Genomic DNA, 72089 nt, shown 5'->3' on the forward strand with positions numbered 1-72089 from the left:
TAGATGCAACAGAAATATTTTCTGGGATTCTGGTGGTGTCCCAAATCACAAACAATTCAAAATCCTTTTTTTTTTTGGTGCAAATTGAGATAAATAAGGCAAATATGCAAAATAAAATCATTCCTTCCGTTATCTTCTATTATTTCTACCTTTTCATTTTTTGAGAACAAGAATTTAGCCATTTAGTGAAATAATTAGCATGGTGAAGATTTACAAAATTACTGGGGAGTGTTGAAAATTAACTTGAAAATTACATTATGGTGTGCCTGTAATAAGGGTGTTGATAAACTATAAGAAGTGAGATGTGGAATGTTTAATACTCCATGTTGAGGTTTAGAACTTTATCCTACTACAAAAATGTCTTGCTTTTTCCACAGGTGCTTATCATGAGTTTTTGCCTTATACTCTATTAGGAAGTTTTGTAGCATTATCAGGAATTCTAATGTTGTTACTGCCTGAAACATTCAATCACCCTCTCCCAGACACCATTGAACAGATGCAAACTATCAAGAGGTAAGTTAGAATTATGTTACTTTTTTCTATCATTCATCTGTGTTCAGGAAAGTTCCCTTTATCAATTTCACAGCAACAGTTTCTGCCTTGGATCCTGGAGAAACCCAGCATTGCAGTATCTCCATCAGGCAACAACACCATTTCTTTCCGCTTCTTCCAATCTACCTCATCTACAGCCTCCAGGTTGTTAATTCTGGCTTGATAAACCCTGACTCTGTTCTCCCACACAATCAAGCAGAGGTTTCTTCCATCTCCAGTTTTTTTTTAATGATTAATACTTACACTTTTCACCTAATAAGTTAACATTGATTTTTCTGATGAACTTTTGCAGTTTCAAAGTTTACTTTCTGTCTTTGATGTGCACCATATTTGGTGAATGGAACCCTTTCTTATTGTAATGTCTTTATTTGTTGACATGACCCACGATACTTATGAAATAATGCCAATCAAGAGTGATATATATGCCTCTATCCATCCAAGGAATGTGTGAAAAATGTTTCAGTTAACGTTTATTCTTTTTCACAACAATTTTTTTATTTGATTGCAGATTCAGATGTCGAGGTATGCACAAAAATCACGTCCACGTTTATAAGAAAAGAAAGTTGAACATTGCCGTGATTGATGGGAAGAAAATTAAACCAGTAACTGACCTGCAGCAGAACAAAATTGGATAATCAATCATTTTTCTCAGCTTATATTACATTGTAATCTATTACAGTAATGTAAAAATACAACTAAAAACTCTAATACCACTGATCTATACTGAATAATCACAGTCCTGATGACCTGATCTCAGCCCCATTGTAGATGTTGCCTGACCCACTGAGTTCTTCCAGCAGAGCTTTTACTGCATGATTTATATTTATTTCACTTTCACAATTTTACAACAGAAACCTACTCATAATTTTGGGCAGAAATACATCATCAGGTTATTTTGATATTAACACAATTAATCTAAGGAGCATGCCAATTATTCAGAGGCCTATCACTTACATTAAATCTTTTTTAAAAATGCTAAGGGTAACTACTTCATACAGAAGATGTTTGGATATAAGGGAATGAGCTTCCAGAAGAGGCTGCAAGTATAATATATATTCCAGAGACCTGACAGCCATGGCTTGTCCCTGACAGTTAGTCTTCCAACATCACAAACATTTCTACGACTGATTCCACCTGCATTGAATTCGCCCATCGTTATTGAATGAAGATCTACCGGGACCAATGCCTGAAGAGGGCGCACAAAATCAGTGAACCGGTGCAGACTTGAAAGGCCAACATGGCCTGTTTCCGCACTGTACATGGTTATAGATATATATAGATATATATATATCTATATATATCTATATATATAGAAGACAATCGGATAGGTGAATGGATAGGAAGGTTCAGTGAGATATGGGCCAAAAGCAGGCACACGTGACCAGCTTGGGTAGACATATTAGTTGGCATGGATGAGTTAGGCTCAAGGGTCAGTTTTCATGCTTTGTAGCTCAATGACCATTGCTATTAATAAACAAATTGTGATGGACCTGGGGTGTCCTGATGCAAATTGACGGGATGAGGTCTCCTTATATCAGCTTGTCCCAATCCCTCCCAAGATAGGTGCATAAATTGACACCATCACAGAGGTAAGGAATCTTAGAGCAGTCGCACCACCCATTAATTATGTATGATCTGGAAGAGTATTTTTGTTACTCTGGATCTCAAAAAAAACAGTGAGCAAGTTAATATCAACCCTTTTCTCTTATGACCTTATTCAGTGAATGCCTTGCATATACTTCAACCCAAAAAGGCACTCATGTTCCTAAGATGTTATAAAGGGAGATTTGAGCACTTAACATTCAAACATGTTGGCTGATATGAAAGAGATAATAAGGATCCCAATCCTCACTGGAGAACATTGCCATCTTAATGCTACCAACAGAGGTGAAAATTGACCCATACAAATTATATTTTCACTCTAGTTTATCCTCAGAGAGAGGATTTTTACAATGCACCAAACAATTTCAGTTGATAGTGTTTGGTATTGGTGAAAAAGTTGCTCCTCCTCCACTCCATCAGTTGAAATCCCAATTCTCTCTGCTGAAATAAAATGGGGAATATATCATTATGTCAAATACCAGGAGAAAAGATCTAAAAAAAAAAGCATTGTAAATTAGGACACATACTTCATAGTACCAGGGAAAAAAATGAGTAAAGGTTGAGAAACAAATATCTGGAAGTGAATGTAAATGGTAAGATATGTTTGGAACTTCCATCTAGTACAAGTTATAATTGATTATTCCTGCATTGATGTGTGATTGATTGATTGAAAATGTATATGTTGATGATGTTCAGTTAAGTGGCTATTTTTACTGAAATTAATCAGGTTGATTTTATTTGTTTTATTTATTAGCATGGTTATTAAATTTATCTTCAGAGACCATTGTGTTTTTATTTGTAAGTATTTATTATTTATTATTTTTGTGCATCATTTGATGTGGCCTCGTTCAGGGGCCATTTTACAAAGAAAGGGATAAAAAGAAAGGAAAGGAAATCCCCTCAGAGTCAGCAAGTAGCCATGGATCACACTGCCTCTCTTTGAACAGTGAGAAACAGCCCTCAACCCTTGGTCATCTGCATATAGATTCATGGCTACATGTTGGCGGTTCTATATCTGCTGCTTTGATGCTCTCCCATCATCTCAGACTTGTACATAAATTGGATGATAGTGAACGAGAAGTTGTGCAGATTCAGCCTTGTTCTCGACTGAGCACATCTGATTCCAAAGGCAATACATAGCCAAGATTGCTGGAGATCAGTCTGGATATGGGAGGTACCAGAAAGATTGAAGGATGCTCTCAGTCCTCCTATTTGGCCCTACACCTGATTTTGTTTTGCCTGGCTTTACTTCTGAAGACCCATGTTTCACTGAGATAACTCACAGAACAGTGGTAGCTTTCTAATAGGTTTCAGTCCCTTAGCCTTGCCTTTTCCTGAGGTACCCACAAAGCAGTGGGACTATTGGCCCATAGGTGGGAATATTGACCCACAGGTGGGACTAGATTACTGCATATCTTAGTCAATCATCTTGGCACAGACCAAGTTCATTTGAGTTAAGTTTCATGTGGGTGTCACTGGTCCAGATGTCAACATGCCAGTGTACTTTGTAGGAGCTGAACACAGAACAGGACAGTACAGTGCAGGCCCTTTGGCCCATGACATCGTGCTGACCATTATGTTGCCAACTCGATATTCAGATTGCTCTCCTTTTCTGTATGCCTCAGGACTATTACCAGCCATTTTATCTATTTTGTACTCTTGGTTATAATTTGCCATCACCTGCTGCATGTTACACATTCTTGCAATATATGGATTCCAGCAACTTGCCAACAATTGGTGACAGACTAACATTTCATACATCATATATAAAATACACATTTTCATTTTTGAGGGACCCATGGTTGCCTGTGGGGAAAAAAAGTTATTTTCCTGCCTGGCTCTCCTGATTTTGATACTCCTGATCTTGATAGTACTATGTCAAAGATACGGTGTGATAGATGGTAGGAATCCTCAATTGTTCTTTGAGCCTTATTTAAGCAACAAGCCCAATGAATCAGCTGAGGACAGAGAGACCCCAGTGATCTTAGGATGATGAAAAGGAAAATCATTATTGAAGATGGTTACTCTGGTGTGATATCCAAGTTTTTTTTCAGGTGCTTTGCTGTTCAGCTTAGGCGATCATGTCTCTCCATCCATCACTGTTTCTGACGCTCCGAATTGTAGTCGTTGCCTCCCGTTTCTCACCATGATGTTAATCCATCTGTCATTTTCATTCTCTGTTTGCCTCTGCTTCTTTTTCCTTACAGCTTTCCAGTTGTAACTAAATGTTCTAATGTCTCGCTTCACATGATGTGTCCAAAGAATTTTGATTGGTGTTTTCTGATTTTTTTAAGTAATGTATGCTTTGTTTTCGTTCTTTGTAGAACTTCTTCATTTGTTATTCTGTCCATATATGATATATCTAAGACCATGACTCTGCTCAATTGATTATTTTTTCTGTTGCATTTGTGATGGTCCATGACTCACAGCCTTACCTCAATAAAGGAAGAATGTCGAAGCTGAGAGTTCTAAGACAGTACTGAGTATTCACAATTTTTTTTAAAAGATGCTGGAAAAACTCACCAGATCAGGCACCATCTATTACTGATTGAATACTTTGTGAGAGTACATACTCAAAGAGGTGGCCCTGCTGCAGCTGCAGTTAACAGCAAGGACTGCCGCAGGGGCAGACGTGGGAAGAGCAGGGAGTGGAGATGAGTCATCCAGCATTTCTCCATAGGATCTGACTGCATAGTTGTTACACCAACAGCCCTGAATATATTTAAACCACCTGGGCTAGTCTTGTTTTTTTTTTACAGTGGTGAACCCTCGAGATCCATATCCACCATTCATGTTTGGCACTCCAGACCATGAGGATAGCAAACTGTAGCAGAGCAGCTGACCAATGGAATCCACCAGAGTGCGAGAACATTTCCCACCTGCCCCACTCACCTCGCCCCCCCCCCCCCACCAATGAGAAACTTGAGAGAAGATCCTACATAGTACGAGACCACAGCAGTGGAGCAAGATGCTCAGCTTATGAAGGGCACGCACCAGTGTGTGGACTGCTGGAGAATGGCAAAACTGACAAGTTAATCAGTGGCACAGATCATTTACTGGAATAGGAATCCCATGGATTCCAATACTCGCTGCTATACATATAGACATATTAGAATCCCTCTGCCACAATTGTACTCAAATCCAGTATAATACAGAGCACTCTATCAAAGTGCATTGTACTTAAGGCTACATGTATTGATTGCATTTAATATACTAGGCCTTTAATCAAATGGACTCTTGTTTATACAAAGGATTTTCACTCTTTCAAAAGTGCTGGAGAAACTCAGCGGGTCCAAGTTTTGGGTCTGAGCCCCATCAGGGGAGTGAAAATCAGACAAAATCCTGAATAAATGGTGGGAGGGGAGAGGAGAAAGGGATGGAACACAGGATAAGAGAAAATAGGTTAATATAGGTGAGAGAATAGAAATGAAAGAAGGTGAGGTGATTGGCAGAGAAGGCAAAGGGCTAAGAAAGATAGCTTTATTTTCTACAATTTTCCCACTGAGAACAGAATCCTACCACCAGACAGATCTTTCCTTCCCCTTCCCTCTCTGTCTTCTGTAGACATTGAGCGCTCCATATTTCCCTCATCCACTCATCCCTTCCCACCAATTCCTCCATTGGTACCTTAGCCTTGTGGCTGCAAGAATTGCTGCACTTTCACTTACACCTCTTCCCTCACCAAAGTTCGACTCCCCAAGCGTTCCTTCCAGGTGAAGCAACACTTCACCTGTGAAACTGTTAGAGTTATTTACTGCATCTTATGCGGCCTCCTCCACATCTCACATCAGGGACACTGGACGAAGACCAGGAGATTGTTTAGATGACCACCTTTGCTCTATTGCTGAACAGCCATGTCTGACCATGGTTTCATGTTCTTCCAGTCCAAGGTCACCGCAAATTGGAGGACCTAACCCTTATATTCCGTTTTGGTAGTCTCCAACTAGACAAGACTATGAACCTCAAATTTCTGTAAGCCTCCCCCTCCCCCCGCGTTCTCTCTTTCCCTTCCTACATTTTCCCACCTCTTGCCTACCTTCTCCTACCAAAGAGCTGTCTTTCTTCACCCTCTGCCAGCTCCTCCTATCACCTCCGCAGTTTTCTCTTTTACCCTCCCACCTACTCCTCCCCTTCCCCGCCTCCGAACTCTGCTTGAAGAGTCCAGGTACAAAACGTTACATGACCTGAGTGCTGACCCTGCACTTTTGTTCAATGCACTTCTTTTTTACCTACTTTTTCTCTTATATTAAAAAATCTGCTGAGAGTGTTAACTACAAACGGCCGTTTCCAGACGCAGGGGCAACTCGGATGCGGTGCAAAGTGATAAAGCACGATCTGCTCTTTTCGGGAACGTCCTTCTGAAGCGCCCGGGATGGAAGTCGCTGCCGTCGATGCAGATGTACCTGAGGTGCGGGATTACGATGAAGTTACCACTTTCCTGGGAGACTGGGGGCCGTTCCAGAAACTTATCTTCCTCCTCTTGAGCTTCAGCGTCTTTCCCAACGGTTTCACTGGACTGTCCATAATATTCGTCGGGGATGTGCCAGATCATCGCTGCTCAATCCCCGCGAATCTCAACCTCAGCGAAGCCTGGATGAACAGGACGATCCCGCTGGTGCCAGGAGACGATCCCCACTACAGCAAGTGCAGCCGCTACCGCCTGGACGTGATCGTGAACCTTTCGGAGACTTTCCCCGACCCAGATTTGGTCAACATGTCTGGGGTCGAACAGGAGCCGTGTCTGGATGGGTGGGAGTACAGTCGGGAGCAATACATCTCCACCATCGTCAGCGAGGTTGGTGAATGCAGCGACCCTGCGTTGGTATCGGCCGCAGGTGGTTGGTTCTCTTAGTTCTCAGAAACGATCGAGCCTCCACAGGGTAGAGAATTCTAAAGGTTCAGAGCTCTTTGGAAGGATTTTCTCCTGATTTTAGTCTGAAAGAGCCTCCCCTGAACCAAGAGAGAAAACTCCTTGACCATGTCCTCTTTGCATCTTTCCTGTCAAGCATTTTTTAAATCTTCCCATAAAAATCACCTCTTCTATGTTCCAAACTCAACACATCCTGTTTGTACAATCTCTCATACTTCAAAGATCTTAAACTGGCTAAACTATTGACCTCTGCATTGCCTCTGAAGTAATTCCATCGTTTGTCAGGTGTAGAAACAAAAACTGCCCACTATTCTCTGGATTTTTTTTGTCTCCTCAAGGCCCCATACAATTAGAAAATAAATCCACTCATGCACCTGTTTTCCTGTTGGTCTGTAGTGCCTTGCGAGGCTACACAACCGAGGTCCTATTAAATATCATTTCAATTCAATCACTCACCATTTAACAAGCATTGGACTTTTTAATCATGTGCATCAAATTTTTCCAATTTTCATCAGCCATGTCCTTGTTTGCTCATTCTGATCTGTCTCCACAAAAACTTTCCACACTCTCTATGATTTTATAATCATATCTTTTGAATTTAGATACATTACCCTTTCCCTTCCAAATAATTGTTAAAGATTATGATAAATTGGAACCCAATTCTTTTAGTATCCCATAGCCTGGATAACTCTGAACAGTTTGCTCATTCACACACTATGCAATTTCTTTGTTATCCAGTTCTTAATTCATCAAGTTATTGTTGCCAGTCCATGTGCCAACTTGATTGGCCAACCATATGTATGACCATTTATCTGTGAAAAAAAATGAGTCATATCCACTGACTCCCTCCTTTCTATTCCACTGACTACATCCTCAAAGAACTTCTGTAGATTGGTCAAACATGATAAAGTTGAAGATGCTGGAATCTTGAACAACCAAAGATTTGCTGGAGGAAGTCAGCACATCAAACAGAGTCCATTGGTTGAAATAGTCTCCATTTTGAGTTGAAACACTTCATTAAGACTGAGATAAAATGGTGAAATTTTGCCTATAAAAGGGAAAAGAAGCAGGTGAAGGGGGTAAGAGATGATATATAATTCAGAAGGTGTGAGACGTGGATGTTGTGTATGCACTCACAGAATTAAGACTCGAAGCTGTGATGCTTTCTCATCCTTTACTTCTATTAGACTAACATAGCTACTGACACACAGTGTTTGACATATATATGGAAGGGTGACGTTATGAAGAGGGCGTCATGATGTCCAGCAGAGGGCGGGATTATACCCAACACTCTACCTCCCCCCCCCCCACTATGCAGTTAATGCTGTCTGAGCTGCTTCGAACTAATAAGATTACATTGGGCCTAGGACTACAAGTGAGAATTAGAATACATCTCATGAGTAATTAAAATTATAAAAGGGAAAGTATTTAATAATAATTAAGGCACATAGTCCTTAAAGTGTTCAGGTACTCTTCTTTCTCTTTTGGACTGCCTCAATGTGGTTTGCTGTGCCGGTCTTTGCTCGGGACCTGTTGATAGTCGAATCGGCAGCGACTCCCAACGTTCTCTGACCTTCGGTGGCAACTGCCCATCTTGGTTGCCCTCCTGGCTGCGCGTCTCAGTTACTGGACTCTTCACTGGAATGCTCGGCTCTGCAAATGTCTCTGCCCCGCCCCCTCACTCGGCCTGGGGGGTGGGATGGTTGGGGCAGGCCAGGGCAAATCTGGTTCCACTTCCTTTAGCTCATGAAGCAGTTCATGGACCGTAGTGTCAGTCAATGCTCGTAATTGATCAATGTGTTGTTTCAATGTCTCTGTCTATGGAGGGCCACCAGACATGCATCTGGGCCAATGCCTTCACGCCTTCATTCATACCATTCCCAGACTGTTGTGGTGTAGTTCTAATAAACATGGTAGTTTGCCATTTGGCTGGAATAATTGTACGGGTACTCCAAAGTAAACATCCTTCTTCGACAGATAGTTCATGGCGGCGTGTGTGGTAAGGTTTTAGATCTTCTGGCAAGATTTCAGATTCGGGCCACCCATTAGGATCTTGCTTAATGTTGCCTCTTTCTGGGGTTCCTTTCCAATGATTTGGGCTAGAAAGCACAATTGTTGAAGTTGTTTTTGGTTGACGGCTGCTGCCTCTGCTCTCCATTTAATAATTTCTTCTCGTTGTTCTGCCTCAGGTAGCAGCATGCATGATAAGGCATCTGTTGACTGTTTCTGATTTATGTTTTATATCCCCTAGTAGCATGGCCCATCTTTGAATTCTGGCCGCAGCTAATACTGGTGTACTTGTGGTCCCAAGATTAAACTAAGAGGCTTGTTGTCTGTGATCGGGGTGATTTTTTTTCTGTAATGATATTGGTGGTATTTTTGTACACCAAAAATTATTGCCAATCCTTTTTTTTAGTTGAGCATAATTGAGTTCACTTGTGGTTAATGCTCGTGAAGCATACTCTACTGGTTGCTCACCTTTTTCTGTGATTTGGGATAGTACCACTCCTAGTCCCATGGGTGAAGCATCCACGGCTAGTGTAACTTCATTACTAGGGTCGTAGTGGATCAGCACCTTATTTGTTGAAGTTAGTATTTCCTTTAGTTGATCGACCGTTTTTAGTTTCTGCATTCCAATACTACGTTTGATCTTACTTGAGTAATTGATTCAGTAGGCTGCATTGTGTAATCATATTAGAGATATGTTTTCAGTAGTGAGTAACAAATCCTAGGCAGGACTGTATTTCTGATTTGTTGGTTGGATATGGGGCCTTGAGAACAGCTGCTGTTCATGATGGATTCATTCGCACCCCCTCGTTGTTGATTGTAAACCTAAGGTATGTTGCTGAGGAATGCAATTTGTCCTTTAATAATCATATATTAGCCTGGTTTAAACCTTTCCAAGGTTTTGTAAGTGTTCAGTGTCGTTTCAGCCCACTTGGGTGAAATGCTGCAATGCATCCAGCATTCCATGGTGTGCCAGTAGAAAGGACATGCAATCATATTAAACTTCCTTTCCTTTCTATGGAAGTAGAGGTTTTGGTGTGCATTCTTGACTATTGTGATGACATGGTTGGTCCACTCAAATAACTGAACATTAAGATTGCCAACTATCTTCTGTCTCCACTTCAGCACCATGGATGTGGACAAAGGAGGGAACTCTACCCCTCACCCTGAAGTCCGCAATCACTCAGCTCCTCTTTTTTACTGACAAATAAATAGTCCTCATTGAGAACATTGCTCTTAGTCAAATTAGGGTCATTCTTAGTTTAGATAAAATGGATGAATTGAGGATATTTCATGACAGAAATTTACAGATAGAATTATGTATCTGCTGTTTGCCAACCGTAATTCAGGGATACAATGTACTGAACTAATTGGAGTTGATTTCATTTGGCACCACTCTGATGAAAGACAATATGACAGTGTCCTCAGGTTAAAATGGTTCTCCTCAAAATCTATGCAGTGGTCAGTCCTATCAATGCTGTTGTTGTCAGATGCACCAGATGTAGACCAACTGTCTAAAGCATGTTGACCATTGTACTGTTTGCCCCTCTTATTGGTTCACTCAGCACCTTCCATACAGCTGTATTCTTCAGGATCTGGCAAACTCAATCAATGGTGTTGCTGCACAATTATTCTTGATGATTAAAAACCGAAACGTGGCAAGAGAAACATTCTATCTCTTTGTTTCACTCAGTACTTCTCTGAAGTGTTATTTTACTTCTATTGTACTATTGTTGTTTTGTTTGCTATTGTATATTTTTTTAAATAAATGCTTTTTTGGCTGTAGCAACAGAGAATTTTGGTGCATATGATGTGTATGATAATAAACATTATTTTGACATTGGAAGAAGTACATATTCATCAGTTGAGGAAGGACTTCAGGGAATAATGAAGAGGTTTCCTGAGCCATGTTCGTCCTGGTTTTGAAATATCATAGATGCATGCGTTGCATTAAGGTATTCCATGTAAATGCCATCTTGCTTCTACACATGTACGATCCTTCAGATCATACTTGTGGAATCGGATATTCCCTCCTAAGGAGTTAAGTTTGTGAACAAGATGATGTCAAGAATTATTTCATATTCTATGTGACAGATCTCTAAATTTAAAAACCATTCTCTAGCATTTCTAAATGATTTCACAAGATAGCATTTACTGGGCAATCCAGAGAATTTGTTCTTTTAATTAAATGTAACAGTTTCTGGTAGATGTTATAAGGTTGCTTAGACATTTTAAAATGTATCCAACCACATAATATATCTGGAGCATATACAGACCAGTTTGGATAAAAGGGAACAAAATTAATTCTTTAAAGGAAAGTCAAGATTTGGTGGATTTTTAATACTAACCCTGAGGAACCTTGGAAAATGTTACTGAGTCAAGCTGTTTAAAATAAAATCTAGAGTATTCATTCAATTTAATTCCCATAGTAATATTTGAACTCCTGTTTCAAAATTCTTCAACCAGCTTCTAAATGATCAATTATGAAATTGAACCATATTGTAAGATTTTCTTCTTTGGTCTTTGTAGGTCTTTCTGCTTTATTTGGTTCATTTTATCAAAATGCTTTATATAAATATTATAAAATTTCAGCAATGAAAATTAAAGACAATATTTAGCAAACAATGAGAAGCTAGAGATACTCAGCAAGTCATCGAAGCTGTTTTGTTTATTGATCTCAGATAAAGGGACTATTCATCATATAAATTGTAAACTATCTTCTATTACCTTTGTACCCCTGAACAAGGTACAAGATAATGACAGTAACGATTCCACAAGATTAAAGGATTAAATAAGATACCAAATTACTTTTCAAGGTGATGATCAAAAGCAATTATTATTATTCAAGTAATGAAAGTGTTTGAAAAACCATGGATTTTTTGCTCACTAGATACCAGGATTTGTTTGGGTCTGATGAAATGGAGGCCAGACATCAAGGTTAGGCACATTTATGGTGAATACCAAATGACTGTTTTCTGGAGAAAGGCAAAACGGAGAAAAATCAAATATAAAATATCATAGAATTAAATTGAAGCTTAAAAAAAGAGATTCAGCAGTTAAGTGGAAAGGATGGTGGGTGCGTAGCATGGAAGAAATGTACCTGTTGATTTCCCTGATTTAAACATTTACCACATTGAGCTGGATGCTCTTGGTGGATTGTTTGCAGTCTTGTCACCCACCTCCAGAAAAATTGCTGGAGCAACATAGGGAACAGAGAAGGGATTCACCAGCACTTTATCTGGTATGGAGTGCATAATTATAAGGAGAGATTGAACACACTGGGTCTATTCTCCGTCAAACATATGAAGCTTAAATATAGCCTTCTCTAAGTTTATAAAATTATGAGGGGCAGAGACAGGATAGATTGTCAGTATTTTTCCCATGCCAGGGAGTATGGGACTATACAAGGTGAGAGAAGAAATCCAAAGGAGATCTGGGGGTATGGTTCTCTCAAAGAGAAGAGGTTGTACAGCCAGTTAAAACTACTGTCATTAAAAGACATTTGGACAGGTACTTTGATAGGATTAGCACAGAGGGACATAGGTTCAATGCAAGCAAATGGAATTGGTGTTGATTGGCATCATGGTCGGAATGGATGAGGTGGCCAAAAGGGTTTATTTTGTGCTGGATGATTCTGATTCTTGCCATGGTTAAGTTGGTGTCTGTTCCACCAGGGAGATTGGAGCAACAACTTGCCAATCTGAAATGAACCCTGGAGGTCATAGTGGAGCTGCAATCGATTTTTAGAAGGATCAGGGCAATACATAAAGATTATCTTCAGAATTCTTTTTTTAAACCAGCAAAGATATTTATATTCCTTTACAACTTTAAATGCAGACAGCACATAACCTATTCCTGCTCTTCCTGGGGAACATTTTCAAATGCCCACTCATTTTTTTTTCTGTGGGAACAACATAAAGGAAAATCTGAAAGGGAAGGGAAGTGGAAGCAGTGGACACTGCAGTTATTCACCACTTTTTATAATCAACACGACTCATTGGGTTCAAAGTCACACTACTCTGAAATGACTGAACTGAGCAGTGCATTTTGATGCAGTTACAACCCACAAGGATCAATTAACACAAGGATCAACTTTATTGACTGAACTTTGAAATTACAGCCAATCTCCTGCTGAGTAAAATTATATTTGCTGCTGGTTTGGCTACAGGCAGAGTTAATTTTCTAATAACAGAAATTGTATGAGATTATCAAAGGCTGTGTCACACCTGCTGCACATGGTGGGCTTTTTCAATGCAGGGCCCGCCCATTTGACCGATGAAGACTAATCGCACATCAGCCTCACCTGTGAGATGATCAAACCAATAATAGGCAACTGGGTGACCAATCACACATCAGCCTCACCAATGATTGGCAGGTGAAGTTACTTCTGAACTGTTGCCTGCTGGGGAAGTCACATGATCTTCCCATTAAAGAAACTCATTGACAGACTTTGCACATTTTTTATGACTGATTTTTGTTTTCTGTATTACACAGTTTGTTTACATTTCTTTCTTTGCTTTTCTCTCTTGTGTATACTTATCTTTTCTTGAGTACTTTTTTTTTCACTTCTGGTAAGTAGAACTTTAAATTTGAAGTTTAACTCCCAAGTCTTTCTATAGTTCTGATACTGAACTCATTGTTTGTTTTAAAAAAAAGTCCACATCTTTATTCCTTCTACCAAAGTGTATGATCATACACTTATCTACACTGTACTCCATCTGCACATTCTCCTAACCTTTCTATGTCCTTCTGCAGACTCACTGTTCCCTCAACACTACCTCCCTAACCTCTAATCTTTGTATTGTCTTCATACTTGGCCATAAATCTATCTAATCCATATCATTGACACATAACAGTAAAAGAAGCAGTCCCACCACTGAGCCCTGCAGATCCCCACTGGTCACTGGCAGCCAATCAGAAAAGGACCCTTCTCTGGCTCCAGCCATTCAGCAAATCTTCTATCCATGCTCATATCTTTTCTGTAAAGCGATAGGCTCTCATCTTTCTAATTAGCCTCATATGTGGTATGTTGTCAAAGGTCTTTTGAAAACCTCCTCCAACCTGGTCTGTTGCATTTGATGCACATAATATTGGATCCTCTACATCAGTGAGACAAAGTAAAAACCAGGTAAATATTATGCAGAGCATCTGCACTCTACCTGCAAGAACTATCTTGAGCTTCCAGTTGCTCGTCATTTCAGCTCCCCATTCTCACACCAACCTGTCTGTCATCAGCCTTTTTCACTGCAGCGGTAAAGCCAAATGCACAATTATGCAAACAATACCTTCTCTTACTCTTGGGTAAACTGGCAAGCCAATGATATGAACAGTGAACTTTCTGATTTCATGTCATGCACATGCCTTGTGTTCCTTTCATATTCTCTCTCCTGGTCTTGCAGATTCTTTCTTCCTGTGCTCACCTCTTCCATTAATTTCCCCATTCACCCCTCTCATCCCCCAACTTTGGTCCACTTGCCTGTCATTTCCAGATCTGATCTATGTATTACCTACAAGCTCCTGTCTCACCTCTCCCCCACACTTTTGTGTACTTGGTACCCTTCCTCTTCTTCCCTCTCCCCCCTCTCACCACTTTGAAACATTGTGGGGCAGTGTTTCAGCCTGAAATGTTGACATATCCCTTATTCATCTGTGCTTCATGTCCTGCTGGGTTCTTCTAGCAGTTTATTGTGCAATATATTTGGTTGGTCTGCCATTTCTTCCCATTATAAATGTCCTGTTTCTGACTGCAGAGAACCAACAATTCTTGCCTCATTATTTTCTATTCTCATTACTATATCTGAGAGTTGAAGATTAAACAATCCTCTGGACCCTTTATTCATTTTAAATACCCTGTTATCTTCTTAAATTCATGTAAATTTTGTGAATTTTTTAGCAAGCTGTATGGTTTGTTTTGCAAGAGTTATACCATGCCACAAGAATTATACTTGATGATATGGCATCAACATCAACAAAACTAAGGAATTGATTGTGGTCTCGAGAAGGAAATCAGGAGAACACAAACCAGTTCTCATCGAGGGATCAGCCGTGAAAAGGGTAAAAAATTTTAAATTCCTGTGTGTCAACATCTCTGAAGATCTATCCAAGGGGTTCCATGTTGATGCAATCATGAAGAAGACTCACCAGCAGCTGTACTTTGAGGAGTTTGAAGAAATTTGGTATGTGTAATGGATGTGTTAATATTAATCCTTAGTTTAATTATATATTTTATCTAGATATGGTTTAATAAGTTTGTATTGGTGGTCAGGGAAACAAAGACAACACATTAGCATCTCAACAGATACACATGGTTCTTTGCAGCTGGTAGTTGGTTTTAGCATATCAAATGAATTTACATTTTAAACACCATTGACCACAGAAGCCAGTTTGAAAGCCGAAGAGTCTGATGTTGCATTTCAAGGAGAAGAGATGGAAGATTTTTATGGTGGTTCTTGAGATAAGTGGGAAAATGGATTGCTTGTTTGAGTATAAGAAGCCATTTTGTTATTAAATTCCAGTCAGCCAGGAATCAGGAGAGAACCATCAAACAATGTTAATTACTTTGATTCTGTAAATAAGTGGACTTGGATGCTTTTGGAACATCAGTTTGAAAAGACATTATGAACTTCAAGGATAGAAATGATGTCATATACCATGTGACATGAGAGATTTGCCAGAAATATATTATTGAAATGAGAGACAAAGAGTTCATTTGAAGAAAACCCTCTGTTCTTTTAAAATGCAGAACTGACCAGCAGCAATATTTCCTTCAAAAGGGGAAAAAGCTGTCTATGTTACTCCTGGAAAAGGAGAACACAGAATAAGTGGCTTTGAAATAAGTAAACCTACTTCTGACCATTTCTTTAAGATAAAGAGGGCAGTTTCAACGTTTGGAACCCAGATTCCAAAACTCTTCATTCAAGAGAAAATAACACTCGTATGAAGAAATTCTCTCTGAAAGACAAATCATCAAAAGAATTGTGAGTTTAAAGAGGCCTGAAGATATGATGATTAAAAGTGCTTTATAATTAATTCTGAACTGAAAATTTAAGACTTTCAAGCAAGACCAAGATGATGGTGAAGTTTTAAAACTGACTTTTCAGAGTTTGGGACTTTAACACTAACACACCCACACCCACACACATTTGTGAATAGTGGGGGTTTACATTAGAGTTTAAGTTAAAAATAAGTAAAAAATGTAATGTTATTATGGTTTAATAAAAACTATTATTTAGAATTTACCATTTTCTGATGAATTTTTGCCATTGATGTTCCTTTGCTAGTACTAACAAAGTATCTTTAGTACCTAATAAAATTGAGAGGGTTTGGTAGTTTGTAATATATGTCACCAAAATCTTTTGAAATTTTCTATATGTGTACCAGGGAGAACATTCTGACTTATTTATTTATTTACTTATTTTTAAGTCAATTAATTTATAGCAATTTTGCTCCTGTGACGCTGCTGCAAAACATCGAAACCCAGGACACAGGTTCATGACAATAAATTCTGATTCTGATTAAATTTATGCCTTCTGGTTTGAGATTTCCTTACCATCGAATAAAGACTCCCACTATTATCTTGTCCATGCCCTTCATGATTTTCTAAGATAACTGTCATCCTCCTCTGCTTCAGGAAAATTCCCAGACTCTCTATTATTCAAGTACTTCAGTCCTGGAAGCATAATCATGAATCATTTCAATGCATATATAAAATGTTACCTCTTTGAAATTTTACAACAATATGAAAAGCATTTTCTCCAAGACTGAGAAGATACCTAATTTTGTCTTTTTTTATTTTGATTGGATTGAATTAGATCCTTATCTCAAATATCATGATCATGTAGAATTCAATAACCCAGTGACTGCTCAGTGGGGGGTCTTTTGAAGGTTGTCACAACTAATGTAGGATGAAAACCATTTGATGAATATGATACATTTTGGTTCTTCATGCATTACCCTGGACAATGAAGATTTTGCTTCCCAAAGACTTTTTGGTGTAGTTTATGGACTTCAGGTTACTGAGCACAAATTTCATCTTAAAAAAAAATTATCACATACTTTCTTTTTAGATTTATTGAATTTAGCATGTTTAGATTTAACCTATTTTTTGTGATTTTTCTGTTATATTCTAAGTCTACTGGTATATTGCACACAAAGGAAGCTGTTAAGGCAGACTAAGTATGCCTAGGCATGCACTCAATGCATGTTCAAAGATCTGCTAATGACGCTAGAGAAAATAGCATGGAAGGCTATTTAAGGATGTGGTTGAGAATTTTATTTGCAACTACAGAACACCAAACTACATCAAGCAGATTGACAACATGCTTCAAGCATACAAAACCATGGACTTCTTCCCTGCTCATCTTGGTGCAGTCAGTGATGAACATGGTGAAAGGTTTCACCAGGACATTGTGACCATGTAAAAGTGGTAACAGGGCAACTAGAATCCATCAATGTTGGTTGATTAATGTTGGATTCTAACATGAGAGGCATCAGATGCTGAGTACAAATGAAAATCAGCAGTAATATATTTTTAGTTCAGTTGAACTAGTCAAGTCAAGAAAAGTGAAGTCAAATTTATTGTCATCTGATTGTACAAGTACAGCCGTTGAAACAGCATTCTCTCGTTCACAGTGCAAAATATGCAGAAACATAACCAGATATATACATACAAACAGTGCATATGCAGGACAAATATTTCATTTAAACAAATAAATAAATAAACATTACTTTATACATATGAGAGTTCCAGGTGGTTAGTGTGAGCAGCTCCTTTGGTCATTCAGCATTCTCACAGCTTTTGGGGAGCTGATGGTACTGGCTCTGATACTCTTATATATCTTCCCCAATGGGAGTAGCTGAAAGATGCTGTGTGCTGGATGGAAGGGGTCCTCAATGATTTTTCATGCCCTCTTCAGACAACAATCCCAGTAGATCACGTTGATGGGGGTGGGATGGGGGAAGACTCCAGTGTTCTTCTCTGCCTCTCTTATGGTCCTGCGGTTTGACCTCTGATCCATTTCTTTGCAGCAACGATACCACACTGTGATGCAGCCAGCCAGGAAACTCGCAATAGATCACCTATAGAAGTTTGACATAAGGGTGGCCGGTAGCCTTGCCCACTTCAATCTTCTCAGGAAATGCAGTCGCTGTTGTGTTTTCCTGACAAATGAGGAGATGTTGAGTGGCTATGATAGGCCACTAGTTCAGTGAACTCCACCGAACTTAGTGCTCTCCATTTTCAGGCTGTTACCCTCACACCATTTCACGAGATTTTCCGCCTCTAGTGTGACTCATGGATGTTGCGGATGAGGCCAGCTATTGTTGGGTCATCTGCAAATGGGATGGCACTGTTGGAGCTGGATCTGGTGATGCAGTCGTGGTCAGTAGTGTGAATTAACTCAATGTGTCAGCATCATTATGCGATTAAACATGCTAAATTCAATAAATATTAATTTAATGTTTCTCCAAATTGCTATATGATAGAGCAAATCTGAAATTATCTTTGGGTTCAGCTTTGCATTGTCTTTCATAATCCCCAATTTATTTTCAGGAAGAAAACCTTTTGAAAAAATTTGTTTTGAGTTTTATTAATGATGCTCATGAACGATTCCTAATGTTTTGGACAGCAATATTGAGGAAATTTAATTAACCAGAAATTCCTTTGGGCAGTGATAGAATTTGTAAAGGAGAGTGACTTCTAACATGTGTCTCAGTATGTTATCAGCCCAACTGGGAAGGAGATGGTGCTGGTTTTATTGCTACTGAAAGATAGATGCAAATTAGATCAAATGTCAACTGAAATGATGCAGAATAATCATCACATTTTAAGGTTTAGATCAATGATTGAAAAAGGCAGATAGGTTGAAGTATGGATTATTATAGAACTTGTCTGAGTGCTACTGTACCATGTCATCCATCACTACCTGTCACAAGGTTGGATGGTCAGCGATTAAATCAGCTCCCCCACCAGGCTAGATACTCTGCAGGATGAAAAACAAGACCTGTCAGAGGGCAGACAAACCCTCTCATAGAATTCTAGCAAACTGTGAAATGTGGAAAGGGCATCCCTTCTAACGAAGCTTGGTCTGGTCGTTCACTGCAACTGAACTTCCCCCGGCCATCTTGGACCTCACCATGCCACTGGATCTGGGAGAGAATGTAGAGAAGGTTGGTCCGGACCTGTGCAATCCCCTATTCCCCTAAAATCCATTCATGCACATGGTGTTCTTTTCTGAGGAGTCGGGTATAAACCCACAAACGGAAAGGAACCATCATCATCCGATGGGATGGATAGCCAGAAGAAAAAGATTATAGAACATATCACAGAATAAGACAAAAATACCTTTTTTTATATAAGGGTATTTTAATTGTATCTTATCTGTTTTCTATTCAATACTAATTTTGGATATATGGTAAGGAATGGATTAACTGTTAACTCAATATAATTATAGAATTTGATCTTTTGAAGGAGGTAATTAAACAATTATGGGTATGCTTCTGATTTACAATTTGTGTGAAATATGTAATATGGTATGACCTATTTTGTTATTAATTAGAAGACTATGTACATAGGTTTTTTATCTATTAAGCTCAGTAAAAATATTTTAAAAAGAAAGAAAACGGCAAATAACAATGTAAAGAGCTTCTCTGTTGGAAGATTTCTAAATTCAACGGAATGAGAAGGAATCTATGATACGAGGCTGACAGCACAGAGGATCCTTTTTAAAAGGTGGGTTTAAAGAAAGATGTACTTTTAAAAAAAAAAGTACTATTTGGCTGTAAAGCACAAGTTTTTGCAGAAAAGCAGAAATAGTGGCTCTTTACTTCCATTATTTATTCAATTTGTTTGTTTAACAAAAGGAATTGCTTCTTACAACAAGTTCCACAAGACTGGTAAGCTTCTTTTCTTCCACAAAATATTTATCCAGGTTATTCACTTTGAAACTAATTTGCATTGACAGCATGAAGTAAGATAACTCTAGTCAGCAAATTTGTACAAATAGATTCATGTGTACTTTAGTGTTTTATTAAAGTGATTGCTAAATACAAAAGTGTTTTTCTTGGTCATATTGTATTTGTGCTCTTGGATGCAGCATTTTCATTTTTTGCTAAATAATACTTGTGCTATGCAAAGATTATGCAAATGAAGCAGAGATCTCTCATTTTGGTCAACCAATCCAATTCAATTGACACATCAGATCAGAAGATAAATACAAGTCCAACAGTTAATGTGTAGTTGAAAAGTAAGACGTTGTGGTGAAGGCACTATATTCAACCACACTCTTGTACGTGTGGACACATGAATCAACCTTCTCTGTTGAAATCAAAGTACTGTTCACGTCTGCTGAACAAAAGTCCAAAAATGCACACAGACCTGCTCTTTTTAGTCAATGTATTCTGTAATGACAAATTTTGATTCTCCAAAAAAAAATCATTGGATTATTTTATGTTTTCATGTTTTAAAAATGTTCCCACCCTCTGATGAAGGTTACAAGAAAAGTACAAAGATGGATCAAGTCGTGACCAATAGAAGATAGACGGAACAGCCCTGAGCACACAAATCCTCTAAAAATTAGTTGGCAATTAAAATAATGTTCAATAAATGGGCCCCATACCTTGTTAAACTGATTTTTTTTTAACCTTTAATACTTTACCTAATTTTCTCAAAGCTTAAATAAGAAATTACATTGTGTAGCTACTGTGCATGAGTCAGTGGAAGTTCATCTTTCCATTTCATTAAAACTGCTCGTCTGGCTATTATCATGCTAAAAGCTAATGCTTTCTCGTGAGATGCCAATAAAAAATGTATCTGGTTGACATGCAAAACCAAACAGTGCAGTTAAAGGGCAAGAATAAATTTAATCTTTAAAAATCATTGGATTATTTTAAGTCAATCTACAACTGCAGTATTTTTTTTGTGAATTAAGCACAACAAATTCTTCTAAAATTGCTGTACAATATCTGAGCAAACCAGAAACAGATCAAAGATAAATTTAAAAAAAGATTTTTTGCAATAAAAAAATTAGCATGAAAATGATGCAGAAACTGACCTCTCCCTACCTCAACTCATCAAATTTTGCATTTTGATAGATAATTACTGACATTGGTAATGGGTTCTCTTATCACAACAGGTAATATTTATAGGTAATACTGCAATATTAGGAGCCCAGTGTACAGGTTGAAATGTTGAACTGATAGTGATACTGAACTTTTGGATGAGAATCAGGGAGCAGCTCAATTTTGTTGGAGATACTGGATCAGATTTTGCATTCAACAACAATTCAGAAGTACTGGTTATTTACCAGGAGAAAATCTGCGGCAAAGACCATATCTGGAATAAGCTGCCAGAGGAAGCTATAGGTGCAATCACAATTACAATGTTCAAAAATCACTTGGACAGATAAATGAATAGTCAGGGTTTATAATGCAGACAAATGAGATAATGAGCCCAGAGTGGCAACGTGGACGAGTTAGCTTGTTCTGTGCTGTTTGACTCTATCCCTCTCATTTTTGTTCTGAAGGTTTACAGATATACAGTTTCTGGTTAAATATATAGGATCTGGGTTTGGATGATTTGATTCCAATATGATAAATATGGATTATTTAACCCAAAAGTTCAAAATCCAAAGTTGTGTGAGCTGAAGTCATTCTTGTAGGACTAGTTATTTGCTTTGTAAATATTGCTAAACTTTGGAAGGTATTTTCTTGCTTATTAGACCTCAGTAACCCTAAGGGAGCAGTGTGGTGAGGATGAAGGCAGTGAAGGTTGCTTAAACCTCTTCCACAATCCAGTACATAGACTATGAGCCACAGTAACACAGGAAAAGGACTAGCATTGATAGAAAATTGGCTGAATGGTAGGAGGCAAAAAGAGGGAATAAAGGGAGCCTTTTTGGGTTGGTCACCACTGCCTAGGGAAGACCACAGGGGTCAATGTTGAGTCTACTACTTCCATATTATATGTTTATGATCTGAATGACAGAATTGATGGATTTGTGGATAAATTTGCAGATGATACGAAAATAGGTGGAGGGGCAGGTTATGTTGCGGATGCAGAAATAAACCACAGGTAACACAGAGGAGGAGAAGGAAGGCATAAATCTGTTGCAAACAGATATCTGGATCAGGCTTGGCACACTGAGGAGAGCTGAGAACTTGGTAAGGAAGCACAGGAAGAAGGATTGGACAAGAACAAACTTCTATAAAGATCTCTTCAAGTTTGTGAAAGGTCTTTTTGCAGGGGAGAAGAGTGGAAGTCTCTCAATGTTAAGGGCAGAACTGGAAAAACATCTGGAAAACCTCCACACAGACAACCAATCCCACAAAGAGATCACTATCCCACCTAACATGCCACCAATCCAACCACTGGAACACCAACGATATGTCCATCTAAATGGAGCGAGGTGGAGAAAATTTTGCAAAGAGCAAAGGGTGCATCAGCTCCAGATCCCAATGGAGTGTCAAACGGCCTCTACAAAAATGTACAAGGGGTCCTGCAGTTCCTCTGGATGTTCATGAAGGTGGTATGGCTTAACCAGGAGATACCAACATCCTGGCAGTGAGTGGTAAGAATCCTGATCACAAAGAAAAAGGGATCATCAGAAATCAACCAATTCCAACCAGTCTCCTGAACATAGAGGGCAAAATCTTCTTCAGTGTGGTGGCTTATAGGCTGTCAGAATATCTGCAAAGGAACCATCTGATTGATACATAAATCCAGAAAGCAGGGATATCTGGCTTCTTTGGCTGTCTGGAACATGTTTGCAGATCCATGTCACCAAGAAGGAGGGAACAGATCTTCATGTGGTGTACCTGGACCTCACCAATGCCTTAAGCTAGGAAATTTATAACCTCCTCTGGACTGCTTTTGCCTTCTTCAGGGTCCCAGCAGCCCTCACAAGCCTCATTAAGACCTACCTCCAAGATGTACAGATATGTTTGACAACAGCAAACTACACCACAGCATAGCAACATCTGGAGGTGGGAATCATGGCCTGTTGTACCATCTCCTTGCTAGCTTTCACCATGGCCATGGATATGCTCTTTATAACATCTCGATGGGTGTTTGGAAGCAGTGCCTAAGATCTGGAATGAGGATGCCACCTATCAGAGCATATATGGATGATCTCACAACACTGTACATAACCAAGGCTTGTACTGTATGCCTGTTGAGGAAGCTTCAAGAGAACATCGAGCAGGCTCAGATGAAGATCAAGTCAAGCAAGTCCAGAAGCATCTCCATCATTAAGGGGAAGCTGGCAGATCAACGCTTCTACATGGGAAATGAGATGATGCCAACAACCTTTTAGAAACCAGTAAAAAGCTCAGATCAATGGCACAATGCATCCCTCAATGATTTGGAGCAGGTACATCAGCTCAGGAAGGATGCCATCAATGGCCTTGAGAGCATCAACAGAACCACACTACCTAGTAAGTTGCAGCTCTGGTGTATGCAATTTGGGCTCTTTCCATGCCTCATGCGGCCAATAACCCTGTATGAAGTTCTGATCTTGAGCATGGAAAACCTGGAGAGACTGATCATCTTGTATGTAAGGAAGTGGCTTGGTCTTCCCAGGTGCCTCAGAAGCATAGGACTCTTCGGCAAAGGAGTCCTAGAACTATCCATTTCCAGTCTTTCAGAGGAGTACAATATGTCAAAGTAAGACTGGAGATGATTTTGCAGAGGCAAATTATCCATTTTTAGCTCAAGCTGCTGTCATCCTGGATACTGGGAGGAAATGGATTCCATCAGAAGCAACTAAGCAAGCAAAGATGGCACTCAAGCACATCGTGGGCCAAGTGCAGCAAGGGAGGAACAGACTTGGTCTTGTGGCGCATACACCAGTCTGGAGCAAGGCTACTCCATCTCAGAGATGCAGACCTGTGACGGAGAAGTCGGCAGGAGGAAGCGGCGGCAAGGTGCGCAAAGGCTGTCGCTCAGGCAAAGCAAGGGCAATGGATGAGATGGGATGGAATGGAGAGAAGGAAGATCTGGAAAGAGCTTTGGGAGATGGAGACATTCAGAGCGAGCTTCATCATCAGGGCTGTATTCTATATTTTGCCGTCTGCCATGAATCTCAGCCAGTGGTAAAGAGAGGACCCTACATGCTCCTTCTGCCCAACCTCAGCAACACTAAAACATATTTTGGTGGGCTGCAAGATAGTCTCATTCAAAGTCAATGCACCTGGCATCACCACCAAGTGTCTTGCAACTTGCTGAAAAATCTGCAGATGAGTGTTAATGCTCTACCACCCCGTTCATCCCACTGGCTGTTAACAGCATTTATCCGGTAAGGTGAGGGTCAAGCCGGAATCGCCACATCAAGACAGATTCCGGGTGTCTAGGCGGGGCAAGTGATTGGAAGATGGCGGCAGACTGAGGCCAGAGGCTCTGCTTCCCAAATGAAATCTCGGAAACCAACCTCAGACCAGACCTTGTGCTCTGATTGGCCTCACTCCATCCTACAGTGCCCTGGCAGAATGCAGGGAGGAGCCTTATGAGCACAATAAACTGAAGTACGCTGAGCTTGCAGCTGATGTGCAGTAATGTGGCTGGAAGGCAAGGGGCCATCCAGTTGAAGTAGGCTCCAGAGGATTTGTAGTCACATGGAAATCAAGGCTATCCTGGGAGTTGGGAGTGTGAGGAAAGATACACCATCAAGCAGTTTAAAGACCTTTCCAGAGCCACTGAAAAGGGCAGCCAGTGATGGCTGGATGAGGAGAAAGGAGTCCACCTCAGCACCTGTGAATGAATGGCACTATGGGGTAAGCATGGGATGCCAGGATTCATTGCTGAACCCTCTGGAGGTGTCATGGGTCTATCAGCAAAACACTGAGGAAGGAGGACATCCACTTGATAACCCAAAAGATGCCACCACTCACTTGGCTGCCCCACAAAGTCTAGGCAGCAAGTCTCAGTGCAATAAGGGTTATTAACATCTAGACCTACATAACATAACATACATGATCTGAATGACAGAATTGATTGTTTTGTGGATAAATTTGCAGATGAATCAAAAATATGTAGAGGGGCAGGTAATGTTGAGGGTGCAGAAAGTCTACAGATAGGCTTTGACAGGTTGAGAGTGCACGTTCTTTGAAAGAGTGAGCAAAATGCATCTTTGTTCAGGATAACATATTTGGGCTCTTCATTTTTCTTTTTCAGTGGGACTTGGTATGCAACAATGATTGGAAATCCCCATTTTCTATGTCGATATTGTTTGCAGGAGTGCTGGTTGGTTCTTTCATTTCTGGACAGTTATCAGACAAGTGAGTAATTTTGCTAAAAGATAACCTTTTCTGGTCACTGATATTGCAGAAGTTGAAATTCAAAAAGGCTTCATTGGATGTCAAGTTTTTTGGGATAATCCAAGACTATGAAATTAATTACATAATTGCAATTGTTGGCATGCTGTTACAAGTGCAGTAGGGGATCAATGCCCAAGTAAAATGGTTAGGTTGTCTCCTGGTTCAGTTGGTCAATTTTGTGCCAGAAAGCATATACTGGAATGGATGAAATGTGAGCTGATACATGATGATACACATGTATAATAGGCCTGATAAAGCAGTTGCAGATAAACAGCAGTTAGCCATACTGAGGTCAGGATCTGCAACCTTACGTATCAAACATCTTTGTGAATTTGGAGTGACACAATAGCCTGAATGACTAAAGATGGCAGATTTCCTTCGCAGAAGTACATTAGTGAATGTGCATAGGGGGAAAAATTAGTTCAACCAACAGAATGACGAGTTGCATATTATAGTCCAAATTTATTATCATCTGATTGTAAATCTACAAACAAACAAAACAGCATCCCTCGAGACATGCAGAGAAACCCACAATATATAGTACATAAAGATCACGTATATAACACTGGACAGAAAATTATTTCAAAAGATTTGCTTCCTGTAAAAAAACATGGGGATTATGATAGACAACAAGCTAAACATAAAGATAATTTCAGATTTGCTGTATCACATAGTAAGTTGGGGAAAAATTAAATAAACTTTTATTAAATTGACATGTTTAACCATATAATGATGCTGACATATTTCATTCGCTCAACTGACCTGAAAATGTTTCACCGCTGATGATCATTTGTACTCAGTATCTGATGCCTCTCATATCAGTGTCCAACAATAGTCAGCCAGCATTGATGGATTCCAGTTACCCTGATAACTGAAACCTTTTACCATGTTCATCACTAACTGCTCCAAGATCAGCAGGGAAGAGGTCCAAATGAGAATTCAGAAAATGAATTTTCAATGACGTGTTACTTCGGTCAAAAAATTGGTGACCAAGACAACCCTGGACTCCACACATTTGCTGTGCAACATGAGCAGTCAACCTGAGAGTTGGCTCAGCGATATATAATGTGATAAAATATACTTAATTCCATAAAAGTTAATTTCCTGTTTTTCCAACTTCCAACATGATACAGCAAATATGAAATTATCCTTGTGTTCATCTTAAAGTTGTCTATCATAATCTCAATTTTTATTTCAGGAAGCAAACCATTTGAAAAAAAAATTGTTATTCAGTGATATTTCCTCCCGTCTTCACAAAGATTTATGTGTTCCTTCAAAGAACATTTACTTTTATAATCTGAAACTTCTCTTTATTGAATTGCATTTATTTATTTATTTACCTCTATTTTTGAGCCACTTGCTTGAGGTTGCAGGTTGCTTGAAATAGAGATAACAGACATTTTACTGTTCAAATTTTCTGTTTTATTAAATGACAATAAATAGAATCTGATCTGAACTCAGTCAGTCAATCAGAGTCAGTGGGAGAAAAAGAATTGTTGATATTTGGGTCAGAACCCTTCAAGTCTAATTCAAGATTCTGTGATAGATTGCACTTATAACAAGCTAAATATATGGTAGGACTAGGAGTATGCATAACTAGATTCCAGCTGAATTTCTGGGATATCCTTGCTATATTCATGCCTTTTATTCTTTTAAGTGCATGTTTCTTTGGAATATTTCTGTGAAGTAACTGAGAGAATAAATGCAGGATGTGTGTATAATCACAGGCATAAGAGTTGATGTACGCATAGTTGAATCTTCATTTGTGTTTGGTTTCTAGGTTTGGGAGAAAAGCAGTTCTGTTTGGAACGATGGCTGTACAAGGTGTATGCAGTATTCTTCAAGTGTTTGCTCCAAACTGGGAAACATTCTGCCTTCTTAATTTTCTTATTGGTTTGGGAAAAACATCAAAGTACATGGCTGCCTTTGTTCTTGGTATGTATCTGCAACATTCAAAATCATACGACCTGCTTCATTGTTGCAATACCATGAATGATTTTGTCACTCAATCTAATCCATTAAGTTCTGCTCAATAGACAGGGAAACCTGATCCTTACATCCACTACAGTAAAACAAAACAGTCCACTCCCTAATTTCTCCATCTACTGATCAGTCTGACCCAGCCTTCTTTTGACCCAGCCCTCTTGTTACCCACAGCTTCAATCTCACTGGTAATAATTTACCCATATCCAGATCCCTCATGATCTTATAAACCTCTCTAAGGTTCTTCCCTCACCCTCCTCTGCTCTCAGAAAGTTTCCGCTTTAACAGCCCCTCCTTATAATTCTAGCATAACAATCACAGTAATATAATGAATCTTTCTTGCAATCTTTCCAGCTTAATAATAGCTTTCCTACAGCTGGGACACCAGAACTGTACAGTGTGGTCTCATCAATGTCCATGGATGCAGATCATTAAAATGTAGTGCTTATGTGCACCTACCAGATTTTATTGAAGATATTTGTATACATTTGGTTTGGCTATCTAGAAATTGTAGAACATTGTTTCATCGGTGCAGGTATAAGAAAGCTAGGCTTGCTTCTAAGCTTAATTTACCTTTGGTGTCTGTAGTTGTCATTTTTCAACATGAAGACCAGGGTTGTGCCAATGAAAGTCAAATAAGCCATTATGAGGCTGAAAAACAAGAGCCAACACACTAGTGGCATTATGAAGAAAGCATGTCAGCAACTCAGCATCAGTTATTTTTTTCAGAAGACATTTGATAATCATAGTGAGTTTATTATCAAAGGATGGAAGGTCAGTACCCATGACTTCGCTAAGCTTGCCATTTTTCATTTCTGGGCACTCGAGTTTCCAAAAGGCCATGCCACAACCCGTAATTTGAAAGAGTATTCAATATCTTGTATTTCATGGAAAGTACAATGACGGCAAGTCCATTGTACTTCATCCCCTCTTTTCTAAAATTCACAATAACTCCTTGGTCTTACTGACAGTGAGATCCAGATTCTCGACTCATCATTTCCCATTTCTCAGCCAACAATAGTGGTATCATCAGCTTTTTCCACATGCACACTCACAACATTTGAATTAATAGAGATGATTCTCTTCAATAGTGATTTAGGTGTATATAATGTAAGCAGTTGTAAATCATTAATTTTTTTTTAAATAGGAAAAATTAGAGTGAAATGAGGATCCATTTGTTCTCTGGCCAAATTGAAAAAGACAAGGTCACTGGGATGAGCCAAAATGTTTGGTTGAACGGGTTGGAATAGAGAGAGATAATGTTTGTTGTGCAGTATTTTCTTTTTGAATTTTATTTTGTTTCCTTTTTTCTGTTTTCTAATATATTCCAGTTTTGACTGTCCTTTCTTGCTCCTATGATTTCAGTTTTCTGCCTTGTCTTTTCAATCCCTAGATTCTGAATCAATCCTAAAGTGGATTAGGGCAATATATAGACATGAGAAGTTTTTTTTTCTTGGTTAGTTGTTACTTCCATTCAATAAGCATTCAAATTAATTACCCGTTTATAAAAAAAAAAGTTGTAGGGTTTTTTTTTTTTGCAATTGGAAGGTTTGGTTTGATTTAAAATCAAATTGTTGTATGTTTCATAATTACTATTGTTTGTGATTTTTGTTTCTTCCAGGAATGGAACTTCTAGGAAAATCTGTTCGGATTCTGTTCTGTGCATTGGGAGTGTGCATCTCTTATGCTATTGGCTACATGCTACTCTCTTTCTTTGGATACTTCATAAGAAGTTGGCAGATGTTGCTTTTGGCACTCTCTTTCTCCAGCCTGCTATACATCCCTTTGTGGTGGTATGTTGGATTTATTACCATAACCACTGTATAATTTGGATGTGAGCTTGTGCTTCTGAAGTTTTCTGCCACAAATTGTTGCTGCATTGGAAAAAATATGAGAGTCCCCCTTAGGTGAGCTTAAGGACTGGGATTTACATTGACAATATAATATGAGATAGATTAACATTTTCTTGACTGTGAATTTGTATTGGTTCCCTGACTTGGTGAATTATTAGGACGAGGTATTCCTTGCTGTCCAAGGGCAGAACCTTGTGCCTTCACCGCCTGAAGTCATCTGGCAAAAACCTACTTTCACCAGATTGAAACTAAACAGTTGAAAATGAGTCAAGTCCTGTAAAAATAGGTCATGGAAAATATTGCTATAACAAAATGCAACTCTTGGGTTTTCCATAACACCAGAATGTAAATTGTACAGCAAGACAATGGATACATTACCTTGATTTATTGATTCTTGCAATTTATGTTAGATAATTTATGTATATTTTCTCTCTTTTATGAATAGTTAGAATACATTTTCCATTATCCAATCTGTGGGCACACTCCTGAGAGAATACAATTAGAATTTGGCATCCACCTTGGCTTTCCCATTTATTTCATTTCTCTCTCTCTCTTGTCTCTCACATGCTCTCTTTTGCTCTCTCACTCACTCTGTCTCCTCTCACCCCCTAATCACTTTTCTCCATGCTACCAGGATATATCTGGATGGATGTGCTTTCAATACAAAATCAGTACCAAAGCACTGTTTGTGCTGATCAGTCTGCTATTTGTTTGATTCCAAATATAATTCACTCTGTTCTAAGTTCAAGTACAATGGCCTTTTAAAATTATTACTCTCTGAATTTTTTTTTGCATTCTGACTCTCTTTCCCCCTCACACATCTTTCTTTCTTACACTTTTCCTTCTTCCTTTTTTTGAATCCTTCATTTATCCTACATTTATCTCCATTTAATTTAGACATACAGCACATTAAAAGGCCCTTCCAGGCCACAAGCCAGTCAATTATACCCAAATGATCTGCATCCCCAGTTCGTTTTAAAGGGTGGGAGGAAACCAGAGTTCCCAAAGAAAATCCATACAGCACCAGGGTGAATATGCAAACTCCTTGCAGACAGTGCCAGATTTGAATCCTGGTTTGTGTTAATTGCTATGCTAACTGTGCTGTCCTTCTCCATTTTTTCAATCTTCTATTACCTTGCATCCATTCCTTTCACTCTGACATTCTAGTTTAAAACTTGACTGAAAGCATTAAAGAATATAATTCCAGCCCTGCTGAGGCACAACCCATCCAGTTAGTATAACCATATAACCATATGCAGCTCAGAACAGGCCAGTTTGGCCTTACTAGTCCATGCCGGAACAAATCCCCACCTTCCTAGTCCCACTGACCAACACCTGGTCCATACCCCTCCAATCCTCTCTCCTCCATGTAATTATCCAGTCTTTCCTTAAATGTAAATAACGTCCCTGCTTCAACCACCTCCACCGAAAGCTTATTCAACATCCCAACCACCCTATGCATGAAGAAATTTCCCCTCATGTACCCCTTATAATTTTCTCCCTTCAATCTCAAACCATGGCCTCTGCTTTGAATATCCCCCACTCTTAATTGAAAAAGACTGTCCACGTTGACTCTCTCTGTCCCTTTTAAAATCTTGAACACCTCCATCAAATCCCCCTCAATCTTCTACACTCCAGAGAAACAAGTCCCAGGCTGCTCAAACTTTCTCTGTAACTCAAACCCTGACATCCTGTCAACATTCTCATGAACCTTCTCTGCACTTTCTCTATTTTGTTTATATCCTCCTATAATTTGGTGACCAAAACTGCACACAGTATTCCAAATCTGGCCTCACCAATCCTTTGTACAATTTCATCATAACATCCCAACTCTTGAATTCAATACTCCGATTTATGAAGGCCAACATTCCAAATGCCTTCTTCACCAGTCTATCTACCTGAGTATCAACTTTGAGGGTACTATTTACCATAACTCCTAAATCCCTTTGTTGCTCTGCACTCCTCAATTGTCTACCATTCAATGTATATGACCTATTTAGATTTGCCTTTCCAAAATGCCACACTTCACACTTATCTGTATTAAATTCCATCAGCCATTTCTCAACCCACTCCTCTAGCTTTCCTATATCTCTTTTTAAGCTATAGTAATCTTCCTCACTGTCCACAATACCACCAATCTTTGTATCATCTGCAAACTTACTTATCCAATTCACCACCCCTTCTTCCAAATAATTAATATATATATAACAAACAATAGTGGACCCAGGATTGATCCCTGAGGAACTCCACTAGTCACTGGCCTCCAGTGCTGGTCCCATCTCCTCCAGTTCCATTATCCCTGAAATCTGAATCACTCTTCCCTAACTCTGATCAATATCTTTCAACTTTTGATGGAAAGTGACAATGGGAATAATCCTCAGTTTATATTTTTGGGTTTTTCCTTTCAATTTATGTCCTAACCACCAATATATTTGTAGGAACTCATTTAAAAAAAAACTAATGTCACTTGTACAACTAGTGGCCACAACTATTATTGACAGCTCACTCCTCACAACTTAATCATTTTTGTGTTCACTTTTAGGACTCACAGTTTTAGAGTGTAGCGTGTGTCGAAATAACCAAAGACTTGTTGATCCAAACAAAGGCTTTTATTAACTAAAAGACTGGAGCATATCACATGTTGGTGAACCAGTCCAGAATGACCTGGTCTGGCTAGGAGCAATCCTTTAAGACCTACCAGTAGGTGTGGCTACACTCTCAGCCAATCACAGTCATCCTACACTACCATCTGTACATATACACATTGGTGATAGAATCTGTACTATCACATAAAGTTAACTTTTTCACATTTCCATTTTAATGAAGCATTGTTCTAATTGTTTTTCTAGCTGATGTTCTCAGGTTACAGGGCAACATATTTAGGACTTGGATCAAGGGAAATATCTTCATTCAGAGCATGAGGAACTTGTGGAATTAATTACCACCGAGGGCTGTAAAGACCATATTGCTGAATATGTTTAATAAGGAAACAAATGTCTGGATATAAAAGTCATCAGGGAATGTGGGAGGGCATGGCAATATGGCATTGAGACAGATTTATTCCTTTGAGTGTAAATCATGCCTTAGTTGTACAGTTAGTTCTTCAATATATTCCTTAGAAAAAAAAATTAAACTGATATCACTGGGTCTTCAAAACACGATATTTCGAAATTCGACTGTCAATAAATTACTCACTTGGAAATTGATCATTAATAATAAGATTTGTTTGTAACATTTGTGTACATTCTAAACAGCTGTGATTGCTTCCGCTTATTTATCATTTTAGATTTGGGAATTGTAAATTAATGCCCAGTTGAGAATGTTATTTTACATGCAGTAGCACAGAAAATAAAACTGTGCAGACACAGAGTTCCAGACAGAACAAATAAAGTGCAACATTATTTTCTTGATGTGAGGTTTGTTCAGAAGTCTGATCACACTGCTATTTTTTTAGAAGGAACTTTGAAATGTTGAAGTTAACCATTCAACATCGACATGGAAGGAGCTGAGATGTTCATTTCCATAAGAATGTGTTCTAATATTCAGAAATTCTACTCCTCATGTTGACGAGTATGTTTTCTGAAAAGAATCACAGCTGAAAAAATGTGCTTGTGAGGAAAATCCAGATGATTATTTTTATATTTGACAATGGAAAAAAGAAGCAATTCATTTTGTAAAGGGTATGAAAACCATTATCCAAATTTCACCCTTTACAGGTTATTTAAGATTCCTTTATTACAGAACATGTACACAAAAGACGGACATCAAGCAGACAGAGTCATTATTGGTGTCGCCAAGCGCTCCTTACGATATGAGAGAAATAGAATCAATGGAAAGTTTCTTCAGAGTCACGAGTGCCCATCTGGTACTTATGCATCCTCTGCAGCTACACTGACACCTGTTCAATCCATCAGCAAGCCAAGCTCCAGTAAAAACCTCTAACGTGATCAGGTAGCCTTCAGCGTCAGAGTCCTTCAAGTGCACTTTTTGCTCTCAGCACCTTCTCGAATTCTGGCTTGAGACCTGGTTTCTATGAGGCAGTCTCCAGCAGCCCACAGTGTGAGGAGGTCCCTGACCATGAGTCACTTGCAGCATGTGTGGCTCCCTTAGCCATTGGATCCCTTGCTGGTTCACTGCTATGATTACCATCCTGTAGGGTCATCTCCTCTACTTTTCATTCTCAACAGGGAATTTTCTTCCTGTATCTGGTTCCCTGTGCTGGCCTACTGCTCCTCGGAGTCTGCAACCCCCTTGTGGCAGCTGTCAGTACAGACATCACCATCTTGGGCACAGTCTCTTGGTTTCAGGATAGCAGTTTCAAAACACCATAGGCTCCTTTAACAGGCCATTTTAAGACTGAATGGAGGAACCAGCATTAGGACCGGACAGTTCAAATCTTGGAAACAGTGCTGTGTCTCTGCACTCCGCTCTCCCAGGTACACACCATTGGCATAAACACATGTCCTATTTCAAGTCAAGTTATCACCTGAAGCACAAGTACAGCCCAACAAAACAATTCCACGATCATCTCTTTTGTCTTCTCATTGAGACCCATGTTTATTCTGTTGCACCATTTCACATGATTTTCTTGCTCTTCTCTGTGGGTGATGAGGTGAACAACTGTTATGTCATTGCTAACTTGATGACACTGTTAGAGCTGGAACTGGCAGCGTAGTCATTGGCCAGTAGTGTGAACAGGAGCAGAATGAGTGCACAGCCTTGAGGTGCACCAATGCTTAGTGTGACAGTGCACGACTTTCTGCTACTGACCCAGGCAGACTGTGGTCTTTCCCTTCGAAAGTCCAGAGTTAAGTAACAAAGAGGGGTGTGGAGTCGCAGCAAGGACTCCTTCTTCACTAGCCTCTGGGGAATGATTGTATTAAATGATGAACTGAAGTTGATGAACAGCAGCGTGACATATAAGGGTTAATTCTCCAGATGGGCCAGGATGGAGTAAAAGGACAAGGCGAAAGCATCATCAGTGGAGCAATTTCTTCTATCGGTGAATTTGCTATTTCACATAGGATTCCCCTGTGCAATATGCCTAATAAGAGTAAGGTACTGATTGAAATTGGTAGATATTTTCCAGTGGCACAGATGACCATGGTTTTTGTAATAAACCTATTAAAAATCTATTTAATAGTCACGATATTAAATACCGTATTTGACGCCATATATTAACACCCACAGCCATATGCACCCACTCCCTATTTCAACACAAATACTAGGGAATTCTTTTAGTGTATTTACAGGTAAGTTGGCGAACAGGTTCCTCCTGCACCTTGTGCTGCTGACGGGGGCTGCCATAGTCAGCCTTCTCACTGGGGGAAGTGAGCAGCAGCGGCGGCTCTGGATGGTCTTGCATTGTCAGCCTTATCACTGCGGGAAGTGTGCAACAATGGTCTTACTGGAGGGGGCCACTGTAGTCTACCTTCTCATCAGTGAAAGCACAGGCCAACTCTGCAGCTTTCTTGAAGTAGGACAAGTAGCTTGAGACCTGTGCAATTTCAACTTTGCTTATAAGACCTGGGCGATATTTTTGAGCCAGTTTTTTGGGGATAAAAGATGGATGTTATATGCTGTCAAATTTGGTAATCTTTCACATCATCTCCTGCCCTTGGCATTTCTGAATCCACTCCAAAATTTAAATAAAATTTATTTCATCATATGTCAGCAAAGAATATTTATGTATTACTCCTATTTGTAACATTTGTCAGCTTCATATCCAATTCCTAAAATAACACTTTTAATTTCAGGTTTATTCCTGAATCTCCACGCTGGTTGATGTTAAATGGAAGATCAAAAGAGGCTGAAGAAATATTCCGATATATTGCCAAGAAAAATGGTATCATGGCCCCAGATGTCATCTTCAGTGATCTTGAGGTACTGAGAACAATATTTCTGCTCAGTGTGTGGTCATTCAACATTCATATATAGATCATTTTTGTGATGCTCTTTCCTTATCTCCTTTTTTGCTTGGGTATGTTTCCATTGTTGTAGTTCATATGTGTTACTCTGTGTAGTTTAATTCATTCATCTTTCACTCAGAAACAAACACACAAATATATTTCCAGAAAGAATCACTCTATACTAATCAATTGGAACAACAAATGTCTAAACACAGGTTCACATACGATATGTTCTTTACTGCATAAGGTTTGCTCTCCAATCTCTAAAATATACCTGCAATGTATTTCCACAATGCCCATTATAGTAGCTAAATTGACACTAGGAGCAAACTATTATTTGTGAAAAATAGAAGGGTCCTGGTTTTAACAATTAATGCCTGTAATTTAGATAAGGGAGCAATATGTAAAGCACCAAGTGTTCCAAAGGTGGCAGCAGAGGTAAATATAACATTTAATACATTATGTTGTATCTCACCCAGAAACATTGACAATCCCTGTATCTTTACTATGCTGCATGACCCTCTGTATTCCTCCAGAAGATTCTTCTTGCTCCATATTCCAGCATCTGAAGTCATTTGCCTTCATGAACTCAGAATACAAGAGACATTAATCCAATTTCCAACATTTGGCTAATTGCCTTCCTTGCCAATTCAATTGCATTTGTACATACATCATAAATATCACAAGAGTCTCCTCCTCCATCAGCCCTTCAGGCGGCACATTCCAATATACAATCATGTTCTGAGAGAAAGTAGTCTCATTTGTCAGGAAGGTACGACAGTGTCTGCACTTCCTAAGAAGACTGGAGTGGGCAAAGTCACCATCATGTCATCCTTCTACAGGAGTTTTATCGAGAACATCCAGACTGGCTGCATCACAGTGTAGTACAGTTGATGCAGAGAAATAGATAGGTCAATCCACAGGATCATAAAAATGGCAGAGAGGATCACTGGGTTCTCCCTCCAACCCCCCTTCCCCCTACCCCACCCCATCAATGAGATTGACTGGAATCATTTTCTGAAGAGAGTACACAAAATCGTTGAGGACCCCTTCAATTCTCCTATAGAAGCAACCATTCCACTGATGATGTTACAGCTGTTTCCATTCACTCTGTCATTGAGGGGTCCTCAATAATTTTGCTTTCAGCTGTTCTGTGTGGGAAAGAGATAGAGGAATATCAGAGCCAGCACCACCAGGCTGAGGAACATCTTCTTTCCACAGGCAGTGCAAATGCTGAATGACCAAAGGAACAACTCATACTAACTATTCGAGACTCGTATGTAACAATATGGATGAAGGGATCAAGCCCGAAACATTGGATATGTATCTTTATTTTTGCTATATAAAGTACACTGTTTAATGTGCTGAGTTTCTCCAGCATTTTGTTTTTCACTTCAACCACAGTGTCTGCAGACTTCTGTGATTTACCTTTTATTTATTTGTATATATGAATACTAGTCCTGCATGTCTATTGTGTCTTTATGTGTATTACAGAATATGTCTCATTGTGTGTCTGTAGGTTTTGCTCCGAGGACCAGAGAACGCTATTTTGTCGAATTCTACCTATGCAATCAGATGACAATAAACTTGACATTATGTTTAGCATGGACATGTGGCCAAAGGGACTCTACCTGTACAGTTCTATGTTACAAAGTTTTCATGATCATTGATGTCAATTTGAACTTACAGTGAAAGATCATAATAATAACTTCTAGTAATCTACTGTATTTCTTTTTATCATTCGAGCTTGAAGATATGAAGGCTAAAAGTACACAGTCTCATTCAATTATTCATTTGGTAAAAACTAACAACATCCGAGTCGTCACAATTATCAGTATGCTGTTGTGGTGAGTAACGTATTTGATGGCATATAGGAACCCCTTTTTTCCCCCAAAAATCCGCCCTGGATCTTATAAGCGAAGGTGGCATTGTTTTGCCACCTGGCCCCGTATCAGGGATGAAGGGATTCCCCCAGGGCCCGCAGAGCTCCAGACCCCCCCAAGCGCTAATGGTCCAAACCCTAACCCCCTCCCCCCAATCCCAAGTACTGCCACTGACCATAACCCAAATCCTAACCCCTCCAAGCACCACTGTTGCTGCTGTTGCCATTATCGCGGACATAGAACATACACTTACCTGTTCGTCCTAACATTTTCCCTCAATTAAACAATGCCAAGTAAAACATGCCAGTCACCAAGGCCAGGCCTACCCATAATATACTAAAACATGGATCTTCTTACCCATAAATACACAAAAATATGTACACTAAAATATTCTTAATATTCCCTGCTGAAATTGGGTCTTAGATGCCGTCAAATACGGTATTTAATAGACTCATAGTGCAGTAGGAGGCTACTTGTTCCGTGACATCTACAATGGCCCTTTATGTCATTTTTACCCATATCTCTGCAAATCATAATCACGCATTGCATTAAATCGCTCACCTTCATCTTCCTGTTAGTTCCTTTGCCAATCAACATGAATCAATACCTTCAGAAATTTACCGATGTCACTTTGGCATGGTACAACAGCAATTTTGATTATGGCTTGGCTACATGATGCTGTTTCCTTGATCAAAAGTGACACCATTTCAATGAATATTGATTCTCATAAGGATAACAGTAAAAAGCACAAGACTTTTATCTGAAGTTAAACAAGAAAATCTGCAGATGGTGTGATTGTAATTTAATAGGCAAAAGTGCTGGAGAAACTAAGCAGGGGAAAATTCTACTTTTGTGCTTCTATTTATGCTCTCATAAGCTTTATTAACTGCTCTATCATGCTACTTGTTTAATCTTCAAAGATTTGTGAATCTTCTAGATTTCTCTGTGCCTGTCAACACAAAATTATTGTTAGTTTGTGACCCCTCTTTATCACAAAATGCATCATATCTGCCTCCAACTTTTAGCTACCTTGAGTTTTTGGAGTTGAGCACAGAACCAGAATTATTTACGCCTGTTTAATCCATTTCCAATCCCATCACTATTTAAATAAATGTCAATAATTCTTACAAATTAAATTGTTTAATGATGCATCGCTTTGATCACGATTCCTATATTGTACAGAATATTTAAATTTAGACAATGGGCCATTTCGGCTCGTGAGTCAGTGCTGTCCAATTTACATTTAATTAACCTACAACCCCTGGTACATTTTGAAGGGTGGGAAGAAACTGGAGCTCCCATGCAGACCCAGGGAAAATGTACAAACACCTTACAGGTGATGCAGTATTTGAACCCTGGACCCAATCATTGGTGCTCTAAAGGCAATGAGCTAACCGCTACACCAACTGTGCTGCTATGTAATCTTATACAAAATTGCTTCCTGTCTGCCATAAGCAGACAAAGAATCACCATTCATCTAGCCTGGCGCTCCTAACAGTACAAGAAAAAAAGAAGCACGAGAGTCCCATCAGAGTCACTCAGTGTCCATGGATTCACCTCCAGGGGTCCCACAGCCTCAACACAAATTCTTGTTCAATTCATTGCCAATACATGCTACAGATCCAAACCTCTGACATAACCAGGAACCCTTCAGAGCCTGAGGTCTTTCAGGAGGCTTTCCTGCTCTCAACCACTGAGCCTCTTGTTGGTCTGTTGCAATGATCACCAAACAGCTGGGTCCTCTCCTCTCAATGGAAGCTGTTCTTCCTATTTCTGGTTCCCTGTGCTCCTGGAGCCTGCAACTCCTCATGGCTGTTGCCGAGCACAAGTGCAGCCATTGCGGGCAAATACCTCTGCAGTTGTAGGATTTTATTTTCCACTTTAACAGAGTTTGAATGACTGCTGGCATTCGGATTGAGTGGTTGAACCCTTCAGAGCAGCACTGGTTGAGCCCTAATGAGAAAAATTCAATCTAAATCATTATACTTGCTGTAAATGAATGATGTATTTCCTGCCACATACTTTGACTGAGTCTCTCATCGGCTGTGTGGATCATTGAGGCAGGGGAAGGATAAAAGTGGTGCAGAGATTGTGCACAATTATAATGCAGAGAATTTGATTTTACAGTAAATTCCGATGGAAATGTTGCTGTTTCTCAATGAAATATGGTCATTTCTGGAAGGTTTTCTGGCTGTCTTGAAAACTTGTGTATACTTTCAAATATGTGGCAATGACATGTGAACCAGATTCGTGTCTGTCTTCTGTTGGGGGAAGGTGCATGTAATGTCAAAATGGAATAAAACGGTTTGAAGGGAAGTTTTGGAACATTTTTTTTAAATAAGTTTTATCGTTTGTCACAGGGTGATTATAACAATTGGATATTATGGGCTGTCGTTGAACACTCCCAATCTTCATGGCGACAAATATTTGAACTGTTTCTTCTCTGCTGCCATTGAAGTTCCTGCCTACATAGCATCCTGGCTTTTTCTTCGGAGGTTACCACGCAGGGTCACCCTGTCAGGCACACTTCTTCTTGGAGGAGCTATCCTTTTACTCATCCAGTTCATACCTTCAGGTACATTATTTTTCAAGTCCTGCTAAAATAATTGTCATCTGATTTTTGTTAAACATGTCAAACTAGAATTTTATAGTGTACCTAAGTACCAGTAAATGGTTTATTGAATCCTTAAAACATTTTTAACATCCTCCTGCATAGTTCAACAAACGATGACAATCTCAATGATCTTAAGTATGTTGTGAATATGAGATGCTGGGTGGAGAATACTTAGAGAAAATTGGTGGGAAGAAAAATTCCTGGAAAATATTGTGAGAGCATTAGTTCAAAGATCAAAATTCAGATTTATTGTTAGAACACATACACGAAATCACATACGACACTGAAATTCTTTTTACTGCGGGCCAAGCAGAATTTCCACTTATCACTAACTGTAAGCTGTCCTTCAGAAGAAATACGTATACAAGACAAAAGAGAGACAGAAAACATAGAAAAGAAAATGTAAACAAACTGACTATGCAAATGCAGAAAAATTAATATTCAGTAATAAATAAAGCACAAAGTAAGAATCCTTAAATTAGTTTCTGTTTGAGTTTGTTGATTAGGATGCAGATGGTAGAGAGATAGGAACCTTTTAATGAATCTGGTGGTCCAAGTCTTGTGGCATATATACCTAATTCCTGATGGCAACAACGAAAGCAGAGAATATATTGGATGGATGCTTGATGATTCCTGCTGCTCTCAGACAGTAGTATTCCATATAGATTTATTCAATGATGGGGAGAATTTTGCCTGTGATGTACTGGGTTGTGCCTTTATCTTCTGCATGGCTTTCTGCTCAGAGGTATTAGTGCCCCCATGTGATGATCTTCTGCTTCTCCTTATTATCTGCTGTCATTACGATGGATGAATAAATTCTTCTGTTTCATACAGCTTTTTGTGATCTCATCCAATCTTTCACATTTTCAACATGACATCCTCAACCTCTGTCAAACAACACAATAGTCTAAACCAGGGGTAGGCAAACCTTTTTTGTCGTGGGCCACATACAGGGTAATCTGAGGTGTCAACGGCCAAACAATATTATGCCCAACAGCTGTGTTGCAAGAAACCATGTTCTGAGACCAGAAAAAAATTGTGCCATTGAAAATTCATTTTCTATCAAAATAACTGTACAACATTACTGAACAGTTTAACTGCTGACTACTGTAGGTTATTGATATGTTCACATATTAAGTAAGCATTTCTGTATCTGCTGGTATTAAATTTAAATGAATATAATAAAACTCTTAAAAAATTCTCATTCAAAAAGCAGTGTAAAATAAAAAGCTGGATGCAAAATAAGAGCAGGAAACAAAGATCAAGAAAGTGACAAGGCCATCTCCAACATTCCTCCACAATGCTCAGTGAATACAGTTCATGACTCAAGTGTCATGATTAAATGTGATAAGCTATGTAGATAGGCTATTAAACAAAGGTTTTTAAAGTTAACAGATTACTTACAAATTAAACAAACACACTTTCTCTTGGCTTCTTTGGAAAAGGATTCATTTCCAACCATGTCTGAAATTTTCGGCCCTCCCTTGCTATTTTCCATCTTTTCATTTCCATCATGTTTACTGAGGTAAAAATAAATAAACTAAGGTAAATTTTTACATCAATGAGTGCCATTGCAATGGTCGATCCAGTATTCTACTGTTGAAACTAGGAAGTTCAATGTACATTCAGAGCAATTTATTGTTAGTGGTGATGTACTAACAGGCCACATTCAATTTTATTTTTAAAATTCACCCTGGGCCACTTACAAATGGGTAATGGGCTGCAGTTAGCCTGGGGGCCATAGTTTGGCCACTCCTGGTCTCAAGGAACAGTGATGTATTTCTAGGATAATTTGGCTTCAGATTTGGAAGGGAAACAGCATGGTGATGGTGTATCCATGGATCTGCTGCCTTTGTCCATAGAAATGGCCATTTGGCTTGTTGTCAATGCGATCATGGAGAGAAACTGAGGGGATTTTAGAAATGGTGTACACCACACCAGGATGTGAAAGGTGAGCATCTTTTAGCAGTTGATGGGATGTCAATCAATTTGGCTACTTTGTTCTGAATGGCATTGGGCTACTTGAGTAAAGTTGGAGTTTTTTCCAGAAGTCATCAGCTACGTGTGAGTTATCTCACACCCAATATTTTGTGGGACTTACCGCAATGAGCGGTTGACCTGGAAGAGGTAGCAGTTGCCTCCTGCCTGTTTTTTTTTCTTATTAATTTTTGGGATTGAGGAGTGAATGTTTTTTTCTATTTTTAAAATTTTTTAAAATATTTTTTTTTCTTTTTTTTGTAGTTCTAGGAGGGGATAAGGGGAGGGGGTGTTTTTTTTTCTCTCTATTCCTTTTTTCTCCTTTTTTTTGTGTTCTTTTAAGTAATGTTTAAATTTAAATTTGTTTTTTTTTAATATTTACAGTTTTAATAACTTTATTAAGCATTAGAAAGTATTTGTTTAAAAAATTAAAAGTTGATGTGGTTTTTTTTGTAAAGTTTATTTAGTAGATAAGGAATATTTGAAATTTAAATGTGAATGGGATGGATAAGCTTTTTATTCTTTCTTTAACTTCAAGGTGAAAGGAGTGGTAATTCTCGTGTATATTATTTTAGTTATAGAACGAAGGGAATAATGGTGAAAGTTATAAATTGAATTGTACAATTCTTAATGAGGCTTGAATTTTGTTTGTGGTTTATGCTCCATTTGTTGAAGATATAGTTTTTGTTGTAGATGTGTTTTTATTATTTGGATATGTGAATTTTAATATAATGATTGGGGATATTTAAATGTGGTATTGGAGCTTTTATTGGATAAGTTTTCAAGAGTAAAAGGGAAAAATGGTGGAAGAGTACTAAAATTGAATTGTAAAATGCTTAATGAGGTTTGAATTTTGTTTTAAGATGGTGGTTTATGTGACTAATATGATGATAGATGTGAAGTTAGTTGATATTTGGTGAAGTTTTAGAGAAAGTTATAGAGAAAGTTTTTTTCATCTTTTTTTCATGCTACAATTCTTTTTTAAGAATTGATTATTGTTTAAGAATTTTTGATACATAATATTACTAATTTTACTAATTTTTTATATTAAGTTTGAGTTAAATATGTTTCTTAAATGTGATATTTTAGATTGGATAATTTTTTTTATTAGTATTTTTTTTGATATCTTAGTATTGATAACTTTTCTTTTTGTTAGTATTTTTATTTGTTATGTTTTATCTTGACTCTGTTAAATATATGCATTTAAGTTTGATTTAAATATGTTTTTGTGTGATATCTTAGTATTAATTACTTTTCTTGTTAGTATTTTAATCTGTTATTTTTTTTGTAAGTGGGTTTTTTTCTTACATATATTACTAACTATTAATTCTTCACTTTATTTTGGGGGGAAGGGGGGTTGGACTAATTTGAGTTGGGTTATTAATGTTGTATAATAATTATTGGGAGGGTATAGTTTATTTAGATTACTGATGCTGTATTGTAATTTCATTATCTTATTCTTAATTTTTTTTTAATGTAATCTTATATTTTATTCATGTTATAAAATCTTAAATAAAGTTAAAAAAAAAGTTGGAGTTGCACTCATTCAAACAAGAGAATGCCAACTATTGAATTAAATACACACCAAACAAGTAGAATTTAAAATGACCTTCATGATTATTCATAACTGACTTTAATTCTAGAAAAATAGCACCAGTGCAGTAACAAAACACAACACTTCATTTTGTATTATTAGGCAATGCCAGCTATGAGGTTCTTCAGCAGGGTATTTAATGCTGTGTCCTTTTGGTTTTATGTTTTTTATAGCACTTTTTTAATGTTTTGTAATAGCTCCTTTTCATTGCTCAGTTCTCTCATGGATTGCACTGTACTGAACCAATATTGTTGATTTCCCTGCAGGCAGCTTTCATAAATATCTCTGATCTGACATGTCATTGCTCGGACGTTGATTTTGAGTATGCTGGTCTTTATAGCATTATGTTATTTAGTTTTGTAAAACAGATCATTCTATATGAATTATAAATTGGACTTGGATGCAAGCACATGATTGGCATGAGAGAGGACAAGAAACTTAATATAGACAATAGTCAAGTTAGTCCACTCTTGATGTGTTGTTGAAGGTGTATTCTGTCACTGAACTTTTCTTAAGTATTCCAATCCATTGGTTTGCCCCAAGGTTCAGAGAAAATAACACATGCACTGGGAAATACCAAATTTTTTTCAGGATGCTTGCACCTGAAGTTCCTGTATTAAAAAGTATAAATGTAATTTACCCACTCAGAATGAAGAGACTGTCTGAATACCATGTGCTTCACTCTCACCCTGTCAAATAAGTCTCATCCCAAACTTATGGGACTTGTTTCATGAATGTATGCTCTGAACGTAGATGAATCCAATGGAAATTGCAGAAGAATTCCTTCTCTGCCATTAATTTTAATGAACGTGGAGCACACCAATGCATTTTGATTTAATATTCCACCTTGCAAATGTTTATGACAGAAAATACACGTGGACAGATGACAGGTGTCAACCAAGTTAATATGATTCTTTCTGGTTTATTTAGATATTTCAGGACTTGCCACTGTGCTGGTGATGAGTGGAAAACTTGCTACCACATGTGGCTTTTCCATGATTATTGTGTACTCATCTGAACTCTATCCAACGGCTGTAAGAAACACGGGCATTGGAGTGAGCTCAACGGTCTGCAGCTTCGGCAGAATCATCTCACCATATATTTTTTATCTGGGTAAGATAATTGTTTGGCTTTATGTAGATAGATGAAACAAAAACTATTTTTCTGATTTTCTGGCAGAGTCCAGAATGGACAAACAATTCAAAACCCACTTTTCTTGTGCAAACAGTGCAGAGATAAATAATGCAAAAATAATATGCAGAATAAAATCATTCCTTCCCTTATTTCTCCCTTTTCACTTTTTGAGAACAAAAATTATGGCATTTTTATGAAAGGATGAGCATAATGAATATTTATATAAATGTGAGTGAACTGTTTGAAGTGTCAGCTCTTCAAACAATTATGAAAAAGGGAACAAGGATTTACAAGAGCCCTTTCAATTAATCATTATGGGTGTAGGTTTGAGCTACGTCCACTAATGATAGTTCCGTTATTCTGTACTAACGTGAAACTGGCAATAGTCATTCAGTCTCAACAATTTTCTCCATGCCCTTGCTTATTAAAAAAACTGTTTTGGGCTACAGAATAGCTTATTGATTGCAGTCCATTCATTCATGTTTCTTCAGTGCATTGATATTACCTGGCATTTTGCGGTTCAAAGATGTAGAAAAGTTAGTTGTAACTTCAGAAGCTAATTCCATGCTGGTGTTTGTATTCAAACATTATCAGGTGCAAGCCGTGAACATGGCTGTGAGGATTTGGTGACATATATTATGACTGTCCTTGGTATGTCTTGCCAAATAATGTATATTTCATATGCATTACAGTCATATCGCTTAAGTTTAATCCTATGACCTTGAAGATTGATGAGGGTAGGGTAGGTCATTGTCTCCATGGATTTTAGCAAGGTACTTGAGAGCACCCAAATGGTAGGCTGGTCTGAAAATTTAGATTGATTTGGATTCAGAGTGAGCAAACCAATTGGATACAAAATTTGCTTGGGAGAAGAGGGTGGGTGTGAAAGGTTGTTTCTCAAGTTGGAGCCTTGTGACCAGTGACTTTTTACAGAGATTAGTGATGAGTCGCCTGTTGTTAATCTGGTGTACTAACAATTTGGAAGACAATGTCAAATGCATAATTAATAAGTTTGCTGATGCTACCAAAAATTGGTGGTGGAATTGATGGTGAAGAAATTTATGTATGGATACAACAAGATTTAGATCAACTGGGCAAAGAAATGAAATATAGTATTTAACTCAGCAAATGTGAAGTGATTCATTTTGGTTAGTTAAACCAGAGTGTAGTGTTGTAGAACAGAGTGCCAGGTAATACAATTCCTAGAAAGTGAGAACACAATTAAAGGGGGCAGTGAAAAATATGCATAGTATGTTTGCCCTCTGAGATCAGGACATTGAATACCAGAATTAGGACATCATATTACTAATCCTATCTCTCCATCTTTTCTTCAGTAACCCATCTGCCCTCTGCAACTTCTTTCCTCCCTCATGTATGTAATATATACTTTAGTATATATTTTGTACTTTATTCACTTTCAAGATTCCTGACCAAACCAGATATATTAACTGACCGTTTCTACGCTTAGATACACCTGACCCTCCAACACCTCATTGTTTGCTCAAGATACCAGCATCTGCAGCGTTGGTGCTTTTATACTATCTTATACTTACAAGAATTTGTGAAGACCATGTGTCAATTGATAAACAAGGCTTCAAAAGAGGAAATAGTCAAATTGACAGCCTTATCTTCCACACCTGGGAAGGTGCACAGTCATTATGACCACCTTCAATAGAGGAGTTAAATCTGATTGTGGTAATGACACATGGATCTGCCACAGGGAGAGTCAATGCAAGTATTCTCCTCACCCACCACCTCCCAGCTACTTGTAGTGTGCATTCAGTGGACATGAGCATAAATGAGGGAAGTTGGATTAAGTTTGATACTTGGCTTCTTTTTGAACTCATCAAAGTCTTTGACATTGTCAATTAGAAGGGAGAGTAAAAAGTGTCTGGACATCACAGAGGGTCAGTGAACAGAGCTGCTGCGTTACACCTCCAGTGAACTTTGGAGACTGTCTGTGTGGAGGTTGCAGTTCTTCCAGTGACCACATGGTTACAAAGTGGTTCCTGTGTATTTTAGTTGCATTTTTACATATATTGTAATAAATTATAATGTGATATAATCTGGGAAAAGTGATTGATTATCCATTTTTTATTTTGCTGAAATTTAGTTGCTGGCTTAATTAACACATCACAAAGACGTGATTCAGTTGGATAACTGGCCTCTTAATTTTCCCCAACTATGTAAATGAGTGGTACCATCAAAAGGAAATTAATGGGAATGTTCGAGATGTGGGGGGGGTTTGTAAAATGAGGTTAATATGGAGTTAGTCTAAATGGCTGGGTGATAGTCAGCAAGATCTACGTGGGCCGAAGGCCCTGTTTACTTATTTCAACATGCAAATTTAATCTTATAATTATTCATTGGATATAACTTCCCAGTTCCCCAGTTATTTCATGGAAAACACTCTAATTTTTACTGAAAAATGTTGACTAACAAAAAAGGGTTGAAAATTAACTTGCAAATGAACATTATTACATACCTGTATTAAGAGTAGTTATGGACAGGAAGATGTGAGGTGTGGAATGTGCAATGCTCCATGTTGATGCTAAGGACTTCATCTTACTACAAAAATGTCTTGTTTTTTCACAGGCATTTATCATGAGGTTTTGCCTTATACTCTATTAGGATGTCTCACAGCATTACCAGGGATTTTAGTGTTGATATTGCCTGAAACATTCAATCATCCTCTCCCAGACACCATTGAACAGATGCAAAATTTCAAGAGGTAAGTTGTAATAATATTTTTTTTCTCTCATTTCTCTGTGTTCAGGAAAATTCCCTTAATCAATTTAACACCTACATTTTCTTCCTTGAATCTTGGAGAAACCAAGCAGTGCAGTATATCCATCATACTGCAACATTGTTCCAGTCCACTTTTACCGGTGCACCTCATCTACAGCCTCCATCAGGATAACTCCATCCCAAAAAGTCTTGCTCCTGCTCTCCCATACAATCTAGCAGAGGTTTCTTCCATCTCCAGTTCTTTCAATGATTAATTATAAGTGGTCAATACTTACACTTTCTATCCAGTGAATTAACATTGATTTTACTGATGAGCCATCACAGGCACAAAGTTTCCTTTTCCATTTTTGACCTGCTGCATATTCGTGAATAGAAATCTTCATTATCTTAATATCTTTATTTGATAACTCATTAAATTATAACAATCTAGAGTGATATCTGACTTTATCCATCCATAGACTCAGAGAAGGTTTCTGTTAATATTCTTTCTCATAACACTTTTTATTTGATTACAGATTCAGTTATCGAGGTTTGCCCGAAAATCACTTCAATATTTATAAGAAAAGTGACTTGAACATTGTTGTAAAAGAAGAAAGGAAAATTAAACCAGCAACTAAACTGCAGCAAAACAAAAATGGATAATCAATCACTTTTCCCAGTTTATATCACATTATAATCTATTACAATATATGTAAAAATGCAACTAAAATACACAGGAACCACTGATCTACACAAATCAACAAAATACTGCATAATCACAGCCCTGATGACCTGAAACATTGATCATCTCTGTTCCATTGAAAATGCAGCTTGACCCTCTGAGGTCTTCCAACAGAATTTTTTTTACTGCACAATTTATAGTTCTTTTACAATAGAAATTTGCTCCTAATTTGGTTCAGTGATTTTAATATTAATACAATTAATCGAAGGAACAAACTAACCATTCAGGCATCTACAGCTTACAGTTTGGCTACTTTTAATAAGAGTTGAAGGGGAACTGTTTCTTACTGAAGATGTTTGTATATTGGAATGAGCTGTCAGAAGTGGCTGTAAAGCGGACACATGACATTTAAGCCATTTGGTCAAGATCAGAAAGGTTTAGAGGGATATGGGCCAAATCCAGGCAAATGGGACAGATCAGGTCAACAGCTTGGCCAGGACAATTTGAGCCCAAGACCCTGTTTACAAGCTTTACATCTCAATAACTATTGATATTAATTGACACATTTTGATGAACCTGAACTAATCTGATACAACTAGATGGAATGAAGTCTCCCAATATCAGTCTGACCCAATCCCTATCAAGGTAGATGCACAAACTGACACCACCACAGAGGTAAAGAATCCTAGAGCAGTAACACCTCTAATTAATTCTATGGGATCTGGAAGAGTAATTTTGATCCTTGCTGATCCCATAAAAACAAATAATAAGTTACCAGAACTGCAACTCATTAACCCTCAACGCTTTTGGGATTATTCAGTGTATGTCCTGCACATAGTTCAACCTAAAATGCAGTCATTTTCTTGAGATGCTAGTTTATCTATGAAAAGTAGCCTATTGCTGAACACCAGAAGGATATTAAGCACTTAACATTCAAGCATATTATCTGGTATTAAAGGGATAGCAAGAATTCCTTAATGCTACCAACAGAGATGAAATTTGACCCATACAATTTATACTCTCACTCTAGTTTCTCCTCAGAGAGAGGATTTTTACAATGTGCCAAACAATTTCAGTTGAAAGTGTTTGCTGTTGGTGAAGAAGTTGTTCCTTCACGACTCCTCCAGCTGAAATCTCAATTCTCACTGCTGAAATAAAATGGGAAACACATCATTATGACAAATACATGGAAAAAATATATTTTTTAAACATTCTAAATTGGAATACATACTTCTGAATAGTAGCACAGCGCCGGGAAAAAAATGAATGAAGCTTGAGAAAGAAATCCTGAATGAAATACCATTTGGAGATCATGACAATAAAAAAAGGTAATGAAAAAGCATTTGAATATTTACAGTTGGAGCAAATTGCAAGCGAGCATTTAGATGCCTTTTGAAGAACCTCAGTCATCCTTGAGAACTGAGTTTCCCAAATTTGGAGCAAGCAAGATGTCTTTGCAGGGTAGAGGGAATTTAGATTTGTTAATATATCTACACTTATTGTGGGGAGAGGTGGGCAGGGGATATAGGTGACAGATAATGATCACAGCAGGAAATCAGAGGAAAGAATCTGGAAGGTTTAAAGTTTGTTCAGATGGTTAGGGGAGGATGAAGTTTAACAGATTGTCTAACAGTTGATTGTTGGTGCTGAACAATCAAATTGTGAAGGGTAAAGGTTCCATTATTATCATGTAATACTACATTTAGAATATAACATACATGAAATTCTTTGTCTACCGTAAGGAAGACAGTCATGACTTTGTCAAGCACTCCTAATAGAAATGAGGCCCCAGTGAGGAACAAACTCATGGCTCCTGGTTTACAAGACCAGTGCTCTAACCACTGAGCTATCAGAGGTACATTACATTTAGAGATTAAACATAAAACATTACCTGGTAATGATTCATTGAAGCAAAATAGTTGGAAGTGAATATCAAGTAAGATATATTTGGAACTTCCTTTTGGAACAAGATATGATTGATTACTCCTGCATTTATTGCATAATTGATTGAAAATTATTAATGCAGACATTGATGATGTTCAGTCAGCACTATTTTTTACTGAAATTAATCAGGTTGATTTTATTAGATTAATTTGCCAGCATGTTTATTAAATATATCTTCAGAGACTATTGAGTTTATATTTGTAATTATTTATTATTGAAACTAATGATTGCAGTGAAAATATTTTTTATGCATCATCCAGTGTCACTGCACACTGGAGCCATTTTACAAAATTGGAAGAAAAAGAAAGAAAGAAAATCCCATCAGAGATGTGCTCCTGCACCTTCTTCTTGATGGTAGCAGGTCAAAGATAGTGTAAATGTTGCATAAATCTTCAAGTCCTATTTAACCAACACTTCTGGTTATCAGTAGAAGAAAGGGACCAGTGACCTTCTGATCCCATGATAGTGAAAGGAAAATCATGATTGAAACAGTTGGAGATGGTTTAACTGGGGCACTAAGGAAATCTAGCAGTGATATCGCAGTACTTAGATAAAAAAACGGAAGTTGCAGGAGGCACTCGGCAGATCAGTAAGCATCTGCTACTGAATGAATACTTTGTGAGAGTACGTTCTCAAAATGGTGGCCCTGCTGCAGCTGCAGTAACAGCCTCACTTGCTGTAGGAACAGACCTGGGAGAAGCAGAGAGTGGTGATACATCATCTAACACGCTTCTATGAGATCTTACTGCCTGGCCATTACACCGACTGATGTATACAGGTGTAAATAGGGTCAGTGGTGTTTATTTTTTAATTGACTAATTCTGGAGATTCATGCACAAGATGGCAGTGCTCATGTTTGGCAGGCCAAACCACGAGGGTTGGGACTCCAGAGGAGCAGCTGAACAATGCAGGGCAGCACAGCAGGAGAACATTTCTGCCTTCCCCATCACCGATGAGAAGCTTGGGAGAAGTTCCTACAGCAGCGGACCTGCGAGGACCTTGGAATCTGAACGACTCATACTAGGGTGCAGACTGCTAGAGACTGGCTTATGGTAATCAGCTATTGGGATATTAGCCTGCTGATGATGAGACGGAATCCCAAAGAATCTTGGTTATTTCAACTTTTGGTTCAGAACTATGGGCTGAGGTGTGTGAGTTGGATTTGTGGAGCTTGAGTTTACCACTGGAACAAATAGGAGGCCATTTGGCTACATAAGTTACAGGAGCACACGAAGCAGTGGCAATGGAGGAGTGGTGGGATCCACAGACATTCGATGTCTCTGTAAGTACTCTCTTTTTCTCTCCTTTCTCTTCTCTGTAAGGCCACTAGTCTAATGGCATCACTTTGTGTGTCTTTAAGGCCAATAAAAGTAAACAAAATTTACAGGTAAAAACACATACCTTATGAGGAGGCTCCTGATGTATAATGTGTTATTGTAACCGTGATACAAAGCAGGGCACAGCACATGATTTAACTTTCCAACAGGATTCAAGATCACAAAACGGCAACATTTTCATTGCACTATATGATTCCTTTCAGGCCTTGCAATAGTGTATGATTTCTGAGCTAATATCCAAAATTTACAAGACTATTTCTTGATGCCAGTACTTTCACCTGAGATACTCAATAGATCTTTTCACCTTCATTTCTGAGGATTGACATTGGCCAAGTGTCCAGGGCAAACTTGTACCTCTCACTTTGTTCATTTTCGATTGGTCACAGTGTTTGAGCTACCGAAAGAAAACAGAGACACAAGCCGAGAGCACTTCAGTTTATACAAATCTTTATTACTAAATCTAAAGCTGATTTCAAACTACAATATGCAAGCCCTTCCCAATTATACTTATCAACACCTGGACTGGTCCTAACTGCCGAAGCGAGGCAACAACCGCACACTTGTAGTAGGTTGTTGGGGCGCCGGTAGCAGCTTCTCCACCTCCCCTGACCGGGACATTGGTTACTCTAGAAGTTCTTCTTCTTCCTGAGAGACGTTTCCACCCCTCAGAGAGTCTGAAACTTCAGCAGAGGGACCATGGCTTATATTATCCAACAATTGCTTACTCAGGCACCTATTCCCTGCCCAAAAATAGATAACCGAGCACGCCTAGGCTTCTATCAAATACCACAACTTTCTAGCTTATCACTTTGAATACAATGGTTTACTTAGCTTCAAGGTCTCGCCTGACAGTCTGCGACCAACAATCCCATCAATCTCAAACAGCAACTGACTAACAAGCAGGAAGATTAAACGTTCTTGGCACCAGATGTCTTTTTGTCAGATAACTGCATCTCTGGGCCCCATGGTGGAATTTAGCTGATGCCTGCTGATTCTTACATTATTCACAAAGAAGGTTACTGATGCTCAGCCTTGCGTAAGCAGAAGCATGGTCTAAATCCTCCATTACATCAAGTTTCTCATTAATGATCATTGTTGGTCCAACTGGAAATATGTTGCATGGATATTAGCTCAGAAATCATACACTATTGCAAGGCCTAAAAGGAATCATTTTCCAAACTGAAATGACAATCAGGAGTGTTTTGATTCTGTGCAAGATTAATGTGCGCCACTTGTAAATATAGTGCAATGAAAATTTTGCCTTTTTGTGATCTTGAATCCTGTTGGAAAGTTAAATCATGTGCTCTGCCCTGCTTTGTTTCACGGTTACAATAGCACATTATACATCAGGAGCCTGCTCATAAGGTATGTGTTTTTACCTGTAGGTAAATCTTTTCCTCTATATAAAGGGCAAATACATGTTTTAAGATATTGTAATGAAAAGCAAACAAATGTTGATCAGAAAATAACCAAATTAAAATATCTGAGCAATACCTTTTGATAATACTTGAACTGCCCATCATTTAACCTTCACCCATTGGTGCATCCTTTCATTGTCAGACAGTTTGCATGTCTTCACCATAAAATTGGAAGGTAGTCTTTGGTTGCAAAGTGATATTTATCAGTGAGGATATGTTGAGCAGAGAAATGGTGGATGGCATTTAACCCTGAAAAATGTGAGGTGTTGCACCTTGGAAGCACTAGTAAGTTTTGGGTTTGTTGTGTCAGCCGGAAGGTACAGGTTGTGGAATAATATGGATATATAAGACATTAATATGAGAGCCAGTCTTTATAAATACTTTTCTGATGTTTATTACAAGTAGTAATCAGTTTTCACTTTAAAAAGACAGTTTTGTAACAAACAGTACTATTTATCGAGTTTGGGCTACTGGTCCACAGGAGGGGGTCCACTAAGCTTAAAATTGGCTTTTTCCAAACCATGCTTCAGATGCCTTCACCTAGAGTACAGTACGTGATGAATAGTGGGACTGAGGAACAGAAGGACCTTGATGCACATGTCCATAGATCCTGAATGCAGTAACATGGGTCGATCAGGTGGCGTAGAAGGCATATGGGATACTTGGCTTCTTTAGCGGGAGTATAGAATATCCGAGAAGGAAGGTTACTGAACAATTATGTAAAATTGCAACTCTTTGCCACAATCTGGGAAGATGCAATTTCAGTAGAGAAAGTGCAAAGGAGATTTATGAGGTTATTGTTTGGAATGAAGCTTCTCAATTATAAGGAAAGATCAGACAGGCTGGATTTGTTTTCTTTGGAGCAGAGAAGACTGAAAGAAGACCTACAGTATATGGGGTGAATAGTGAGAAATATTCCACGTGAGTAAAGGTGTCTGTCACCTGAGGGCATAAGTTTAAGGCAAGGGGTGGAAGATTCAGAGGGAATTTGTGAAAGATTCTTTTCATGCAGAGGGAGTTTTTAAATTTAGATGCACAGCACAGTAACAGGCCATTTCAGATGAGCCCAAGTTGCCAATTACACTCAATTAACCTACACCCCTGGTTAATTTCTAACAATGGGCGGAAACTGGAGCCCCCGGGGAAAATCCTCGCAAACAAGGGGAGAATGTACAAACTCCTCACAGACACGTGGGTTTCCAAACCCGGTCCCAATCACTGCCACTGTAATAGCATTGTGCCCCTAATTTTATTTTCTGTAGTGTGAGAGATGGGAAAATTGATCTAAAATTATGAACATGGAAGAAACTAAAGTTCATCAGTAAAATGGCTGTAACCAATTCAAACAGGATAAGCTTGGGGCTTAGGATGCAGGAAAGCAGAGTCAGCACGATTAACATAAGAATCTTCTAGTCTTTGTGACAAGACCATAGGACTAAGATAAGGAATGGTAAGGTACAATAGAATGTAGGAAGTTGAGGTAGTCTGGATCAGATAAGGGTCTCCTAGCCCTGGACAGAAGTACCAAGTCATACATTTCTAATTAGCTAACCATACACAGATTTATACATATGAAATTAGCCAACCCTAGATAGAATGAGTCAACTCTGCATATCAAGAGACTGTAGCCCAGAGAATCAGGAAGGTGTGAATAAGGACAATGACATGATGGGGCACCCACAGGATACCCCCTGGTCCTCCAAGTGTACTGAAACTGCACGTAGGCAGGAAGGATTACCTATGCCAAACCCATCCAGGGGGCAGAAGAATGTAAGGGGGAGGGCACTCTGATACTGAAATTGACTGTATAAAAGTTGGGTGAGCCCCAGTATGTGTGTGTATTCCCAGGGTAAGGGGAAGCACCCAACTTTGCATTGTTGTAGTAATAAATGTTCTTTGTTCTCAATTTTTGTCTCGAGCAATTTCTTTAAAGGTACTTTAATTTCTAACAAATGGGGGCTCGTCCGGGATCACACTCCCTCCACTGACAGAGTACCCCGACGACGAGAGTAGGTGCACCCCGGCTGATTCAGCTGGACTCACGGGCGACGGGTGGCTGGTCAGTGGAAGAAGCGAGTGATATCCGAGAAGAGGCATTGAGAACAAACGGCGGAAGGACGCGCGCTAGAGCAGTACTGCTAGAACTCGGTAAGAGTATTTTACTTGTTCCTAAGCATGGGAATAGAGGGCAGTAAAGATGAGAGTCCTGACACAGGACGTGACCACCAGATAGCTACGTACAGCCCGCTTGGGTTGATGTTATCTGAGTGGGGCACAGGAAAGACCCGCGGTAAAGACAAACTGACGATGGTCAGGTATTGTTGTAATGAATGGGTTAAATACCCGGTTAAAGGGAGCTCCGTGTACTGGCCAAAATTCGGATCCGAGGATGAATGGATGTGTAAAGCTTTGAACCTATGGCTCTATCAAAACCAGAAAGACAATGTTGAGAGCAGGGAATATGCAGCCTGCTGGCTCAAGGGATCCATTGAACAGCTGGTTTTGAATGAGAAAGAATCCAGGGATAAGAGAGAGGAGGAACCTCTTGTCCCTGAATCACAGGGTTGGGATGTGTTACATTCCCTCCCTCCACCCTATGTTCCTCCTATGCCAGCTCCTATCTTTCCTTCCCCTCCTATGACCTACCCTTCTGCACCTTCCCCACCTCCCCCACCACTAGAGAAGAGAGAAGAGAGCAGGAGTGGTATGATAACTTGCTCACAAAGCACTCGATTACCACCTCTGTTGGCAGGAGAGAGAGGTAACTTTAATTCAGAACAGCATGAGACTCTTCAGGAAGAAAGGGCAGAACCCTTTGATTCATTTCCCAGGGAGCAGGAACCCAGACCTAATAAGCCAGAAACCAATTGGATGAGACCACTGCGGGAAGTTCCCATGGGAGAGGGTCTCGGTTTCGTAAATGTGCCCCTGACCAGTACTGAAGTGTGTAACTTTAAGAAAGAACTGACCTCCCTGATAGAAGATCCCCAGGGATGTGCTGAACAGTTAGACCAATTTTTGGGACCATATATATATACAATATGGGGGTCTCGACATAGAATCCCCAGCAGGGGAACAATTGGTACTAACAGGTTTTGTTACCAACTCAGCCCCAGACATTAAGAGAAAATTACAAAAGACAGAAAATTGGCATGAGCAGGGAATAACCCAGCTTCTACAGATCACACAAAAAGCATTTGTCCAGACATCTGAGGATAAGCAGAAAGCAAAGGCTAACATTTTGATGCAAGCAGTTAAAGTAATAGTAGATGAGTAACATGAAAAAGGCAGGGACTGTGTGCCAGCTCCTGAATGTTGGGAGAAGTGCAGGGAGTGGGAGAGTAGAGACCAGAGATAATTTCATAAATCACGACTTCCCACTTCAGTCACTGACCAATATTGATTAAAATTCATGCTAAAAATTAAATGTCATAAATGATCGTTTTTCAATACTGTAGAATTAGCGAATTTAACTACCAGTTAATTCCAATTTATGAAATAAATTGTATTTAAATGTGATTTTGCACAGGGAGTACCTGAGAGTTGAGTGATGTTATAACATTTGCAGGCAGAAATGTTTGCGCAAATAGGGTGAGTTCTATACATCTTAACTTTAAGTGTATGTGAGATAAAGAAAGGATCTGATGTGTAAAGTGGCTGGATCAGCCAGTTGAAGGGGGAGTGTGCATGTCCCTTTAAGTGCACTGTGGCACTTGAAATTGAGGCTTCAGGCTCTTGTCTTGCAGTTAGAGGTATGGAGCACTATCAACACATTTAATACATTTCTTCAACACATTCAGCAGTCAAGGTCCGTGAGTTTAAAGATCACCCACCTCTGGAGAATAAAGATACCTCTGGGGATTCCTATGGGGATTCCTATAAGTTTAATCATTCATTTCTCTGGTGCATTTTCCTCTGGAGTGAAATTAATGCCTCAGCACAATTTCTCTGTATTGCCGCTGTTATTTAATTCATGATAACTTTCCCCCATTCATCAGGTTTATATTTAAATCCGGTAGTGCGGAAGTTACATTGTAAATGATCACGGAGGTAAACCCTGCGCAAGTGGATTCAGCTTAATGGAGAAATAAACCTGCGAACTGGTCTATGGTGCTGTGTGAGTACTGCAATAGGTGGAATATGATTTAAATTGGTGGCATCGTTCAGAACAATTGGGCGCATAAGAATAATAGCATTAATTACTCACAGATCTTGTACCTGATACTATTCACTACGTCCCGGCTTCAGGACTGGGAAATTGGCATGGTACAGAGAAATTGCCATGGCACCAATATTTCTTGATTCAATAATGACTCCACAAGCTCCAGGATTCATGCAGCAGAACTTTTAAGTGGAATATAATAGAAACTAGCCTGTACTTAAATTATTGTGTGTGCAATCTTCATAAGAACATCTTTTAACTTTTTTTTGGTGCCTGTTTTACAGACTGTTTTAAATAAGACCAGCTCCTGTGAGCTGTGGCACAAGGCATTTTACTTAAGGCAGAACTAAAGGTTGAATATGTTTCAAGTTCTCTTGCAGAGGCTCTTGTGCTACAATGTCTGTTATGTACTCTAACAAATTGGAGGGTTGTGCCCCATACAGACAAGCAGCTCCAACTGCATTTTAATAAGGTCTAACATATTCAAAACCCATGCAAATATGGTTTGTGTTTCATTTTACAATTTTTACACTAACACAAAGGAAAGTCAGATTGTTATTCATTTTATTAAAACCTGGTGATTGGGTTTATGTAAAAGCATGGCAAGAAGATCAACTAAAACCTGCCTGGGATGGTCCCTTCTGTGTACTTTTAATTACAGACACCGCAGTAAGAAAAGGAGAGAAAGGCTGGACCCACATTCAAAGAATTAAACCAGCTTCTGAACCACAACACCACGACACACAGATTCAAACCCCAACCTGGCGTGCAGTTCCTCATCCATCAGACATGAAACTTACACTGCGCCGTGACAAAGTGCCGTAATGTTACTCGTTTTTTTTTGGTTTATTCAGTTATTGTTGTATTTTATTGCTGTTTTCAATGAGTTTTACAGTTATGGTGGTTTATTCAGTTATTGTTGTATTTTTTGCTGTTTTCAATGAGCTTTACAGTTATGGTGGTTTATTCAGTTATTGTTGTATTTTATTGCTGTTTTCAATGAGTTTTACAGTTATTGTGGTTTATTCAGTTATTGTTGTTTTTTTTGCTGCTTACAATGGGTCTTACTTTCATTGTTGTTTACTCATTTTTTGGAATATTGTTCGTTAATGTTTTAAGTCCCCCCTGGAATAGGGGCAGCAGAGGTTACAATTGGGCTCCTTTAGAATGTAGACAGGGCATAGATTTAATGTATAGTCATAGTGGGATACAAGGGATTCCAATACGGACCAGGGGAACTGAACAGCTTTAGTGGAGTACATCTAATTTGTATCTTAGCCTACACAGGTATTAGAGACAAGAGTTTTGAAGCGATAGCACAAAGGACATGGTGGGACAAAGACAGACAGAATGGTAGTCAGGATTGTACATGTAGCAGAGAGAGAGAGAGTTGACACATATGCTAATGTACACAGACAGGCTGCAACTCACAAGTTCAATGATACATATGCTAATGTTAGCAGACAAGCTGCAACACACAGTTAAATCACAAGAAACAATCCCCCCCCAGCTTGGTCACCTTTCATCACCCCGTGAAGGGGAGCACCAGTTACCAACAACGTGAGCTGCTTGACACTTTAATATCAGGCTCCACACAGCCTTCGGAGATCGGTGGCCCTAGGGTTCGGGGCTGAAGAGGACATCAGATACTAGCCACAATTCAACGGAACCGCCTGACTACTGCTACTCGTTCGCTGCTGAAGGGAGCGTCTCTCACAGACTGCTACTCGTTCGCTGCTGAAGGTAGCGTCTCTCACAGACTTCGTCAGGACAACGCTTACAAAAGTTGGGTGGTTCAAAGACACTGCTTCAATGTTTCAACGTGTGGGCTGGACTAGACTCTTTACTGAGAACTGGAGCCTGATACTCGCAACCCTAATAAGCAGCTGGACTCGCTACTCTGACCTTCATGGTGCTCCCCTACCTAAAGACTTTACACAGACATTACAATTCAATTATTGACCAGCTGGGTAAAACTACACCTTACACTTGAAAGATCAGTATTACTGATCTAAAAGAAAAGTGAGGAGGGGGTGGGGGGGATCAGTCACACTGACACTAGTAACCAAAGATCAGTAACACTGATCATGGTGAAAGATCAGTATTACTGATCTAAAAGAAAAGTGAGGATTGTGAGAGATGGGAAAATTGATCTAAAATTATGAACATGGAAGAAACTAAAGCTCATCAGTAAAATGGCTGTAACCAGTTCAAACAGGATAAGCTTGGGGCTTAGGATGCAGGAAAGCAGAGTCAGCACGATTAACATAAGAATCTTCTAGTCTTTGTGACAAGACCATAGGACTAAGATAAGGAATGGTAAGGTACAATAGAATGTAGGAAGTTGAGGTAGTCTGGATCAGATAAGGGTCTCCTAGCCCTGGACAGAAGTACCAAGTCATACATTTCTAATTAGCTAACCATACACAGATTTATACATATGAAATTAGCCAACCCTAGATAGAATGAGTCAACTCTGCATATCAAGAGACTGTAGCCCAGAGAATCAGGAAGGTGTGAATAAGGACAATGACATGATGGGGCACCCACAGGATACCCCCTGGTCCTCCAAGTGTACTGAAACTGCACGTAGGCAGGAAGGATTACCTATGCCAAACCCATCCAGGGGGCAGAAGAATGTAAGGGGGAGGGCACTCTGATACTGAAATTGACTGTATAAAAGTTGGGTGAGCCCCAGTATGTGTGTGTATTCCCAGGGTAAGGGGAAGCACCCAACTTTGCATTGTTGTAGTAATAAATGTTCTTTGTTCTCAATTTTTGTCTCGAGCAATTTCTTTAAAGGTACTTTAATTTCTAACAGTAGGAAATTCCACATTAAATCAAGAATTAAATCTGAAACACTACTTGAAGATAGAGTGAAGGCTTTGAATACTCTCCCTTAAAGGCAATAGAATTGGACTCCATGAATATTTTAAGGCAGAGGTAAATCAAATGTTGATATGTAAGAGTGCAAAGGGTAATCATGGGTAGTTTGGAATGCAGAGTAAGCTGTGATCTTGTGAAATGGCAGACCAAACATGAGGGACATAGCCAAATCCTGTTCTTTGTTTATATGCTTCTATATTTATAACCATATTCTACAAGGAGATTAGTCAGCCAAATTTGCTTTTATTGACATCTAATGCTCACCTGAGTAAATGAGGTTTTCATTCAATTACTGTTTAATTTGTCCAATTGCCATCATCAATTACCATTAAGTCAAGGCCTGTGGAATAAGATATTGATAGGATAATCACATTATTGATGTAATTAAACTGATGATTGTGGAATACTATTGGCACACAAACTGAAGGATGTTCATTTGCAGCATATGCAAAGGACCCACATGAAGACAGCATTTAGAGGATCTGCATACCAGCCTTTTAATGATCAGAAATTTGAAGAGCTATTGAACTGTTTCTCAGTATGTAGGATAATAGGTCACTTGTTCATTGAAAGTGTGGAGGGAGCTAGCTTGTCCTTCAAGAGGGTTTATGTTAAATTTTATTTCATATTGTAACTTAAAACATTTTTTTGGTGTTGAAAGTGAGGCTATATGTCAGAAGACCCATTATTGAAAGAAGTCATGGTTCTGATGCTAATTGGACATTCACATTCTTACACTCCTGTGAGATAAGATACAATTTGATATTCCTTTTGACCCAGCATTCGGAGGATGAGGCTGAGTAAGTGGTCTGAATGGTGATGGAGAAGTTGAAGAGTCAGTTGGTGGACAATGAGGCATTTCTGCTCTTCCATTTACATTTATAGTCTCTTCACTATCTTTGGTTTTAATTCCTGATCCATGGTAGAATTTGCTTTAAGCTGACTTCTTCCTGATTGTGGGGGATTTCCTAAAGCCATGCTCTTCTTTCACCAGATTTTGCGAACAATTATTTTTCGAAGCTGACTGATAAATTTCATATAATTTGTACAGAGTTTCTTCAGATATTACTCAAGTAGCAGGATGCCAGGACCACATGCAAAAATTGGTGGATTTCTGGAATTCAATGGGCATTTGGGGTGGGGGACAATATGTACTGATGCTTCCAACACCAATGGCATGTGCCCCCTTATGTGAGTAATTGACGTCATCCAAAGACCTTGCAATTGTAATCTGAATTCCAACACGAGGATTGATGTTAAATTTTATGGAGTTGACAAAATTCAATGTGCATTTTTCCTTTCAAGTTTGAGCAAAAAACATCTGTAATTTCTTGAATATTGTTTGATTTTTCTGTCATTGTGAATATATTCTGAGAGGAGAAATCTCATTTTATTTTGTTTTGTCAGAACTATGGCTCCTTGCAAACTCCAACGGGGAATTGGAGCTGGAGGTGGATGAACTCCAGATCATTCGGGAGGATGAGGAGGTGATCGACAGGAATTACAGAGATACTACCACACAACAGAGGCAGGAGGAAGGTAGCTGGTGACAGTCAAGAGAGAGAAAGTCAACAGATAGGCAATGCAAGATACCCCTGTGGCCATTCCCTTCAGCAACAAGTATATCCCATTCCATACTACTGAGAAAGAAGACTGATCTGGGCAAGCCAGCAGCTAGACCAATAGCACCATGGTTGGTTCTCAGCTTCAAAAGGGAAGGGTGAAGTCAAGTAGAATGATAATCAGGGGAACAGATAGGAGATTCTGCAGCCAGAATTTCTCTGAAGGGATGCAGAATATTCATAAAGGGGAGGACATGGTATATATTGATAACAATGCCAGAGGCAGAAGTGGGGTAGAGGTCCTTCAAAGCAAGTTTAGCTGAAGAGCAAGTCCTTTAAGGGGATAATCTCTGGATTACTCTTGATGCAATGAGAGGATATGTCAGAACAGGAAGATTGTACTGACAATTAAATGGCTGACTGGAATTATTGAATCATTGGAGTGAATCATAATTTGCTTTGATTGTAGTAAATACACTGAAATGCCCGTAGGAGCTCAAACAATCTGGTATTGAAGTTCTCATCCTGGGTGCAGATGCAATGGAGACGGAGGAATTGAGAGAATGGAATGGAATCCTTACAGGGGACAGGGTGGGGAGGGGTGTAGTCAAGGTAGCTGTGGGAGTTGGTGGGTTTATAGAAGGAGTCTGTTGAGAGTTTGTCTCCTGAGATAGAGACAGAGAGATTGATTAGAAAAATAAGATTAGAAAATGCTTATTAGGTAACAAATCACCTTTGAAGAGAGAAACTGAATCATTGAACCAAAATGTTCGTACACTTTCTGATGAAAGGTCTTCACCCTGAAACATTAATTCTTCTTTTCCACCAGATGCGCCTTGAGCCTGCTGATTATTTCCAGCATTTTTTTTTTAATGTTATCGCAGATTTAAAGAGATATTGCCAGGGTTGGAGAAATTTAGTTTAGAGGAAATATGAAGAAAGTTGGAGTTATTTTCTTTGGAACTGAGGATGGTGAAGGCATTTTTCAAGGTGCAAAATAAAAATTTGGAGAACTTTGTGGGAATAGAAATCCTAAAGTCCATCTCAGGTAATCAGTGGTGAGGCAACATAGTTTTAAGGGTATTGTCAAAAGAATTTTGTAGAAACTAGGATGACGTGCCAGTGCAAGTGACCCGAGGTCAAATCTGGCACTGTCTGTGAGGAGTTGGTACATTCTCCCTTGTTTGCATGGTTTTCTCCAGGTGCTCCGATTTCCTCCCACCCTCCAAATAAAATGAACACGACTTGTAGGTTAATTAGTGTATTTTGGTGGCACGGGCTTATGAGCCAAACAGGCCTGTTACTGTGCTGTATCTCAAATGAGGCCATGATTTAATCTGCAGAAGTTTTAAGTGTATTCAATGGCATGCCAAATCTTAGATTTCATAGAAAATAAGGGTATTGTTGACTTCATGGTTGCCTCAATGTGTTGGCTCCAGGAGATGTCCTCCAATATGTGGACTCCAAGGAACCTGAATGTTCTAAACCTGTCTACTGCTGTCCCATCAATGAAGACAAGTGCATGATCCCTTCAGGGGAGCCAAAGTAATTTTATAGGGGCCCGAGCTCACCAGAAATGATGGTAGGGGTGCCTAATGCGTTAAAATAAACAGCAATAAGGAGGTTTCTGTCATGTTGTATTTGGCTTTGTATAATTGAGAGTGAACTGTAGGGTGAGGAAGGAGGGCATGTATACCATTCATGGAAAAAACAGGTTACTTGTATGTCCATAATAATGTTCAATGTGGTGGGGGGTGCATGAAGCTGACCCTGCCTTTATTTAATATGTGGCCGCTATTAACTTACCCAATAGTTAAAATTTCCCGCTTGTTTATTTTGCCTTTTTCATTACAGAGGTTCCAGGCCTGTGCTCTGGTGAGCTCCAGCATAACTGCACCCCTGCTCTCCTTCCTAAAGTCCACAATTAGCTCCTTGGTCTTACTGAATTTGATGGCAAGATGCTGTTTAGCATGATACACCCAGATTCTTGACTCATCATTCCCATTATTCAGCCAACAATGCTGGTGCCATCAGATGGTCGTTATATGCATGCTCACAACATCTGAATGACTAGAGTTAATACTCTTCAATAGTTCAGTGGATATAATTTCACTAGTTGCAATTAATGAAAAATACTTTTAAGGATAAGAAAAAAATAGCATGAAGTCATGATTCTATTGTTCTCTGAAGATAGAATTAGCAAAATCACTGGGATTAGCAAAAATGCATGGTTGAGAAAGTCAAAGTATAGAGAGATTTTAATAGCTCTGAACCGAAGTATATTCCCCATTATCTTTTGTACAAACTGTATTTTGTTTTCTTATTTTCTTTACCATCTATTCTTCTTTTTATCAATTGCTTTGTTCCTTTTCAGTTTTCTGCTTTAGCTGTTCAAACCCGAGCTCTGGGTGGTCCTAAAAGTGGTTTGATGCAATATAGGGACATTGGAAGTTCTTTTCTTGATTGAATGTAAGTTGCACCGAACAAGCATTCAAATTAATTATCTGTTGAAAAAAATACTATTGTTTGTGACTTTTTCTTACAGGAATGGAACTTCTAGGAAAATCTATTCAAATTATGTTCTGTACGTTGGGTTTGTACATTTCTTGGGCTATTGATTGCATGTTGATCCCTTTATTTGCATACTTCATAAGAAGTTGGTAAATGTTGCTTTTAGCTCGCTCTCTCTCCCTCTCTTCCTCTCTCTTCCTCTCTCTTCCTCTCTCTTCCTCTCTCTCTTCCTCTCTCGCACTCTCTCTCGCACTCTCTCCCGCACTCTCTCCCGCTCTCTCCCCCGCTCTCTCCCCCGCTCTCTCCCCCGCTCTCTCCCCCGCTCTCTCCCCCGCTCTCTCCCCCGCTCTCTCCCCCGCTCTCTCCCCCGCTCTCTCCCCCGCTCTCTCCCCCGCTCTCTCCCCCGCTCTCTCCCCCGCTCTCTCCCCCGCTCTCTCCCCCGCTCTCTCCCCCGCTCTCTCCCCCGCTCTCTCCCCCGCTCTCTCCCCCGCTCTCTCTCCCGCGCTCTCTCCCCTCTCCCGCGCTCTCTCCCGCGCTCTCTCTGTCTCTTTCTCAACATTTATCTTTCCACTCACTTACCACTTTAAATATTCCCTATGCCATAGATACTCTGTGATTAATATGGGATTGCTTAAGGTGGTAGATGGGTGGAAATAAAAAGCTTGAAAACCACTGTTTTAATTGTACCTAATTGACTTGTTAAGAGCATGGTTTCATAACTCCAAAGGAAATGGGCCAATGACAAATCCATGGATTCAGCTTAACTTCCTGAGTTACTCCAGCATTTTGTGAATTGCTCCAGTTTTCCAGCATCTGCAAATTTCTAGTTAACCTCCATTTTAAATATACCCAATGACTTGATGTCCACAGTTATCAGTGGCAATGAGTTCCAAAGATTCGCCACCCTATGGATGAAGACATTTTTTCATCATCTCTGATCTTATTCTGAGGTTGTCTGATCTACTCCTGCACTCTCCCACTGCTAGAAACATCCTCTTCATGTCCACTCTATACAGCACTTACAATATTTGGTAGGTTTCATTGAGGTCCCTCTCACCTCATCCATTTAAACCAGATTAAGTGCAGGCTCAGAGCCATCAAATTCACTTTGTATTTTAATTTTCTCTTTCCTGGGATCATTGCTGTAAAGTTCCACTGGACTCTCTCCAACCCGAAAACATCCTTGCTGAGGTGTGGCACCCAAACTGCTCATATTACCCCAAACGTAGCCTGACCAGTGTACTGTAAAGCTTCAGCATTACATGCTCTTCACTCTGTCCATGGCAACAGCAAGGGTCTCCCACAGATCAGCTACATGTATTTTAATTCCACAAACAATTACAACATTGACATATTTGTCCATGGCCCTATATACTGCCAAATCAAGGCCACCCCCCAAATTGGAAGGAATGCATCTTGTATTCGGTCTCAGCAGTCACTAGCAAAAGTGAATCAATATCAACCTCTAATTTTGATTAATCCCCCTCCCCTGTCTCTAACCCTATGCCTCTATCTCCTTTTCTCCAGCTCCCCAGCCCAATCCCTTCTTTCCTCTCCGAGATACCCTTCCTGGCCTTCTGCTCTCTACCCCATCTCTTCTCAGTTTCTTTCCCTTCTCCCTCCCACCTGTTTCCACTTGTTATCTCTTACCTGTTAGCCTGTGCTCCTCCCCTTCTCCTTCCTCCCTTCCCTTCCCCTCTTTCTATTGAGACATCAACCTGTTTTTCCAGATTCTCAAGAAGACATTAATAAGCCAAATTAATGGGTGAAAACATGTCAGATCTAATTTATTGTTAAAACAAATGTATCACCCTTTTTGCTGCACGAAACATGAAAGCAGAATATTTGTTGAAAAGCGAAAGATTTGGTAGAACTTGATGTTTAATGTGACTTGTTTTAAGTTCATTTACACACCAGTGACAACCAAAAATCAGCTAGAGTAGGCAATTTGGAAGGATAAATTGTATGTTAATCTTTATAATGAGAAGTTTTAATCATTACTCTTCAATCAGAAATGTTGAAATTAATTAGAAAGTTCATGATACACTCACAATATGTTTGGAAAAGAGAAAGGTCGACCTGCAATTTTGTGAATTCAAGTCTTCAAAATGGTGGAGAAAAAGCTTGGGTTCAATGCCGCACCTTCATGGGAAATTTAAAGTTTGGTCATGCCTAAGATGAAAGCGATTTATGCCTAACGCTTATCTGCACCATTGAAGCAAGCTCTTTCTCCATGATCAAGGCAAGGTTTGCATTTTAAAATCCTTCTCATTCTTCAGTATTGATATTCATGAAAATGCTTTACTTTTTGTTTATCTATTATACCAACCAACGCCTATTAGTTATTGAAAGCAGATTCCCGCTGTACCTGCCTGTCCTGTTTTCTATCTTCTTTGATCACCAAAACATGTTTGCATCAAACTATCAGTATTGTTTAGGGTTTTCACCTATCTCTTCATTTTACCTTCCCCAAAACACTGGAAATGGTCCCATCCATTACTCATTATTTAATTGTCCTTAAATTGTTGAGCATTCAGATTCTCTTGCCTACCAGCCACCTAAGTCAAGTATAAAATGATTTGCTTTTTTAAAAACTTTCAATGTTGTGGTAACCACTACTTGTATATGTTTAACTGTTTGGGCTGGCTGTACCTGTGGCTCCACCCACAGACACCTGAATAAAAATGACTTCCACACCCCCCTCCCCAGCTCAGGACAGTCAACCCGCATGGACCTGCCTCCATTCTATTATGAATAAAAGCCTGTCAGTTTTGCATAACCTCCAGTCTTTTGGAGTTATTGATGGTGCTTTGGTGGCTCACCACAAGGCAGGCGAATCGGCACCACTTGTAAGCCACGCAGCGGGGCAGCCGGCCAAAATGGCACCATCAGGGGTTTCGCTTCCTTCCAGCTCAGGACTCAGAAACCTGCACTTGGGGACCACGTGACGCCTGGATTACGTCAGCGCCCTCCAGTGCGGTTCTCAGCCAGGTCTGGGCTGGGAGTATAAGTGCAACCCAGCAGCCTGCAATAAACTAGTCTGCTCACTGAGCTCAACTCGTCTGGTTGCGTGTGATATTGCAGGAGCAGTGTAGCCACCGCTACAGTGCATCAATTGTTATGATCAATACTTCCTCTCTCAAATAAAAGACCAGTTGACATTTCTGTTTCTGCAAGCTGCAATATCAGCTGTGTGAGAAACAGAAGTACCTTCACAGAAATTGCTCGAGACAAAAATTGAGAACAAAGAACATTTATTATACAACAATGCAAAGTTGGGTGCTTCCCCTTACCCTGGGAATACACACACACACTGGGGCTCACCCAACTTTTATACAGTTTATTTCAGTATAGAAGTACCCTCCCCCTTACATTCTTCTGCCTCCTGTATGAGTTTGGCATTAGGCAATCCTGACTGCCTACGTGCTGTTTCTGTGAACTTGGAGGACCAGGGGGTATCCTGTGTGTCCCATCATGTCATTGTCCTTATTGACAAACCTGCCTTTGTCCTTATTCACACCTTCCCAATCCTCAGGGCTTCTCTTATATGCAGAACTTGCTAATTCTGTCTAAGGCTTACTAATTACATATGCGGAACTTGCTGACTCTGTCTAAGACTAGAAGACCCTTATCTTATTCAGACTAACTTTACTTCCTACATTCTATTATCTACCCTTATCCTATTCATACTGGCTTTATTCATTACACATATATCCATACTAGCTTTCTTCATATCTCATATTTTCATATTAGTTTTACTCATCTCTCACAATCCTCACTTTTCTTTTAGCTACGCTTCGTGAATTCTCAACTGGAATGTATTACTTGTAAACTTGGTCTTTTTCCCAGAGAGTCAGTAAATGAACTGCAGTCTCAGCATCATCAAACAGAATTTGGGAAACATGTATCCTTTGGGTTATAATGATCTGATGAGGGGTCCGTTGAATTAAATACTGCACACGTCTTTAGGCAGGGGAGCACCATAATGGCCAGAATAGCAAGTCCAGCTGTTATAAGGGCTGTGGGTATTGTAAGGTAAAACATCATGAGATGGGACCGGAGAAGGAGTCACCCAGTACTAAGGAGTAACAGAATGCATCCTTGTACTTACAAGATAAGAGAGACATTGATGGATTGAGAGGCAGGAAGCTAGCAGGGAAAGGATAGCAACAGTTTTAGTCATTGGACAAGTAATGATATGATGATGTTCTAAGCATGTATCCAAGGGTATAAAAAATCACCATTTTGCTGATAACGGCAGAATGCATTCTCCGACTAACCTGGTTGGTCGCAAGTGTTACAATCCGGTAATAAAGAACAAAGAACCCTGATTTCGACTCAGCCTGGTGTTTGTCTCACTCATTCATGAACAAAGCAGACCTAACAGTATCAGACTCCAGTTACCAATAAAAAGTCTAGTCCATCCCACACCGGACCAAGGTTGCCAAGTCTGAACCTGGGCATGGGAAGATTTTCGAACTCCTGAAGAAGTGTCTTTAACCGCCTGACCGTTGTGAGCATTGTCATTAACCAGTCTTTCACAAACGCTGCCTTCAGCAGCCAACGAGTAATCGAGAGCCAGGCGGTTTTGTTGAACTGTGGCTCGTATCTGTCGTCTTTCTTCAGCTCATAAATTCAGGGCCATCGCTGTCTGTTCGGTGATGATCTCCAAGGCTGCCTGGAGTCTGATTAAACGATTTAAATGCCAAGCAGCTGTGGTGTTCTGGAGCAGCTTACGTCGTTTACAACTGGAACTCCCCTTACAGTGGTGGTTCTTAACATTCCGAATGTCTGTGTGACCCAAAGGATGATTTACAGGAGACCAAGTTGGGGAGGTGTGTTTCTTGTCACTTAACCTGTGAGTTGCAGCTTGTCTGCGAACATTAGCATAAGTATCACTGAACTTGTGAGTTGCAGCCTGTCTGTGACATTAGCATAAGTATTCACTCTATCTCTGCTACATGTACAATCCTGACTAACATTCTGTCTGTCATTGTCCCACCATCTTCTTTGTGCTATCTCTTTAAAACTCCTCTTTTTAATACCTGTAGAGGCCGAAATACAAATCAAATCTACTCCCCTAGGGCCGTTCTGTTCCCCTGGTCCATGGTGGGATCCTATATTAACCCATACCCCACTATGACTATACTCTATACCTGCGCCCTGTCTACATTCTAAAGGTAAATAATTGTCACCCCTGCTGCCCCTGTTCCAGGAGGACTTAATACATCATGAGCAATTTGGTGATTTCCCAAAAATTGGGAAGCAACAAGTAAACATAACAACAAATCGTAAAAGCAGCATTACAACACTTTTTCCCCGCGTAGTGTAACTTTTAGATCAGAAGGATGAGGGACTGCACGCCAGGTGGAGGGTAGATTATCAATGTCGTTAGTCTGTGGATCAGCAGCTCGTTTAATTCGTTGTATGTGGCTCCATCCCTTTTCTTTCGTTCGCACGGCAGTGTCTGTAATCAAAAGTACACAATAGGGGCCATCCCAGACATGTTTTAGTTGGTGCTCTTGCCATGCTTTTACATATACCCAATCACCAGGTTTAATAGAATGAATAGGATACGCCAGGGGTGGGTTTTGAGCTAATAAACCCTTCTGTTTTAATTCGTATAGAGAGGCAGAAAGTCCCTTTACATATTTGGTCGTTAGCCTCAGGGGTAGGGGTATTAATGTGGAATCCCATGTAAGGAAGACCAAACATCTCATATGCTGAGACAGCAAGATCCTTACGAGGGGCTGTGCGAGTCCTGATTAAAGCTAAGGGTAAGCATTTAATCCAGGAGAGACCAGTTTCCTCATGAAGTCGAGTGAGCTGATTTTTCAAGGTCTGATTCATTCGTTCAACACAGCCTGAGCTCTGGGGGTACCATGGGGTATGTAGCTGCCAATCTATTCCCAGTATTTTACACACACCCTGGAGTACCTGAGAGGTAAAATGTGTACCTCGATCTGAGTCAATGGTTTTAATCATACCATATCGTGGAATCCTGATAATGGTGCTGCCATGAACATTAGGGGTCGGGAAAGCCTCAACCCATCGTGTGAAATGATCTACCATCACCAGGAGGTATTTGTAAACCCCTATCTTAGGTAATTCCGTAAATTCAATTTGTATCTGTTGAAACGGGCATACAGCTATATCGCGACCGCCAGGCATTACCTGGCACATAACTTTCTTATTTACTCTCTGACATATTGGACAACCCCGAGTACTTTGCTTGGCTATAGTGTATATTCCCGAGCAATGAAAATACAGTACAAAAGTATCCACAAGTGTCTGTGTTCCCCAGTGTGTCTGCCGGTGGAGCTGATCAATAATTTGCTGGGCCAAGGCTTTGTTCAGAACTTGGCGTCCTTCTGCCGTCCACCACAACCCATCAGCAGTTTGACGCATTTCCCTGGTCCTTCATGTAAACCTCCTCTTCCCGTGAAAAGATGGGAGCCTTTTGAAGCTCATATGGAGTTGGCAGTAGCAGCTGTATGTCTATTTTCTCCGTGAGCGCAGCCTGTTTGGCAGCTCCATCTGCCTGTCTGTTCCCCTGAGCTTCAGGACTGTCACCACTTTGATGGCCCCGTACATGAACTACAGCTATCTCCTCAGGTAATGTAAGAGCATCTAGAGATTGGACAATTAAGTTTTCATGGATCAACTTTTGTCCTTTCCCATTTATCATTCCCCGCTCTTTCCAGATCTTCCCAAAGGTGTGCACTACACCAAAAGCGTACTTTGAGTCTATGTCGATAGTGCCCACCTTGTTCTCTAGACCCTGGAGAGCTCTACAGAGGGCATACAATTCACAAGATTGTGCTGACCAATGACCGGGAAGGCGACCGGCTTCAATCACTACTCCTTCCTTCCCATCCACTACACTATACCCGCTATAACGAGTGCCATCAATGCAATGGGAAGATCCATCAATAAACCACTTTTCACCCTCCTGTAAAGGCTCATCGCTTAAATCCTCTCTAATTTTGGTCTGTAAATCAATTACCTCTAAACATACATGCTCTAAATCATTTATGGTATTGTCAGAATTTGGAGAAACCAAGAAAGCTGCTGGATTGTGTTCTTTATTCGTAATCAGGGTCAAATCATCCCTATCCATTAGGATCGCTTCATATTTTAAAATTATAGTCTGTAAGCCACCTTCCAGCACGTTGTAAGAGAATATTGCGGACTGTGTGAGGGGTGTGAACTATCATCGGGGCACCAAACGTAATCTTTCGTCCTTCCTCAACTAAAATAGCAGTGGCTGCGATGGCTTGCACACATTCTGGCCAACCACAACAAACAGGGTCTAAAACTTTTTTTTTCTTTTAATTTTTTATTTTTCACACCATAAATCACATTAGCCATGATATACACTTTTTCTTTTTCACACATATACAGTGACTTTTTCTCCCCCCACCCCTCCCTCCTCCCAAGCCACCCCCCACCCCCCCCCTCTCATCCATTTTAGGTATACAATCGAGGTTGCATTAAGCCAGTCAGACAATGTTGTCATTCAACAAAAATACACCAGAAATTCTACTGAGTCCATTCTTTTCTTCTCTTCTCCTTCCATCAACTTAGGTAATGTTTGTTCCCGGTAGGTTTTCGCTATTGTATTTAATGTAAGGCTCCCATACTTGTTCGAATATTTCACTATTATTTCTTAAACTATATGTTATTTTTTCTAATGGAATACATTTATTCATTTCTATATACCATTGTTGTATTTTCAAATTATCTTCCAATTCCCAGGTTGACATAATACATTTTTTTGCTACGGCTAGGGCTATCTTAACAAATCTTTTTTGTGCATCCTCCAAGTCAATTCCAAATTCTTTATTTTTTATGTTACTTAGGAGAAAGATCTCTGGATTCTTTGGTATATTGTTTTCTGTTATTTTATTTAATATCTGATTGAGATCATCCCAAAATTTTTCTACTCTCTCACATGTCCAGATTGCATGAATTGTTGTTCCCCTTTCTTTTTTACATCGAAAACATCTATCAGATACTGTTGGGTCCCATTTTTTTAACTTTTGCGGTGTAATGTATAGTCTGTGTAACCAATTATATTGTATCATACGTAGCCTCGTATTTATTGTATTTCTCATCGTTCCAGAACATAATTTCTCCCATGTTTCCTTTTTTATCTTTATATTTAAATCTTGTTCCCATTTTTGTTTAGTTTTACCATTTGTTTCCTTATTCTCCTTTTCTTGCAGTTTAATATACATATTTGTTATAAATTTTTTGATTAACATTGTATCTGTAATCACATATTCAAGGTTACTTCCCTCTGGTAAACTCAAATTGCTTCCTAATTTATCTTTCAAGTAGGATCTCAGTTGGTAATATGCCAGCGCTGTATCTCTAGTTATATTGTACTTATCTCTCATTTGTTCAAAGGATAAGAATCTACTTCCTGAAAAACAATTTTCTATTCTTTTAATCCCTTTTTGTTCCCATTTTCTAAAGGAAAGGTTGTCTATTGTAAAAGGGAGTAGCTTATTTTGCGTCAATATTAGATTTGGTAATTGATAATTTGTTTTATTTCTTTCTACATGAATC

At 39.3% G+C, this 72089-nt stretch overlaps 2 protein-coding genes across 2 annotated transcripts in view; both read left to right on the plus strand.

Annotated features, from left to right (window-relative positions):
• The window catches only part of LOC138742842 (organic cation/carnitine transporter 2-like), a 55763-nt gene extending 55246 nt beyond the window's left edge, over positions 1–517 (plus strand). The window contains exon 9 of the mRNA XM_069897765.1: positions 378–517. Within this exon, the coding sequence (XP_069753866.1) occupies positions 378–517 (140 nt within the window). The remainder of the gene's footprint in view (positions 1–377) is intronic.
• Positions 518–6526: 6009 nt separating this feature from the next.
• On the plus strand, positions 6527–47676 carry LOC138743525 (organic cation/carnitine transporter 2-like). The gene is made up of 10 exons (XM_069899018.1): positions 6527–6949; positions 25197–25300; positions 27120–27274; positions 28944–29115; positions 34932–35058; positions 36831–36931; positions 39328–39542; positions 44083–44265; positions 46882–47017; positions 47550–47676. The coding sequence occupies exons 1-10, from the start codon at positions 6527–6529 to the stop codon at positions 47674–47676; spliced, it is 1743 nt and encodes a 580-aa protein (XP_069755119.1).
• The last annotated feature ends 24413 nt before the right edge of the window (positions 47677–72089 follow it).

The sequence above is a fragment of the Narcine bancroftii genome, chromosome 9 (genome assembly GCF_036971445.1).
Source record: "Narcine bancroftii isolate sNarBan1 chromosome 9, sNarBan1.hap1, whole genome shotgun sequence".
Classification (NCBI taxonomy): domain Eukaryota; kingdom Metazoa; phylum Chordata; class Chondrichthyes; order Torpediniformes; family Narcinidae; genus Narcine; species Narcine bancroftii.

Bases quoted from the DNA above. Each gene is read 5' to 3' on its own strand.
- LOC138743525 (XM_069899018.1), top strand. From the start codon at position 6,527: ATGGAAGTCGCTGCCGTCGATGCAGATGTACCTGAGGTGCGGGATTAC. The intron at 35,059-36,830 runs GTACTGAGAACA...TTATCATTCGAG, and splicing joins TCATCTTCAGTGATCTTGAG to CTTGAAGATATGAAGGCTAA. The intron at 44,266-46,881 runs GTAAGATAATTG...GTTTTTTCACAG, and splicing joins ACCATATATTTTTTATCTGG to GCATTTATCATGAGGTTTTG.